Consider the following 71,299-nt stretch of genomic DNA (forward strand, 5'->3'; position numbering starts at 1 on the left):
GTACACATGTGGGAGACTCAGAGGAGGCACCTGTTGGCAAATGCTGAGACTAAGTGCAGGCCACCTTAGACTGGGCTGCAGCATTTGCTTGTATATATAAGGTCTAGGGCTGGGAGCCAGCATGTTAGGGAAACTTTGGGGACTCTTCTTGCTGGGCTGCTGCTTCTACTGGTGAGCATGAGAGCTGGGACTGGGGTGTGCTGGTCTGGAGTTGGGCAAGGCTGAGCTATTGGTGTGCATGAGAGCCAGAATGGATGTGGGCCAGTTAAGGTAGGCCATAGCATCTGGTGGAAAGTACTGGGAATGGGTGTGACTCATGTCAGGCTGGACCATAGAACTTCCTGGCAGATGCAAGATACAGGGCTGGGAACATGCCTGGCAAGGGAACTGTGGGCACTCTGTTATTAGGCTCTACTTACCACTGATGAGCACAAGAACCAGGGTTGGCAGTTGGCCAGGTTGGACAAGGCAGCAGTACCTGTACCCATATGGGAGACTGGTTCTGGGAGCAGGTTGTCTGAGCTAAGCCGCAATGCCTGTGGGTGTGCATGAGAGCTGGGCTGGGCTAGGCTGAAACAGAGATTGACACATGCAAAAAGTGGGGCTGGGGTGAGCCTGGTGAGGTTTACTGGGGGGGTCACTTTATATGCATGTATATGTGAGCACCAGATCTGTAGTAGGCTAGCTGCCCTGAGCTGCAGCACCCGTTGGCTCATGTAAGATATGGGGCTGAGGCAGAACTGACCAAGCTACATCCACCAGTATGTGAATTGGCTAGTGCAGGTGACAGACCACACGTGACCCTGTACTGGCTGGCATACATAAGAGTCAAGTGTGAGGTCACCCCAGGTGAGGTTTCTTGGGGGACTCCACAGCTGGCTTGCTGAACTCGGACCCTGGCCAAAGGGAAAACAACAGGTTATGTAGTCTGATATTGGAGTGTGTGTATTAGGACTGGGCCTCCTCAGTTGCTGATAACTATGCAGTGGACAGTATGTACAGATGTGCATGGGGCACATGACAGCCAGTTCATCTAGGCCAGCAAGGGGCCTTGACTGCTTCTGCAGAGAACGAAAACCAGAATAGGTTGAACAATTCTCTTCGTCAAGCTTTGCAGCATGCCCCTGAGCCTGTGGATGCACTAAGGTGGACTTTGTCAATCAGAAGACCTTGGAAAGATTTTTCTCAACCCTGGAGCACCGAAACTGACAATGTCTCGGGGCTATCAAAACCACTCAAGCAACACCCCCAGAACACTCTTTCCCACATCAGGGTCTGGGGGCATGAGCAAAGGACCATCTCCCATCCTCTGATGCTGATATAGGTTGACAGGAAGGAGCCGCCTTTCCTCAACTGCTGTCATAGGAGCAAAGAAAAAAAGACTGAAATGTGTCCCATCCACCTTCCCGCATACCTGACCCTCCCCACCCCAATCACAGGGCCACATAGCATGCATCCCTCTCAACTGTGTAAACAACATTAAAAATAAAATGTAGGGCCCGGGCGGAGTGGCCTAGACCTGACCTTTGCCTTCTCTCTCTGTCATTGAAGAATCTGTTTCCATCAAGAATCTCGCTGTTAATTTAGGGACAATTCTCCAACCCTAGGGCTCTGACCTTCCTGATGCTAGATAAGGGGACTAGAAATTCCAGATCACTGTAGATTAAGATAAGAACCTGGACCTCATTCTCAGGAGGGTTTATCTGTTCCTAGTCATATCACTCCCAAGGTATTGCTAGTCAGGGTTGCAAAAAATCCAAAAACTTTTGAGGTTTATCAGATACCCTTATCCTTGGTGGGCCCCAATGTCCAATTTATTCTCCTCCAGTCTCTTGAATCTACTGAAGTTTGCTCATCTTGTCAGCCTTTACAGCTGCCTGTGTTGGAGTTCACAGACACGGTTGTGGGAAAAAATAATTCCAAACATGACCTTATGTATTTCAGTTTCTTTCTCGAAAATTGGCTTCATAATGCTTCACTGCCTTTGGAAGTTTTGTTTTAAAAAAGCTTTATTTATCTGAACTGCAGAGTCACACACACAGCCTTTTCTGTCTGTTGGTTCACTTCCCTAATGGCTGAAATGGTCAGGGATGGGCAAGGCAGAATCCAGGAACCAGGAACTTCATCCATGTCTCCTGTGTGAGTGCAGGGGCCCAAGCACTTGGGCCATCTTCTGCTGCTTTCCTAGGCCATTAGCATGGAGTTGGATTGGAAGAAGAGCAGCCAGGACAGGAACTGGTGCCCATATGAGATACTGCCACCAACGATGTTGCAGTTTGGCCTGGCACGCCTCCAGTCCTCGCTCTCACAGGCTGGTTCTGCAGCCTTGCCTGGCCTGTTCTTTCCCTAGCTTTGGTTCTTGTGTGTGTTGGAGGGCATGGTGGCCTGGCTAGGGGGAGGCTCTCCAGTTTCCCTCATGCAATCCACCCTCAGTCCCAGCTCTCTTGATCACTTGCTGGTGCAGTGTCCTTGTCCATGGAAGCCTTATAAAGCATTTTATATATGTCAAACAAGCCGTCAGTGACCCTCATCCTGATCTATCTCCAGTCTCCTGGCTCCAGGCAATGCATGACTCTCAAAGGTGTGTATGGCATTGATGGTGGTGGGGTGGCCCTGGCTGGTGAGCATCCGTAGTTGCACAGTGGGTGCTTTGCCTCCTGTCCCCACAAATCTTTTTTTTAAAGAATAGATATTTATACTGGCACATTGGCCTAGTTAACACAGACTTGTTATTAACCAGACTCCGAATGCCCACCAGTCATTGGCTGCTTTTCTCCCTGCAGTCTAACTCTTGCCCAGGTACAAGACAACCTAGGCAGTTGCCTAAAGCTGGGGAAAACAGATGATATATTTTTTTAAAGATTTTATTGTTATTGGAAAGCCAGATATACAGAGAGGAGGAGAGACAGAGAGGAAGATCTTCCATCCGATGTTTCACTCACCAAGTGAGCCGCAACGGGCCGGTGCTGCGCCGATCCGATGCCGGGACCAGGAACCTCCTCCAGGTCTCCCACGCGGGTGCAGGGTCCCAAAGCTTTGGGCCGTCCTGGACTGCTTTCCCAGGCCACAAGCAGGGAGCTGGATGGGAAGCAGAGCTGCTGGGACTAGAACCGGCGCCCACATGGTATCCCGGGGCTTTCAAAGCGAGGACTTTAGCCACTAGGCCACATCGCCAGGCCCAAACAGATGATATTTTAAAGTTCTGTACATTTAAAACATACATAAGAGGTCAACACTGTGGCACAGCACATTGAGACACTGCCTGCGAAGCTGGCATCTCAGACAAGTGCAGGTTTGAGTTCCGGCTACTCCATTTTCCATCCAGTCCTTACTAATGTGCCTGGGAAAGCAACAGCAGAAGACCCAAGCACCTGGGCCCCTGCCATTCACATGAGAGACCTGAAGAAGGTTCTAGGCTCCTGTCTTCAGCCTGGCTCTGCCCTGGTCATTGCAGGTATCTGGGGAGTGAACGAGTAGGTGGAAAATCTGCCTCTCCCTGACCCTTTTTCTGCAGCCGTACCTTTCAAATAAATAAATCTTTAAATAAAAAGTTGAGATTTTAATTATTTCTCAGTGGGAACAACAGTCTTAATAGTCTCTTTAGCAGAGGTAGAATCCTCCCTCCAAAATTTTTTAAAATAACAAATTTGATCACACATACTACTCTTACTTCAATAGTATAGAAAGATATTTTCAGGGCCTGGTGCGATAACCTAGTGATTAAAGTCCTTGCCTTGCATGTTCCGGGATCCCACACAGACGCTGGTTTGTGTTCCGGCTGCTCCACTTCCTATCCAGCTCCCTGCTTGTGACCTGGGAAAGCAGCAGAGGACGGCCCAAAGCCTTGGGATCCTGCACCCGGGTGGGAGACCAGGAAGAAGGTCCTGGCTCCTGGCTTCGGATGGGCTCAGCTCCAGCCATTGTGGCCGCTTGGGGAGTGAATCATTGGAAGGAAGATCTTCCCCTTTGTCTCTCCTCTTCTCTGCGTATCTGGCTTTCCAATGAAAATAAATAAATCTCAAAAAAAAAGCCATTCCTGGAACTTCATATTACTTACCCACTGCTTCGCAGCAAAATAGAAGGGTATTGTAAGAAAGTAATCACAAAAGGAATTAAAACGTAAACTTCATTTTAGTGCAGAAAAGTTTTGAAATGCATGCCTGGTTTCACTATAACATAAATTTTCCATTGCTCTTGGGCCCGGCGGCGTGGCCTAGCGGCTAAAGTCCTCGCCTTGAAAGCCCCGGGATCCCATATGGGCGCTGGTTCTAATCCCGGCTGCTCCACTTCCCATCCAGCTCCCTGCTTGTGGCCTGGGAAAGCAGTTGAGGACCGCCCAATGCATTGGGACCCTGCACCCGCGTGGGAGACCCGGAGGGGGTTCCTGGTTCCCGGCTTCGGATCGGCGCGCATCGGCCCGTTGCGGTTCACTTGGGGAGTGAATCATCGGACGGAAGATCTTCCTCTCTGTCTCTCCTCCTCTGTATATATCTGGCTGTAATAAAATGAATAAATCTTTAAAAAAAAAAAAATTTCCATTGCTCTTTTGAACACCCACAGTGTGAAGACCCATAGCTTTTGTACCGAAAGAAATTCCTTACTTTCCAAGAATTTCCAAAATTTTATATGAATTTTTTATTTATGTGTTTGTGAAGCAAAGGAAAAGAAGGAATCAAAGGGAGACGAGATAGCTCCTGTCTGCTAATTCACTTCTCAAATGCCTGCAATGGCCTGGGATGGGCCAGGGTGAAGCTATGAGCCAGGAACTCAACCTGGGCCTCCCCTGTGGGTGGTAGGGACCTAGCTACTTGAATCCTCATGTGCTGCCTCTAAGGGTGCACATGGCAGTGAGCTGGAATCAGAAGCAGAGCCAGGAGTGGAACTCCAGTGCTCTGATATGGGGACGTGTGTATTTCAATCAGCATCTTCACTGCTAGGCCAAATGCCCCTCCCCCCATCCATGAACTTTCGGAGGTACTTTCATACCTTAAATTTTAGCACCTTAAAACATCAAGCATGTATTGGAATTTGGGAAGAGCCAGCCTGGGTGGTTCTGACCGAGAGTCTCTCATGAGACTGCAGTCAACATGCAGGCTGGGATGATCTTCCTCTCTGTCTCTCCTCCTCTCTCTATATCTGACTTTCCAATAAAAAAGTAAATAAATCTTTAAAAAATATATCTGTGTGTGAAAAGGATCTGGATTGCAAATTAGCAAGCTGGTGCTCACAACACAGTGATCAGAAGCAAGTCGCAAAGGAACAGTCCACACTGAAGAGGGGAATTCTGCTCCACCTTTCAAAAAGAAGAGTTTAAAAATAATTGGTAGACATTTTTCCAAACCACTGGACATCTCTAAACCGAATGCTCCTGCAGGACAATAACCCTGGCAGGAAGGTCAGGGGTGGGTGGAGAACAAAAGGCCTTGCTCCACTGGCTGCTCTGTTTTATCAGAGGGCAAAGTCTCCCACAAGGTGTAAGCAGGCTTCCCAGCCTAGCTCGCTGGCCCCAATTGAGTCAGTGCGCTTTCACAGAGCAGTCCGCAACAAAGGCGAACAGGATTACTATGCTTGGTTTAAGTCTATCATGATTCACCTTTCGGGGTTGTGAGATAAGCCTACCTTCCCTGGGCACCTGTCCTCAGTCCAACACTCAATCAAATCCGGTGTCTGCTAGGAAGGCAATGGGGAGGAAACAGTTGTTGGACAGGCAACACTAACTGAACAAATGGCTACCCATACCTCTCAGGATAAAAATCACACCTTTAACACTGTTATAAGGTTCAGTGGATCTGGCCTCAGCTTCCCTTGCCTCACCAATTTTATTTTAGACCTGTTCCACCCTCCCTTTATTTTCCAGCAACAATGGAAAATGTCACCCCAGACTCCAACACTGTTAGGATTTTTGCTCCTTTGCTGCAGTTTCAGATCAATAGTAGGACAAAGACCCCTGATCTTTCAGTGTTTTGACACGTTAATCTATGAAACAGACATCACATGGCTGCTGCTTCCCCATGCTACTGCGCAGAGTGAATGGATTCTGCCAGCTCAGCACTCAGCAGTATTTAACAAATGGTAAGTGTTTAGTAATTGGGGAGCACTATTACATCCCGGCTGTCAGCCTGTGAGCTTTTTGTTTCCTTTTTCTTTTAAAGGTTTATTTGTTATTGGAAAGTCAGATATACAGAGAGGAGGAGAGACAGAGAGGATCTTCCGTCTGCTGATTCACTCCTCAAGTGCCTACAAAGGCCAGAGCTGAACTGATCCAAAGCCAGGTGTTCCTGGAGCCTCTTCCAGGTCTCCCACACAGGTGTAGGGTCCCAAAGCTTTGGGCCGTCCTCGACTGCTTTCCCAGGCCACAAGCAGGGAGCTGGATGGGAAGTGGGGCTGCCGGGATTAGAACTGGAGCCCATATGGGATCCCGGGGCGTTCAAGGTGAGGACTTTATCACTAGGCTACTGCACCTGGCCCTTGTTGTTTCTTGATTTTTGTTGCAATTCCCTCTAATCAAGAAAAGAATGGCTTTATACTTCCACAGTAACTAGGTGGAATGAAACCGGTGCTACATTTCTCCAGAACGTTCCCGAGAGGGCCTGGAGGCTCAGCTGGGTCTTTCCTGTAGTTATTTCCCAATTCGGTTTACAGGGACAGGGTTGAAAGAAGTGTATGTGTACCTTGTAACTTTACATTAGACATGCTGTGTCTTTCCTAAATCTTCCCTTACAGGGTGACTCTAAAATTGTTGGCTACTGAGGTCCTAGTTCCTAACAGTGACACTTAAGATCTGGTGTACTTAAGGGCTCTGGGTTTGCATGGCCTGGCTCTGGACTCCCACTTTCACCCTCTGAAGACCTGAGCTAAACCTCTGTGCATCACTTACTTTGCCTGCAAAATCAGGATGTGGCCCGAGACTTGAGAGTATTAGATTCTTTAATACAGGATAATGCTACATGGAAGTGCCACAGCGTTCACCACGCAGCAATCAGAGCAATTGCTTTGCATTTTTCATTTAAACCAACAGTGGAGGGCGGGGGGGCCTGGGCCTTTCTTGATTTCTGAGAGATTTTAGGTACCACAAAATCCATTTGTGGGAGCTGGGAAAACGAGATTTGCAACAAGGAAGTGTCATTTGCATTGATGCTTCTTACGGAGGGGAATTCCAGGGCGTCGCGGGCTTGCGCAGTACCCCAGCTCCAGGGCCGGCGGTCCAGGCAGCCTCCATGTCTGCCCCTCGGCGCCACTAGGGACCCGCTTCCGCACCACCTGCTGGGGGCTCCTCAACTTTGCCTCCAGCTCCACCCTCAGTCGGGAAGGTTCTTCGCTGTCGCTGCGTGCCGGACGTGACAAATGGAAACCGCACGTCGCACCAGTGCCCTCGCGGACGGACAGGGCGTTGGAGCAATGGCATAGCATCCGCCCCTTCGGGCCGTAGCCAATCACCGCTGCTCTGGCCGGCGTGCCGGGAGCCGCGGCCGGGAAGGGGCGGGCGGGAGGCGGGGCTTGGGGAGCCGTGTGGACCCGGTCCTCGGCCGCGCGCCCCTCAGTCCGCTCTAAGCGTCCCGCTTGAGTGCACGTTGCTCTCCGTGCTGTGCACGCCTCGCCGCTGCCCGAGACTCCGGCCTGTCGCCTCCGCTCAACCGCCGAGATGTCACTTTCGAACAAGCTGACTTTGGACAAGCTGGACGTGAAGGGGAAGCGGGTCGTGATGAGGTAATTCACGTTTGTGCCTGTGCTCCCTCGCCCTTGCCTTTGGTCGCTGCAGCAGCCTTTCAGGCCGGGGCTAAACTTGCTTCCTCGGCGGCCCTAAGTCGCTTGTAGCCTTCAGACTGGCCCCTAAGGGGGGCGAGACTGCAGTTCGTTGAGGCTGGGACCTATAGAAGGTTTCTGCTTTTTGTTTTTGTTTTTGTTTTTTTAATACCTGCTGAGAAAGCGGCCGCAGTCACCGTTTGGGCGTGGATCCCACTGAATGAGTTAGGGCTCCGATAGCCGAGACACGCTTTGCCCTACCCGCCTCCTCACTTTTTTTTTTCATTGTGGCCTCCAGCTCCCAGGCGGCAAGATGGGACTTAATTGCTTGTCTCGCAAATCTGTAGGCCCCAAGCGAGGGACCTTGAAAGGTCATTGGGCAAAATTTCCCTTCCCCCATCGCCCCAGATCATCCCAGATAAAGGCGAAATGGCTACCATTTCAGAGGGCTCTGCACAAAGGGAAACCTTTCCCGGAGGATGCCCGATTTAAATATTCTGGAGTAGAACTCCCCCCACCCCCAAGAACTAGGGTTGGGAGGGGCGCGCCAGAGGAGGACCCCTGCAGAGCTTATGTAACAGGCCCCTGCTTCGGAGCTCACTAGCCTGCAGGCTGTGAGGTGTGCATCAACATTGTGACACAGGCTGTGTGAGGGTAAGCAGGGTGTGGCTCCCAGGCTGTCCTCCAGCCTCCCGTGGCTTGGAGACTGGAAGTGGGAAAGGCTCCTCTGGCTCTTCTGCCCACGTGGATCCCTGGTTACTCACCAACATGGCTTCTCACTTCACTTGCCAGAATTCCTAGCGTGTTGTATAGAATGTGTACTGCAAAGTGCAGGAGGGTGATTAGGTAGGTGACTGCTGGACCAGCCTGGCTGGATGTACCTAGGCAGCATCCAGGGGTGAGCTTTGGAAGGACTGTAAGGGCTTGGATTGGTGTTGCTGTACAGCCATGACCTTTTGGGGGGAAGTGGTTGATTAATGGGGAGGCAGGTGTGATCCAGCTGCTTTCCCATTTTGGGCAAGATAAAGTGAGGGCGCCTATGGAGGCAAGAAATTTCTTTTCCCTTGTGTTAAACGTAGGCGGCCACTTAGGACTTAAGAGGACTGTATAGGTATCCTAAAAGTTCACACCTCTTTCTTTCCCTCTTAATTTCATTATCACTAGTGTGAATTTGCAGATGAGTCTTTTCTGCCTCGCTTTGAATTTAAATAAAGACCCCAAATAGTTTAGATCTGTGGGAAACACGTGCTGTTCACATGTGCCCAAGTAACAGGCCTCTAATCTCAGCAAGGAAGAAATCACAACCTTCTAAGTAGCAGATAAGGATCCTTTCCAGCCTCATGTTCCTAAAGAAGGGAAACGTACCTTACAAAAAAGAAGAAAAGAATAGGTGGGTATTGGTGTGGGTTCAGCCCTTCAGTTTTCATTATTCTGTCCACTGTGGCAAAGACTGACCTTAGATCTGCCATAGCTGAAAGTCGAGGATGGGGAGGGAAACAGCGCTGTGTGGAGGCCCAGTGGCTAATCCTCACCTTGCACGCATTGGGATCCCATGTGGGCACCGGTTCATGTCCTGGGTGCTCCACTTCCCATCCAGCTCCCTGCTTGTCGCCTGGGAAGGCAGAGGAGGGCGGCCCAAAGCCTTGGGACCCTGCACCCACGTGGGAGACCCAGAAAAAGTTCCTGGCTCCTGGCTTCAGATCAGCTCAGTTTCTCCTTTCTGTAAATCTACCTTTCTGAAAAAAATTATGTATGTATGTATTTTTATGTGTGTATGTGTATATATATATATGTATGTATGTATATATATATTTTGAAGTCCAGAATGAGGCATCACGCTGGTTACCTTCCTGTAGCTTGAGCATGTCTACTCCCCAGGGAAAGTGAGTGTTTTGCGGAATTAATTCCACTGTCTGGGGGTATAACTGGAGGAAGTGTTAGCTTTTCTCCCTGTGTAGCTAATAAATGACCTTTAGCAGGCTAACCCTGATCCTTGAAATCATTGGCTAGTTGTGTTGAGTTGATGCCGTGACCTGTTTGAGCTTAGTAAAGTAGCAAGCGGGTGGCAGAGTCCGGGCTAGAAGTTCAGTCTCCTTGGCTACCAGCTACTGACTAGATCCTCCATACAAGGGGACTTTTAAAAGGTTCTTGAAAAAAAATGAATTGAAAAGATTATTGAGATGCACGCACAGTTTTGAGGAGCATTGTAAAAAGTCTGCCTCCAGGGATGTGCTTACAAGGTCAGTTTGAACACAGACCCTTGTCTGCTGAAGGCTACAGTCAGTAGTCCCCCCCCCCCCCTTTAATACTCTCGATACACTACTTGTTCAGGCTGCAGTTATTTTGTGCTCTGGTTATTGATGTAGCCGCTTGGATGAATCCTCATGTTATTGGGCTATATTTTTTTTCCTGAGGAGACCGGGGCAGCCATGTGCTGGCAGCTCTATTCAGCTTTTGTCTCCAAGCCTTTATGTGATGCTTTCTGGCAGCGTTTCAGAACACCCAGCTCTTTGTCCTTCCCAAGGGAACTCTGGTATTTGCTGAGTCTTCTGGCCCCTAGGCTTGGATAGCCAAGGGCAATTAACAGGAGCTAGAAGCTTCAGACTAGTTTGTCACCAGATTCCACTCCGATTTTTTAGGGCTCCAGTCACTTCTGCAGCTTCTTCGGGGCAAACTTCCTGCTTAATTATGCGGTGTCATTTCCTTTCTTTCTCTCATAGGTTACTAGTCGTCCTTTGCCTGCTTGTAAGAAACTTCCCCCTATTTTTTTTTTTTGTTGTTGGTTCCTTCAAATAAAAGCCCGATTTTGTTTTTTCAAACTTGTTGTAACTTGTTAAGCAACAGGTTTGCTGCAGTGGAGTGAAAAACAGGAAAAAGGGAGAGCAAAGCAAAGACAGCCAGAATACCCAAATTTTCCAGAGTTTTAACAACCTGGCTTGGATTGCAAAATTTCAAGTAGTAGAGACTATTCTTATTCCAGCTAAGTCTGTTTCTTAGTTGCGTTTTGGAATTATATTTCCAGGAAAGCAAAGGCTGTGCGTTGAGATCTCTGCTTACCTCGTTTTCCCCAATGGATACATTTTAGATCATTAGCAAAGGGAGGAGGTTGACATTGGTATACAGTGTACCTGTCCCTGCTGTTTTATCACGTTTAGATTTGTGTGACTGCCATAATTGGGACGGAAGATTACTTGATCACAGCCAAGGTCTCCCTCACACTAACCCGTTTATGTTCCTGCTCCATTCCCCATTCCTAACTCTTGGCAATCGCTGATCTGCCCTGTGTTTGCAGTTGCCATTCTAAGACGTTCTCCAAGTGAAGTCAACAGTGCATCATTTTGGGGGTTGACTTTCCCACTCAGAATTACCCAAGTCCTTACGTGTATCAGCAGTTTTATGCTTTTCAGTAGTTTTCCATGGCATGCATGTGTCACACGTTGTTTAACTATGCTTCCACTGAAAGCTGGATGGTTTCCAGTTTTGAGCTCTTTCAAATAAAGCTGCTACGAACACTCTTGTAAGCCTTGGTATGGAATATGCTTTGTCATTTTTGGGGGGGTGAAAACAGAGGGAGTAGGTAGGATTTGGGGGTGGCATTTAACCTTTCAAGGGAGTCCTCAGACTTCCAAAGGCCCTGAATCATCAGTCAGCCTTCCTCCCACCGGTGTGTGTGATTGGTCAGTTTGATTGTGTCACTATTTATTACTTTAGCCATTCCCGATGGGTGTGTTGGGGACATCAAACTGCCTGCCTGAGGCAAAGCGCCCAAGCATCTGGGGGAAGTAGAACAGGAAGGGGTGCAGATGTTGTGAAAATGAGCCCTGTTTGCTGGCAGGATCAGTTCCGGTGGTGGGGCAGGGGAACCTAAGCAAAGCTGTTCAGAGTGAGGGAAATGAAAGGGGCAGGGGAGCTAATCCGGAGGGCAGAGGGGAGAGTGTGAATCTCATGCCCATCACAAGCTGATGCCATGGCATTTGGCAGGACTTTCTCAGTGTTTCTGCCTTAAAAATCATCCTTGTATGTGGGGGTGGGGAACAAACAGCCTGGCAGGTGGTGACACCCTCTTAGCAAGAGCCTTTCTTTGGACCACAGGCCTTCTGGGAGACTGCGTAGGGGAACATGATCCAAGGTAATGGAATACTCTATCCTCTTTGGAATGTACTTTAAGGCTGGCCAGGCCTTGGCCAAGATATTTAAAGAAGGTGCTTATAATCAGAATCCAGTGGCCTGAAATGAAATGGATTTCTTCCTTCAGAGATGTAGTGCTTTTAATTTGGAAAGCTTTGAAAAATGCGTTTACAATTCATGCAACGGAAAGTTATTTTCCTCCCCTCATCTTTGTAAAGGTTGCTCTGCAGTGAGGTTGATTATGTAGGTCTGTGGGGTATAGGAAATTCTGTGATCCAGTCAGGAGGTCTATAGGATTTTTTAAATTATTTTTTTAAGATTTGTTTATTTTTGTACGTGGCATGATGGCAGACTGTTGCAGCCATTTGAGGTGTGAGCCAGAGGATGGAAGATCTGTCTCTTCTCTGTAGATCTGCCTTTCAAATGAAAACAGAAAACTCAAGTCTTTGAAAAAAACCTGATTTATTAATTTTTGTTACAAAGCCAGATTTGGAGAGGATAGGCAAAGATCATTGATCCACTGTTTCACTCCCCAAATGGCTGCAGTGGCTGGTGCTGAGTTGATCCAAAGCGGGGGGGGGGGGGGTCCTTCCACATGGGTGTACAGGATCCCAAGGGTTTGAGCCATCCTCTGCTGCTTTCCCAGGCCAGAAGCAGAGAGCTAGATCAGAAGTGGAGCAGCTGGGATATGAACCGGCACCCTTATGGGATGCTGGTGCTTGAAGATGAAAGATTAGTCTGTTGAAGCATGACGCTGGCCCCAGGCTGTAGAATGTGGAGTGCTTCTGACATGTCTCCGCCTTAGCCTAGAAAGAGGAGTAAAAAGGGGAGAGCAGAAGGAGTTTGGTGATCAAGAACAGCAGTCATGTCCTTGACCAGGTCATACTTTACCATATTCTTTTATTTAAGATTCATTTTTTTTATTATTAATTACATTGTATTACGTGAGTTTCATAGGTACTGGGATTCCCCCAAACCCTCCCCCCATGGTGGACTCCTCCACCTTATTGCATAACCACAGTTCAAGTTCAGTTGAGATTTCCCCATTGCAAGCGTATACCAAACATAGAGTCCAGCATCCTATTGTCCAGTCAAGTTCAACGGCTTCTTAGGTATACCCTCTCTGGTCTGAAGACAGAGCCAGCAGAGTATTTTAAGATTCATTTTTATTTGAAAGACAGATTTGGAGAGGAGAAACAGATCTTCCATCTGCTGGTTCACTCCCCAAATAGTTAGAATGGCCAGAGGTAATGGAGCTGAGCTGATCTGGAGCCAGCATCCTGCTCTGGGTCTCTGATGTAGATGCAGGGCCCAAGGCTTTTCTGCTGCTTTCTGAGGCCATGAACAAGGGGCTGGATGAAAAGTGGAGCAACCAGGACACAAATCTGTACCCAAATGGGGTGCTGGCACTGGTAGGTGGATGATTAACACATGTGCCAGGAATTCTTTTTTTTTTTAAGATTTATTCATTTTATTACAGCCAGATATACATAGAGGAGGAAAGACAGAGAGGAAGATCCTCCGTCCGATGTTTCAGAGTAAGCCGCAACGGGCCGGTGCTGTGCCGATCCGAAGCCGGGAACCAGGAACCTCTTCCAGGTCTCCCACACGGGTGCAGTGTCCCAATGCATTGGGCCGTCCTCAATTGCTTTCCCAGGCCACAAGCAGGGAGCTGGATGGGAAGTGGAGCTGCCGGGATTAGAACTGGCGCCCAAGGTGAGGACTTTAGCCGCTAGGCCACGCCGCCAGGCCCAGGAATTCTTTTTTTTTTTAAAGATTTATTTATTATTATTGAAGGGCCAGATATACAGAGAGGAGGAGAGACAGAGAGGAAGATCCTCCATCCGATGATTCACTCCCCAAGTGAGCCGCAACGGCCGGTGCGCGCCGATCCGAAGCCAGGAACCAGGAACCTCTTCTGGGTCTCCCACGCGGGTGCAGGGTCCCAATGCATTGGGCCGTCCTCTACTGCCCTCCCAGGTCACAAGCAGGGAGCTGGATGGGAAGTGGAGCTGCCGGGATTAGAACCGGCGTCCATATGGGATCCCGGGGCTTTCAAGGTGAGGACTTTAGCCGCTAGGCCACGCCGCCGGGCCCCAGGAATTCTTTAAGCACGTAAAAAGTTGCTAACATTTAATTCCTTCAGTCATTATGAGGTAGGTACCATTTTCCTCATTGTACAGATGAGGAAAAAAAAAATAATGAGTGAATGATTTCAGTAGGCAAAGGAATAAGCTGAGTTTCAGAAATGCAGAATAACTTTTTTAAAGAATTGATTTTTAAAAACAGTGAAAAATGGAGCTGGCACTGTGACACAGTAGGCTAGTCCTCCACCTATGTTTCTGGTATCCTATATGTGCCCTGCTTGTCGCCTGGGAAAGCAGTTGGGGACGGCCCAAAGCCCTGGAACCATGCACACATGTGGGAGACTCAGAGGAAATTCCTGGCTTTGGATTGGCCTAACTCTGGCTTTTATGACCATTTGAGAAGGGAACTAGTAGGTGCAAGAGTTGTCTCTCTAAGACTGCCTTGCAAATAAGAATAAAATAAACTTAAAAAAAAAAACCGGTAAAGCAGTAATATGTTAGGTAAGGAAGGAAAGACTGCAGTGAATTATTGCCTCTGGTCGTCTTGGTCTTGTCCCTTCTGATTGGTTGGGTTAGGGTGTATGTCCCACCTTTTCCTTTTAGACTGATAGGCCATCTTGTTACTTGCGTGAACTTAGTACTGGATACTTAATTTCCAATGAATCTAAAGGTCAAAGTTTTCTCCAGGAAGAATTCGTGGCTATTCTCTTGTTGTGTTTTATTAATCCATTTAATTTCTTTTGAGTGATATTGGCTTCACAAGGGAGGGAGGCAAGGCAAACGAGGGAGACCCAGGAACATTCCTTGGCCTTTGTCACCCTTCCTGCTGCTGCTCATTTGGAAATCATGCCTGGCCCAAGGAGTAGTCGCTTTAGATGGAGCTGGTTTTCACTTCTGCAATACTTCCTGTGGCTTCAGTTGGGTTTTGTTTGTGGGCATTTCTTTCTAAAATATGAGATCCTTGTCTAAAAGGGCATGCATCAGAAGCACAAGGAATTTCCACAAATCTGCATCCCCATGCAGTCATCCAGGTCAAGAAATGGGAGGTAACCAGACCCCCCCCCCCCAATGCCTGTCACTCCTCTCTCCTCCCCAAGGCTCAGTACTGTTTTGCCTTTTAACACTACTGATTAGGTTTAAAGTGAGAGTTGAATTTGTATACCTGGGTCATTCACAGTCTTCTGTTCTTGGAGACAATAAGAAGTTGATCTTGGTTTTGAACCTAAAACTTTTTTTTTTTTTTTTTTTGTAGAGTGGACTTCAATGTGCCTATGAAGAACAACCAGATAACAAACAACCAGAGGTAAGGGCTGTGCTAAACCTTGGACTGGCTGTAAGAAAGCTGTGCTGCTGCTGGGAGGAAATGGCATTTCTCTTCATGTTGTGCAAGTGGAGCAACTGTACGATTTTGGCTTTTCACTAACCCACCGGTTGGCCTGTTGGGTTAATTGAAAATAATCATATTAAGAAAGTGATTTTTCTCCCCCCTCTTTTTTTTAAATCTGAAGTTTTGAGAGTTTTGTTTCAATTCCAAAGTTTAAGGTTAGGTGGCTTCTCTAGCAAACCAAGGAACTATGCAAGAGAGGGATTTGTAAATGTAGTTAGTTATTAAGTTTACATATTGTCTTACAAACCCTCATCCCAGATGGTTGAAATTTATTCTTTGAGAATTTTGATATCCTTTTGCTTTTGAAAAACAGAAGGGAAAAGGATTCAGAAGTAATATTTTCAGTTGGGATAACTGCTCCAATGTCTTAGGTCCTTGATTTGGGAGCAGAACATTTTAGTGTTGATAATGCTCTTGCTTTTTGAGTAGATTGTATGAAGATTTTTCTTTTACCTTCTAAAAGAAGGGCTTGAGCTGGGAAGGTGTTTTTCAGTACTCTGAAACTGGTGCAAGGCAACCACATTTTATATAATGTGCTATTTAAAATAATCATTTCAGTGTGTAATAACGCTAGAAATTAAAGGAGCATTTAGCTTTTAGCTCTGTTTCTTCGAGGTGTAACATGTATTTTATAGTTAGAGCATGTCTCAGTTTTAGGCTGTTCACGCTTCTGGTGCTCAGTAGGCACACATGGCTAGTGGCTGCCACCTTGGAGCGTGTACAGCTAGACCCAGAGCACCTTCAGTACTGGTGCCAGTGTAGAGCCTGGCATTTTGTCATGTACATCCTTTGCACGAGGAAGTCAAGACCCCTCACAGCACGGCAGAAACATTGGAAATGTGTCTTCTGAGGCATTTTATGAAGAAAGGGTGTGAACTAATAATGTCTGCATAAATATTCTCAAATCCATGGAGTTGTTCCACAAAAGTGAAGCATTATAAATATAATTTGGGGCTGATGTTGTGGCATTGTGGGCAAAGCCATGGATTACAGTGCTGGCATCCCATGTGGGCAATGTGGAGTCCTGGCTGCTTCACTTCTGATGCAGCTCTGTGCTAAATGTGCCTGGGAAAAGCAGTGCAAGGTAACCCAAGTGCTTAGGCTCCTCCTGCATGTGGGATACTCAGAAGAAGCTTCTGGACTCCTGGCTTCAGCCTGACTCTACGTTGGCTGTAGTGACCATTTGGGGAGTGAAGAAGGTGGAAGAACTATCTCTTCCTTCCAAATACATAAATTAATTAAATATAGAAAAAAAGAAAATAATAGAATTTACTGATAATGGCTTACAATTAGTTTCATTGGGCAAATTTCATATATGATACACATTCCTTTTATACAATGAATTTTTGTATCTGCTAGATACATAGGATACTTTGAAAGAACTTGAGTTTTTATCATCCACAATATGCTTCAATGACACCTTCTGGGTCTTTCCTTTTCCAGCCTGTCCAGTCATCATCTGCTATATTATGTGTGTACACACACATACACACACACATGTCTATTGTCTCTCCCTCCTTTAGATTTTTACTTACGTGGGAGCAGAGGCTGTATTGTGATTTATTTCTGCAGCCTCAAAACCTGGAATGTCTTGTACATATGAAACATTCAGTAGATGTTGAATAAATTAATGCTTTACTTTGTTATCAATATTTCTTGTAAGCTGGTAAAGATAGAAAATAGCAATATGTGCAAAATTTTTCAATGTTACAAGAAACTATAATGTGCCATATGGAAAACAGTAGAAGAGGGCCCAAGTCCTTGGGACCCTGAACTTGCATGAGAGATACGAAAGCTCTGGCAATTGTGGCCATTCGGGCGGTGAAATCAGTGGGTGAAGACCTCTGTCTCCTTTCTTTGTAAAACCTGCCTCTTGAATTAAAAAATTTAAAAAGTTGAAAGAAAAAAAAAGATAAGACAGGTTTATATTATGATGTTGTGAATAAACTATTTCCCACTAATGCCTGGAATTCACATTTTTCTGTCTGCTCTTTTTGATACAGAATCAAGGCTGCTGTTCCAAGCATTAAGTTCTGCTTGGACAATGGAGCCAAGTCGGTTGTCCTGATGAGCCACCTTGGCCGACCTGATGGTGTTCCTATGCCTGACAAGTATTCCTTAGAGCCAGTTGCTGCAGAACTCAAATTTCTGCTGGGCAAGTACGTGCATGCTCTGGGATTGGGAGCTGCCATGGCAGGAGGTATGGCCAGGCGTGCTGGTAATACTTCTTAATGTTCTGACTGCCAGCATCTTCATCTGCCCCCCTCTGCAGGGATGTTCTGTTCCTGAAGGACTGTGTGGGCCCAGAAGTGGAGAAAGCCTGTGCCAACCCGGCTGCCGGATCTGTCATCCTGCTGGAGAACCTCCGCTTTCATGTGGAGGAAGAAGGGAAGGGAAAAGATGCTTCTGGGAACAAGGTGGGCTGTGTGATATTCACCTGGTTGGGGTTGGCGCTGCTATTTGTCAGGTGCATGAATAAAGGAAGTTTAGATTTATTTTTCTTTAGAGACCGTGTTATTGAATTATAATAGATGCAAAAATGCATGCAGCTTGATGAATTTTTAGGTAAACCTATCTTTGTGCCTACCACCCAGGTCATCAGTAAAATGTTGCTAGCATCTCCGAAGCTTCACATGGGTTTGAAGTGCCTTTGACAAAGTCGCCACCACTGGGATGTGAGTCAGTGAATATTTCTGCAAAATTGGGAAACATTTTCTCTTCCCTTATCATTAGGAGGTAAAGGTAGCTGCCTGATTTCATAAAGAAGCTAGGCCTCAAGATGCACACAGGGCGTCCTTTGAGATTAGAGGTGGTGCTGTTGTGGCATTCCAGAAGATCAGCAGTTTGTCTATAACCGGACAGATCCTCAATATCAGGATTTGTGGGTCACACAGTCACTTATGACCATTTATGGTCTGTGGGAACCACTCAACTCTGCTTTTGTGTAAAAGCAGTCATTGCTAATGCACAAAGCAGACTGCTGTGACTTGAAAACCAGAATCCAAAAACTGGCTTTTAGAGGATGATTCTTGAGTTTTCCTGTTGGCTCACTGTTGGCATGTTTAGTGCTGCCCACTCTGGTGGTCCTTTTAGAGAATATATGCATCGAGGCTACCAAGTCTTTTTTTTCTCAGGCTAGTAACTTTTCGCATTTTTTATTTTATTTTTGACAATCTTTACATAATAGTTAATTAGGGCACAAAGATTCAAGGGCTACAGGAAAGTGGGTAAGACTATTTTGGGTAAAGGGAGAAGCCCCACCCAGTCTCCCACCCACCCCAGGTCCCTGATGTGGGACATGCTCCGAGGGTCTTGCTCAAGTGCTTTTGATAGTTCAACAGTTATGAATTGCTGCCAATCTTGCCATCCCAAGCACAATGAGGTCGCTGAAGAATCCACTGATTGATGTAGTCCATCTTAGAGTCTCCGTTTGCTCAGTATTTTCACTGCCAACATATTATTGAGGTAGTTGACTGACTTGTTCTGTCCTGTCTTTTCATGGTTAGGGATCTGAGTCCGGCAGTTTGATTGAGGGGATCCCTAAAGAAACTGTCTGAGGTGAACCCAGACCTGATTCTTGTGTGTACTTGCAAGTACAGGGCCCGGTACAGTCCATCGCCCCAATCGACTGGTGGTTGCAATTGCTGGGTTGTTTCTGTTTCCAGCCCTGTCTTCCACTGGAACCCATGGGTGTTGCAGCCCAGTCAGGCTAGTAACTTCTGACATTTCTTAAGGTCACTGAAAGTGCCTGCTTTCAAGCAGTTTCTTTTCTTAGCATCACAGGCTCTTGGCCTTGCCGTAGCTTCTCTTTGGCATGGTCTTGCTACTGTAGTAAGACTCAAATGCTGACCAAAAATCTGGTGCCCTTTGAAACTGAAACTCAAGATACACAAGCTCTAGGGCTTAGAAATGGCAGAAGGCAACTGGCAAATTGAGACCTGTGAAGGCTTTGCCGTTGCAGAAAGGCCTTGGTACCAGCAACTTGAGTCTAGTGTAATACTTGCTTTCACAAGGAGAACATTAAAATGCAGAAGTGAGGTTGAGACAATGGTAGGGAAGGATAATCAGAATTTTGATCTAGAGGTTGGGGCGATGTGATTAGAAGTTGTGCCATAGATTGAGAATGCTTCCTGCTTTGCAGTTTGAGGAAGGTGGATAGTAAAAGGACCTGGAATAGTTGGGAGAAAGGGCAGGTGCTCTTGTTAACTTATTACTTCATTAGCTCACAGTGGCATAAAATACTTCCACATTTCTTTTTTGAGCCATCACTATTTCCTGTTTTTTTTTCCCTTGCAGATTAAAGCAGATCCAGCCAAAGTAGAAAATTTCCGAGCTTCACTTTCCAAACTGGGAGATGTGTATGTGAATGATGCCTTTGGCACTGCTCACCGGGCCCACAGGTAGGTACCAAGAGCTTTAGCAGACCACTGGGCTGAGGGCAGCATTCTTATTTATTTGAGCAGCATTAGTTTTGGTTTGAATTATACTGCCATCATTTGAGTTTCTCCTTGGGGCTGCTTCTGTGGCTATTGGTGAATATCCCTGACCTACAGAGGAATAAAGGTTAAAACTGTTGGGAATTGTAGAGCTTTCTGTACAGCTGCAGATCGCCCACTTTGTACTTTATTGCATTCTCCCTTTATGGATTTTATAAACTCTGAACCTTGTGTTGACATCAGCTGGCCAGTTACTTATGGAAATTATGCTCTGCGCCTGTCAAAGGATGTCTTTAGATATAACTTCATTGCTTTTGATTCTTTCACTTTGACCCTGTGCTGTTAATCAAAAACCTGTTACCTAAGTGAGTTTTTGTTATTGTTGGCAGTTTGGGGATGAGAACTATGGTTTCCTGCTGTCACAGACATAAAAGTATTTTGGTAATGATGAGATGACTGGCAGAAATGGTGGAATTTGAACAAGATCTGAATGTCTGCTCTTTCCTAGCTCCATGGTGGGCGTCAATCTGCCACAGAAGGCTGGAGGGTTTTTGATGAAGAAGGAGCTGAACTACTTCGCCAAGGCCTTGGAGAGCCCAGAGCGACCTTTCCTGGCCATCCTTGGCGGGTATGAAGAACTCTTTAAGATCATGCTTTAGATTTTGTCTGGTGGTAGGCTATGGTTTGAATGGTTTGTTGTCATGGAGTGCAATCACGCTGGGTGACTGAAAACTTAGTAAAGTTTGACTACAAAGGTAGGTTTAGGGAACCAGAAAGAGGCAATGCAGTAATCGGGGCTTGGCAACATGAAGTAGCATCCCGAAGGCCTGAGGGGTTACCAGAACCAAGGGAGGAGGCTTGGTGGAGAAGGTCCTCTGGCAGGACTCAGAGCTTTTGGCAGAAGGCTGCAGGGCTGGTGATCTGGCAGGACAGAGCCAGGGGAAGTAGGTACTGTGATACTGACTCTGAAGGAGTCTTCTGCTCTCTGGCATCCCCAGTCTGCTGAGACTCACCTGGAAACCAGGGAGTAAGGGTAGAGAAGGCAAGGAAGGAGAAATGGGCAAATCAATGCAAATTGCTCATCTGACAACTTTGAAGCCCTCAGTCCCTTCACATGCTCCTCAGGCATGTGTAAGCTGTCATTTAGACCTCAGCACTCCACATCACACACTGACTTCGTGGGCACATGGGTAAGGATATTCTGATGGCTTAGTTAAAAATAGAAGCTTCAGAATTGAAGGTCAAGAGGACCAGAGACTTAGGTGATTAACAAGGAATGGGGATCTGGGGTTGCTTAAGTTAATTTCCTGTCGCTTGGCATGACTGTCTAGGGTAGTAGCCTTTTTATGGCTTATAGGACCATGACCCTTGTATGAGCAGGGTTTTATTCCCACATCGGGCTGCACACACTCAGCATTTCTTGAGAAAATTGACTCTAGAGTTGGGTGTCAATTTCAGATAGCATAGTTGCTCTCCAGCCACCATGAATGCAGTTTCAATGTCCTAAATATAATTCAGGTTTTCTGTGTCTTCTCACAGAAAGCATGTTCCCAGAAGCATGGCTCTTGTGTGTTGTGGGTGTTAAAGGGCAGACTGTGCTGGAGATCTGAGCTGTCTGGCTTTGTTCTCCCTTTTTCTGTACACATGGAATATGGGATTTAGTGCCATCTAATGGTATGGTTAGGTTTAAACTTTTTTTTAATATAAATTTAATTTGTACAAGATGAAGAAATTTCATTACAGATTTAGGAATATAGTAATATTTCATACCCTACCCCTTCTCTTTATTTTTTAAACATTTTTATAACAGTGGCATACTTTCGTTTCACTTTACAATCACAGGCTTAAAGCTCCATTGGGTAAACTATAAACAAATAACAAGTAAAAAAAATCCTACTGTTCCTCAATAGTTATAAACAAATCCTCAGTACTCTAATCTCAAAATGCAAATCATACAGATTACACTTTTTCTACTGTATGTATTAGTTCCCTGGATAAGGGAAAGTATGGTATTTTTCTTTTCGGACTCATTTATTTTAATATACATAATGGTTTCTAGTTGCATCCATTTTGTTGCAAAAGACATTTCATTCTTTCTGATTAAGTAGTATGCCATAGTGTATATACACATTTTCTTTTTTTTTCTCTCTTTTTATTTTTTAACATATTTTTATTGCATTTCTTTTTTTAAAACTAATTACATTGCATTATGTGATACATTTTTTATGCACTGGGATTCCCCCCGCCCCTCCCAAAACCCTCCCCCCACAGTGGATTGCTCCACCTTGTTGCATTTCCATAGTTCAAATTCAGTTGAGATTCTTTCATTGGAGGTATTTACCAAGCATAAAGTCCAGCATCTTATTGTCCTGGTAAGTTCAATGGTTTCTTGGTGAGACCATCTCAGGTCTGAAGGTAGAGCTGGCAGAGTATCATTCCAATTAATTAAAAGTCCCAACATAATATTTACAACCATTTACAACATTATGGCACTAATTGACATGGTATTGATTAACCAATATATTAATAGGAAAATGCAGGTTCTCAACCACAACCTGTGAGTTCATAGACATTTCAATTTTTGTTTACATTAAACCGTATTCTATACACCTTAAAATGGCTTAGATTGCTATTCAGCTGTCTCATGCCTATTTTAATTTTAGTCTTTAGCAGTTTATAGCATTGAAGCATGATTTCGCTGAACCTGGCTGTTTTTCAGGTGGTCTAATTCTATAATTCTAACAGGATATATGTCAACAGTTTAGGTGAGCATGTTTAGGAGGGGTGTGCAGAGAAATCTTCCATACCCCAATTAGGAGTAACTAATCTTTGTATACACATTTTCTTTATCCAGTTGATGGACATCTGGGTTGATTTCCCCCAAGGTTCTCCATCTGGTAGTTATTTCTTCAATTGATTATGTTTAGTTTATAAATTAGCACACCAGGAGATTACCAATAATAAAGTGGAACAATTAAGATTTGTTTTTTCTTGAAAGAGTTACAGAGAAAAGGAGAGACAGATTTCCCCTCTGCTGGATTACTCCCCAAATGGCGATGATTACCACCAGAGCTGGGCCGGTCCAAAGCTGGGAGTCAGGAGCTTCATCTGGGTCTCCCTCCCTACCACATGGGTGCAGGGACCCAAAGATGAGCCATCTTTTGCTGCTTTTTGTGGCCGTAATAATTGGAGCAGAAGTGGAGCAGCAGGGATAGTGCCCGTATGGCATGCTGGTGCTGCAGGTCGAGGGTGACCTTGCTACAGCTTTTTGCTGGCCCCAAGAATTGTTTAATTCTAAAATTTTCTATTTAATATTTCAGATCATAGTTGACTGAGCATAACAACCTCAGAAGGTGAAGGTTCAGATAAGTTGAGACTATCTTATCTTTTGAGAAGTTGATGTGAAGATTTATTTTACTACCCATTTTGAAGCATAGTTCCCCTGCTTAGTAGTAGTAGTAGTAGTGTTGGAGATAATGTTATAATTTTTGTAAAACAAAAGTGGAGAGATATAGTATATCTCAGACACCTATTATTAATTCTGCTTTGATAATTAATTAGTGACATTCTGACCACTTTTTCATCTGTGTTTTAATATTTTCATCTATGCTGAAGCCTTAGACGCCCTGTGCTTATAGTACTTATGTATACCTCTAGGAGTTGGTAAGGAGATTTTATTTGAGAGATTTATTTGAAAGGCAGAGTGACAGAGCTCTTGCATGCTTTAGCACTTCCCAAATGGCCACAATAGTGAGGGCTGGTTCAGGCTGAAATCGGCCAGGAACTGCCTCTTGGAACGACCGTTGCTGCTTTCCCAGGCACGTTAGCAGATCAGAAGCACAGTAGTACTCTGATATGCGATGCAAGCGTCCCAGGTGAGGGCTTAACCGAAGCAAATTTCTTTTTCTTTTTTTTTTTTTTTTTAAAGATTTATTTTATTTTTTTATTACAAAGTCAGATATACTGAGAGGAGGAGAGACAGGAAGTGGAGCTGCCGGGATTAGAACCAGCGGCCATATGGGATCAAGGCGAGGACCTTAGCCACTAGGCCATGCTGCCGAACCCGAAGCAAATTTCTTTTAAATAGCCACACTGTATTTAAGAAAATCCGATACTTTTGTTTCCTGTCCGTACCCAAATGCTATTATTTAAAAAGTATTTCTCCACTATTGATGGGTTTGCATAAGTGTCCAAATGACTCATATACTACACTTGGTTGAGTATTAAATACCTTCAGAGTAATCCCCTTTTCCCTAGTGTTTTTGTTCAGTTGATTTGTTGAAACGGGGTCAGCATTTGAGTTACAGACTGTCCCACAGTTTTAGTAGAAGTTGAGCCTTTTGGATGTGTATGGATTTTGAAATCTCTGTACATGAGGAATCTTCAAAAAATTTATGGAAAATGTGTATTATGAAAAGATTCTGCATGGATTTCAAGATTTTTTTGCATTAAAATAAACTTATCTTGAATGTTATTTTCCAAAAACTTTCTGAAGCAGTGTGTTTGTGTGTTAATAATCCAGGTTGGGCATTTGGCATAGCTGTTCTGAAGCTGCTTGAGATATTTGTATCTCATATTGAGGTGTGTGGATTTAAGTCCTGGCTCTGCAGGCAGTGGCTGATGGCTTCCATCCTTGCCAACCAAATGGGAGGCCTGGATTAAGTTTCTGACTCCTGGCTTTGCCTGGCCCAGTCCTAGATATCTCTGGGCATTTGCAGACTGAACCAGCAGATGGGAGGTTGTTTCTCTTCTTTTCCACTAAATGAAATAATCTATCCTCATACTCCATAGTGGCCAATCTTTCTTTACACCTGAAATAAGAAATAACTTGCCACCATTTTCCCATGTTAACTGTTTGGGTCTTTTACAGGGAGGGGAAAATGTTCATGTGTATTTGTTTCCTTCTACTGGCAAACAAGCTCCAAAAGGATAGGGATTTTTGTCTTGCCCGCTGATTTGAGTGCTTAACAGTGGATCCCACAGTTAGCAATCTTTCCCTTCTGACTTTTTGCAGAGAGGGGAAAAAACAGGCATATATGGAACCTGTACTTCCATAAGATAATCTTAGTTCTTCCAAGTCCTTGATCTAGAGCCAAGTTCTTAGACAGTTTGACCTCTTTGGTTGGAGAAACACAACCCAAAACTATGCATTATGCGACAGTTCTCTATAATTGCTTGATACAGAATCTTTCTGTATGTCACTTCCCTTGTCAGTTGCTTCTTTTGGTGATGGTTCTTGTTTTCCTTTTAGAGCTAAAGTTGCAGACAAGATTCAGCTGATTAATAATATGCTGGACAAAGTCAATGAGATGATTATTGGTGGAGGAATGGCTTTTACCTTCCTTAAGGTGCTCAACAACATGGAGGTAGGAAACTGGATGTGACAGACTGGGCTGTGTAAGGATGTGGGCCCTAAGAAGTCCCATTTTAAAAAGTCCCATTTTTCTTTATTCTAGCAAGTTGTTTTTCATTTGTCTTTGTGTTGTTCCTTTCTTTGTTGATTCTGGTTCCTGTCTCCTTTGTGAGGCAAGCATGATTTTAGTATAGAACCTGATCGTCAACCTTTTGGTTCTTCTGTGTAGATTGGCACTTCTCTGTTTGATGAAGAGGGAGCCAAGATTGTCAAAGATCTCATGTCCAAGGCTGAGAAGAATGGTGTGAAGATTACCTTGCCTGTTGACTTTGTCACTGCTGACAAATTTGATGAGAATGCCAAGACTGGCCAAGCCACCGTGGCTTCTGGTATACCTGCTGGCTGGATGGTAAGTCACTTGGGCAGATGAGTGAACAGAAACTTTTTGGTATCAATGATTCATTCCAACCACCAATCGACTTCCAACCACCAATCGACTTCCAACCACCAATCGACTATGTGTGGTCCCAAGACTCCCAGTATTGGGATCATTTCTGAAACCTCATAAAATTTGCACGTTCTTGGGCCGCATAGCAGACCCACCGAGTCAATCTCTGGGGATGGGTCTGGCAGTTTTGAGTTTAAATAAGCTTTCCTGTTGATTCTCATGTATGCCAGAGTTTAAGAATACTGATCTGTCTAGTTCAGTGTCTCTGTCTTGGCATTGTGAAGGTACTCTCCAGACTGTTTTCTTGACTTAGAAATGGTCATGAGTCAGGTTTTTAATTTTTGTTCCAGAAGAAATTCTGGTGTCCAGCTTTAAGTTCTTGTCTTGGTAGAGGTAGTATCTGTTCCTCTAAGTAGTTTCTCTTAAATTCATCCTCTCTTTTAATTGCTTTAACCATCAGGGCCTGGATTGTGGTCCTGAGAGCAGCAAGAAGTATGCGGAGGCTGTTGCTCGCGCGAAGCAGATTGTGTGGAACGGACCCGTGGGGGTGTTTGAATGGGAATCTTTTGCTCGAGGAACCAAGGCCCTCATGGATGAGGTGGTGAAAGCTACTTCCAGGGGATGCATCACCATCATAGGTAAGGTTCCTCTACAAAACTGACTGGAATTCTGATCAGTGAACAGTAGAGAGGAAATGGCTGAGTCTGTTTGCTCTGGGTAAATCTTGAGAGAAAAGGAGGATGTTCTCTTGACGAGGTGGAATTCATCAGCTGCCTTTGGGTCAAGGAGCACATTGCCTCAATATCTTAGTATCAATCATTTTCCTTTGTCCTTTACTATCTGACTTTGTTTCGACAGGTGGTGGAGACACTGCCACTTGCTGTGCCAAATGGAACACAGAGGATAAAGTCAGCCACGTGAGCACTGGCGGTGGTGCCAGTTTAGAGCTTCTGGAAGGTGAGGTTCCTTTCTATATTTGGTTGTGCGGGCAAAGGTGGGAACAATACAGTGCATAGGTTAGTGCAGTAGTGGTCATTATTAGCTGGATAGTACAAACGGAAGGACTTGTTCTGGGTATCCATTTTAAGTGGGGAGGAAAGACAGGAACTTGTTGTCAAAGAGGTCACATTCTAGTACACCTGGGGCCTGAAATACAAAAGGTGCCCATGTCCCATCTGTAAAGAAGAGCCGACATGTTACTGGGGAGTTAGAAGGGGGCAAGTCAGGCGTAATGGACCCTATAGTAATCCTATCTCTGTATGTGTGCTCTCTCAAAAACAGGTAAAGTCCTTCCTGGGGTGGATGCTCTCAGCAATGTTTAGTGTTTTCCTGCCTTTTGGTTCCTGTTCATAGCCTCTAAATCAACTTGTTCTCTGCATCTCCACTTGGTGTTAACCAAAAGCTTTCCCAACATCAAGATTCAGCTAGTGGCCAAGGAATGCAGCGTCAGGAACCCTTAAACGGTTGCACAGCATCTCAGCTCATCTTTACTGTCCCCTGGATTTGCCTCCATTCATGAAGATCTCATTTAATTCCTTAGTGCTGAAACCAGTGTACATTCTAGAGTGCATATATTTATATTTCACCTGTTAAAAAGAAAGTGAGCTGTGTTAGCTTAGCTATCTTCTTGATCAGCCTTGTCACTGTTTCACTGTTCAGCATGGGAACAAGATGAAGTTCTAGTTGCAGGTAGGCAGACAAAAGTTGACTATCTCTTAAACAATAAAAATGTTCATTGAAACTGGGATTTTTCTCTTGTCATTTTGTTAGGAACTGTGAAAACAGAATGTTAAGGAAGGAATTGGCTGTGTGTATTTCTGAATGTAGAAATGAGGCAGTAGCGTGGCAAAGCAGGGGATTAAATGTCTACATTTTGGCAAGGGCCTATTCTAGCAGACAGTGTGGTAGTGCTTTCTACAGTTCTGTGATCATATTTGATTTTATTGGAGAGGCAGATTCACAGAGAGAAGCAGAGAGATCTTTCATCTGCTGGTTCACTCTCCTAATGGCTTCAATGGCCACAGCTGAGCTGATCCAAAGCCAAGAGCCAGTAGTCTCCCGGGTTGCCCACGCTGGGGCAGGGTCCCAAGGACTTGAGCCATCCACTGCTGGAGGCCACAGGCACAGAGATGCATGGTCATAATTTTAAAATATTTGAAAGGCAGAGACTGAGCTGTGACATTGTGTCACTTCCCAAATGCCCACAAGGGCCTCTGGCCAGAGACCGAAGCTAGGACCTAGGAACTCCATTTAGTACTCGCAAGGGGGTGGAAAAAGCCCCATTACTTCAGCCTGCCTGAGTCCCAGAGTCTGTTAGCCAGAGGCTGGAATAAGGAGCCAGAGCTGGGCATTAACTTGCAGATGGAATAGTTTTAAATGCTAGGTGATGTGCTAGACCCATGCATGCTCATAACTTAAAAGTTGCGGCTGGTGCTTGCAGTACCAGCATCCCATGTGGGTTTCTGTCCTGGTTGCCCTGCTTCCGATCCAGTTCTCCATTTATGGCCTGGGAAAACAGTGGGAAATGGCCCAGGTCCTTAGGAGCCTGTACCCACGTGGGAGACCTGGAAGAAGCTCCTGACTTTGGCCTGGTTCAACCTTTGCCTTTATGTCCACTTGGGAATGATCCAGCAGATGAGAGCCCCCCCTGCACCCATGGCTCTCCCCCCTCTCTATGCCTTTCAAATAAAAATAAATGAATCTTTTAAAAAAAGTGAGGGTTATAATAAAACAAGAAGAGCCTATCCTGTCCATCCCATTCAATTCCTGTTCCCCAAAAATGACTGCTTTCAACTCTTTCTAAGCTTCACATTTCTAAGTCACATGCTTATACAAATTTCTGTGCTTACTTAGCTACTACCACAAAAGATTGAATTCTTACAGCTTCTGTTCCATATAGGCTTACCTTGGCATAGTTATGTCATTGTAGTTCAGATCAGAAGTCTACACCATAAATATTGCTTGCAGTTGAGCAAGGTAGAATGTTATGATTGTATTTAAAATTATTTAAAAGACCTTTTCTCTTTGCTACATACTTGCCTGTCAGTTTCATTCCCAAAACTGCCAGAACTGTAAATGTCTCAATAGCCTCAAGAATAAAAATCTGCTAATGTTTAAAAACCTATTTACTTATCTGAGGCAAAGAAAGATGGCAAACTGCCATTCACTGGTTAGTCCCCACATGTTCCCAGTGGCGGGGGGCCTGAGGTCAGGAACCAGGTGGCAAGAACCCAGCCTCACATTCCTGCCTTCCAAGGTCTATACTGACAGGAAATGAATCGGGAGCTGGAACTGAGGATTGAACCCAGTCACTTTGACATGCAGGCATGGTATGTGCATACAGACTACATCATTTGTAATAATAATGTAATTTAATGGTAATTAAAACAATGTATTAAAGGTAATGATGAGGGAAAAGATCCATTCATAATTAATATAACTTTTAAAAAATTTATTGATTTGAAAGACATGGGGAGAGAGAAATCTTCAATCCACTGGTTCATCCCTGAATGGCTGCAGGGGCTTGAGTACTAAGGCCATCTGCTGTTGCTTGCCCGGGCACATTAACAAGGAGTTGGACTGGAAATGGAACAGCAGGGACTTGAACCGGGCCTCACGTGAGATGCTGGTATCAAGGCAGCAGCTTCACCAGCTGAATCCTGACACTCATGTTTAATGCAATTCAAAATTTTTTTCAAACTTTTTTTTTTTCTTTAGAGTGCTTCTTTTGATTACTTTCTATTAGACTCCAAGTCTGTGATCTTCCTCCACTTTATTGGATTGTTAATCTAGAAAAACCAGTGGGGAAACTCCAGTCTTGGAAATTAGCCAAATATTTGAGTGCTCGGTATGTACAATGTATATAAGGCACAATTGAGGGAATATAAAGTATTTTTATCCTGAGAGGACTTAAAACTTAGAAAAGAGTGGAAGGGGCAGGCACTGTGGCATTGCGAGCTAAGCCTCTCGCACTGGCATGCTAAGTGGGTTCCCACATGGGTCCCCAGCTGCTCTACTTCAGAAACCAGCTTGTGGGCTGGGAGAGCAGTGGAAGATAGCGCAAGTCCTTTGGCCCTTGCATGCACTTTGGAGACCTGGAACAAGCTCCTGGCTCCTGGCTTTGGATCAGCTCAGCTTGCCCTTGTCATCTGGGGAGTAAACCAGCAAATGGAAGCTCTCTTTGTCCTCACTATAATTCTGTCTTTCAAATAAATTTTTAAAAATCTTTCTTTGAAAAATAGAAAATAACAGTTTACGTATAAACTTGAATAGTGTAAGGTATGGCTTCCCAACTTAATATGGAATTACAAATTTACTGGTAAAATGTTGCTCACCCTTACAAACTGATTTTTTTACTCTCAGAAAATGAGGGACTTAAAATCCTTTTTTATTCATTTGAGAGGTAGATAGAAAGAGATCTACTGGTTCTCCAAATCACCACAAGACGAGCTGAGCTGATCCAAAGCCAGAAGCTTGTGGTTTCTTCGGGGCTTTTCATGTGGATTCAGGGACCCAAGGATTTGGACCACCTACTGCTGCTTTCCCAGGCAGGGAGCTGCAATAGTGGAGCAGCTGGGACATGGATCAGTATCTATGGGATGCCAGTGCTACAGGTGGAGAATTAGCTTGCTGAGCCAGCATGCTGGATCCCAACATATGAGGAACTTAAAGCATGTCATGGGAAATACATATTTTGAAAAAAGTAGACGTGGATTTCAAATTTTTTGTATCAAAATAAACTTTTTTTTTTTTTTAATTTTGAGAACAAGGCCAGCACTGTGGTGTAGGTAGTCACTGTGTGCAGTACCTGCATCCCATATGAGCACCAGTTAATATCTGCTGCACTACTTCTGAAATAGCTCCTTACTAATGTCCTGGGAAGTCAGTGGTGTTTGGGCCTCTGCAAGCATGTGGGAGACTCGAAGAAGTTCCTGCTTCTGGACTGGCCCTGCTCTGGCTGTTGGAGTCATTTGGGCAGTGAACCAGTGTATGGAAGATAATTTTTTTTTTTTTTTCTGAGAGCCGCACAGAGCTAGAAACTCAAATCAGGTCTTCCATGTGTGAGGCAGAAACCCAATTACTTGAGGCATCACTGCTGTCTCCCAGGGTCTGGGTTAGCAAGAAGCTGCAGTCAGGAGCTAGGTATTATGACGTGGATGTTGCCATCATTAAATAATTTGAAAGGCACACTGAAAGGAGAGACAGGCAGAGAGGTCTAATATCCACTCATTCACTGTCTAAACGGCTACAGCGTTGGTACTAGGGCAGGCCTAAACCAGGACTCGGAGACTTCCTTTGGATCTGCCATAAGCGTGGCAGGGGCTCACTCAGGCTGTCGTCCACTGCCTGCCCACATGCATGAGCAGGGAGCAGTACTGGAAGTGGAATAGCCAGGATGTGGGACCCCTAAGATGAAACCACTGCAGGGGACAGTTTAACGTGCTGTGCCTCCGTGCCAGGCCCTAGATGTGCCTTCTCCACTCGGTCTTTTCATTCTATTTTCTCATGAGCTTTTTGGAGTACCCTCATATATATGCCTATTTATTAAAAAAAATTGTAATCTCCATTTTAAAAAATGAGGAATTTATTCTTCAGTGTTATCTGCTTTTGTTTTTTCTTTTCTTTTTCATGGAAAGTTAGGAGAGACAGATCTTGCGTCCGCTAGTTCACTCCCCAAGAGGCCACAAGCAGGAGCCAGGAGCTTCTTCCAGGTCTCCTGCAAGGGTGCAGGGTCCCAAGGCTTTGGGCCATCCTCATCTGCCTTACCAGGCCACAAGCAGGGAGCTGGATGGGAAGTGGAGCAGCAGTGGATGGGAACAAGTGCCCATATGGGATCCCATCGCTTGCAAGGTGAGGATACAGCCATTGAACCACTGTGCCGGGCCCTATTTTTTCCTTTTATGTTCAGAATTTCCCTATGTATAGCACAGGTACACAGTGAGAAAACACCCTTGTATCTCATCTCTCTAACTACCAGTTTCCTTTCCCAGAAACAAGACCAATTTCCTTCAATTTAGAGTTACTTGATGCAAATAAAAAACCCATCCACGAGCATATCTACCTACACATAACTATGACATACAAGTGGTGGTGCTTTACACACATTGCTCTGTACCTGCTGTTCTGATTGGTGCTTTCTTTCCCATGACTGAAGCTGTTCCCTTCAGCATCTATCCTTGAGAGCTTAGTGGGCATCACTTCTTCCAGTCTGCTGCCTGTATTCCTATGCACACACTCAGATTGTAGACACTTGTTTCCTGCTCTTTACAAAGAGAAGTGTGTTAAGAAAACAGTAGCCTCACTCCAGTCACTGACAGCACAGCTCTTTAAAAATTCCACCTGGAGGCTGGAGGCCAAGAAAGCGGTCTCAAATTAACTCTTGCAGCTAGATCTGGGGAGATATGCCAGAGTAAGCAGTCTTCATATGAAAGAGCAAACCCACCGTGGTCTGATCTGCTAAGAGAACGGCCAGATGACAAGCTGAATTAAGATGTATATTTTGGGGGGCATGGGGAGGGGTTGGGGGATTCCCAGAGCCTATGAAACTGTCACATAATGCAATGTAATAAAAATTAAATTAGATATTAACAAAAAGCTTAAAAAAAAAGATGTATATTTTAAAAGGGTATAGATATCCTTTAAAAACAGCATGTGATTTCTTTCAACCTATTTACACCCTGATTCACTCACTTACATTTTGCTTCACTATGAGTCAGACATGGGCTGATTACACATAAAGCAAACAAACATGAGTTCATCCACTGAGCAAAACTCGATTATTTCATTGCTCTCAGAATTATTTGGTCTTGTTCATCTCCCTTGAATCCCTTCAGTCATAAATGAAAGATCACCAATTGCTCAAAGTTTTATTAATAATCTTAGAACAAATATAATAGTAATAATCCCATATAGGTATCTGGCATTTTACAACTTTGCAAGAATGTGTACAAATGACACCTCACAACATCCCTGTGAGGTAGGCAGGACAGGTGTTATTTTCCTATTACTAGTGAAGAGAACAAGGCTCAGAGGTGAAGTAAGGTCACACGGTAAGTGATGGAGCCAGGACTGGAACCTAGGCCTTCTGACATGCTGCCTCCCTGAGAACATTCAAGAAATGATACCCTGTGCAATGTAATGAGCATTTCTCTCCTATTGTTGATCAGATTGATTCTTGTCAATTTAATATCTTCTTTCCTGAACACTCAAAAATATTCAGATTGTGCTGATACATTTCTCTCCAGTGAGATTCTCTCGCACGTATCAAGCACTACCCACAATGAAACTTCCATTTATGTTTTCAGGACCCTTGGCCATAACTTCTAAATTACGTTGTGAAATTTTACTTCAATATAGAAATACTTTTGCAAAATCCTCTGAACTTAAACAGAAACAAGGGCTGCTTATCATGTCAAAAGCTTTGAAGCCATTCCCAATTGAGAATTTTAGGTGTGGACAAATGGGAAACGTGATTTTACACCTAAATGGAAGCTGCAGAGACAGGAGAAACATTGGAGTCTCCTCCCAGGTTTGATCCCTTCTTACATGTGACAAGCTGCAAGTATGCTCTGAATTATGCTCATAGGAGTGTTCAGGCCGTAGTGATGAAAGCATGGTAGAAAAGAAGAAAATGCTCTTCACTGGTTTCGTCTTGTTTAAATACTCACCATGGCAGATTTTAGGCTATACCCTCTTTTTGTTAAATTTGGAAATGTGAAATATGGTGGACTTATCAACTTGGAATAGAACCCTGGAACAAACGTAACTGACCTAGAACTACCTGTCAAAGCAGAATAAAGCTTAACAAGCATAAAATGCAAGGGTCGAAGTTCAACTGCTCTGCTTTGGATTCAGAAACAGAAAGCAAATGCAAAGCTTCAGGTTAAAGTTGAACCACAGACCAGGAGGCATGTAGAACATATTTTCAAAATATGAAAATGACAGTTGCATTACCAAGAATGGTATTTTAAAAATTCCACTTATGGCCTTTTGAATTTAAGAGCAACAGGAAGAAACTTAAAACCTATAGGGTAAGGGTACAAAAAATGGATGGGATCTCGTAAGGGAATTGAGGTGGAAAGCTAGAACCAAGAAGCAAGTTAAAATATAATCAAAATGGATTTATAATCCTAAATCTGTCCCACCCAAAAATGTTTCTTGAGAAATTTGGTCAGAAAAGTTAGTAACAATAAAAGTGACTTTTATCTTACAAAAGAAGGCAATATTTAAATGCAGGTTAGAAATTAAGCTGTTAAAGATTAGGCAGATTGTCAGTGACACGTGGTAAAAATCTGATTTCTCAAAATGCCATGGTAGGCCTCAATGTTAATAAAATTATTAAGAAACAAGTACTTGAAAGCCTAGTAAGAATCATATTCTTATTAAAGAAATCCAACAGTTTTAACTAATATGAAAAATATTGCAGCTACATTTCTTCTAAGACAAAATTTAAGATACAGAATGTTCTAGTTCAGTATTCTAGGCTCAAAAACAATTTCACTTTGGGAATGCATCTAGACTATTCACATGGTATCATTGTCGTCCTCATCATCTTCATGTTTTCTCTTCAATGGGTTTGACTCGTTGGTAGTATTCTGTGATGAAACCATGTTGGTAGTAATAAGAATATTTTTCGGCCCAATCATTGAAGGATTAATCAGAACATTTGGAACAGAAGTTGTTGGAGTAACTGTAAACAGAGGAAAAAGCACCCCCAAAATATGAATTACCCAGAATCAAAAGCAGAAACTATGTAACAAAACAGAACTATGTAACAACGCCAAATACAATTTTGATAACATAGGTAATAACTGCATTACTATTATTGACACATAACAGTTATATAATATTTACGGAGCACAATGCAATCTTCTGATCTATGTATGCAGAAAATAAATCTGTTTAACCACATTTAGTGCAAGGTTAAAGAGATTCTGTTACTTTAACAAAACAACTGTCTGAAATTTTAATTAGTACTTAAAGTCATGGAAAGCAGTGCACTGGATTCCTCATGGAATATGCTAGAGGTATCTATTCAAGGTCAGGGATCAAGCTTCTCACAGGCCAATATTTTATATAAATTGTTTATTATAAGCAATTTTCAGAGGTGTAAAATAAAAATACAGGCATTAATAAACTGATTTAACAGAATTCTTGTATTATTCCAACCATGTGTATATGTCTGCAAAGGCACAGTTTCTTTACACTCATCACTAACTTGAATTCTTTTCTTAAGCTTTTGCTTTCAGTGCTTTTCCCTGAGCATGCCTTAGCTTTATAGACCCTACCTTTTCAGTTCACAATGTTGAGAATGTGATAAGCATCCTAAACACTCTCACCTCTCCACCTCCAAATGTCACACATACGTAAAACTGTATATGCTTTTTAGAGGGTCCACAGACCCCTCTGAAGAAACCAGATACACAGCAGGGTTGCCACCCTTCAGTGGTATGAAAACAATGTACCCCTTGCTATAGGGACGCAGACTATTACACAATTGTAAAATATTCACAAACTGCTCCTCCACTGGAATCACGTTACCTGGTTTGACAGGTGTAGACTGAGAAGGTGGAATTTGCACCGTGAATCTTTGGCTTGTCACTGATCCTGGAGTTGCAACTTTATTTGGAACAGGCGCTGTTTGTGGGGTTGCTGTAGCTATAATTAACAGACCATGTTATCTAGATGACGTCCCATACATATTTATACTCTTTTCCCATTAGCTTACCACATACTACCTTCAAAGCACAGGAAACCAATGAAAAATGAGAAAACCAACCAGTAGAAATAGGAGCAAAAGAATTCTTGAAAAGTACATGATGCTACATAATGTAGGTCTAGGCCCACATGCTTGCATTTGAATCCGAACTCTTAATACCCCATTAGCTCAGTGTTCCTGGGGAAATGATTAATCTTTTTGTGCCTCAGTTTTCTCATCTGTAAAATGGGGATAATCATACCCATTTAATTAAAAAAAAGTCTTTTGAAAATTAAGTGAATAACCATGTGAAATGCTTCATGAAGCATCTGGAATACAGTAAGTACTAAGTTTTAGCTACATGTAGCCATAGAGAGTTTGAATAAGACACTAGAAGGAAGACAAGGGCCTGGCACCGTGGCCTAGTGGCTAAAGTCGTCACCTTGAACGCGCCAGGATCCCATATGGACGCCGGTCCTAATTCTGGCAGCTCCACTTCCCATCCAGCTCCCTGCTTGTGGCCTGGGAAAGCAGTCAAGGATGGCCCAAAGCCTTGGGACCCTGCACCCATGTGGGAGACCTGGAAGAGGTTCCAGGTTCCTGGCTTCGGATTGGCGCAGCACCGGCCGTTGCGGCTCACTTGGGGAGTGAATCATTGGACAGAAGATCTTCCTCTCTGTCTCTCCTCCTCTCTATATATCTGACTTTGTAGTAAAAATAAATAAATCTTAAAAAAAAAAAAAAAGAAAGATGACAAGCTTTCTATCAATTACTTAAGTGGTACTTCCAATCTTTGTGACTTGCTGAGAATTAGAAGATTCCTCCTGTGCCCATGATGCTAAGCCAACATGCATCTAACAAAAGCAGCTGATCTTTGAGATCCCCAAGTAATCAAAATATTTACTGCTTTCCTATGTTCAGAGACTTTTTAAGCAGACAAAGATCTTGGGGATAATAGTACCAATCTAGTCCAAGCCCTTCATCGTCTAAATTCTACCTAAGATCCATTTAGAAAATGTCTTGATTTGCTTTGTCACAAGTCCCATCTCCTGCCTCTGGCATTTCCTTGGTATGTCATAGGAGTCCTATTAGTAGGATCTTATCCCATTTACTAGATCACAAGCCTTGGTTAACATCCTTTAGCCTTGGGAGCATACTGCTCCTGTGCTTTGCTCCTAACAGGTCCTCAACATGTTTGCTTCATGAATAAATTTTTCAAGACTTCATATGAATACCGATGTCACTGCTCTCAAAACACAGCCTTATACAAATGTATCTGTTTCCAATTCTTCCTTGGGGATGTAGAGGCGAATACTTCTCTTTCTCCAGGAAACAGTCCATTCAGGGATAAAGTTACTGAAGACAAAGATATTCAGAAATGGATCCTAGTGTTTCCCAGACTCAGAGGTGAGCCCTTCCTCTACGGGATCAGATATTCTTCATGGCTTTCTCATGCTCAAGTCTGACTGTTTATAGTTTTACTGGAGGACAAGTAAAATTATCAATGGCAACACAAATACAGGAATTTGTGACTCACCTTTTGACATGGATTACAGTTCAAAACCAAAGACCCAGGTACTTCTTTGCCAGTTAGAAAAATCATTTCCCCCTCTCACTTACCTAGAGTAGGAGTGGTAGGTCTGTTATTGACAGCACCAACATTTAAGCGAGGAATTAGTCTTCCTTGGTTAGGTCCCTGGGGGATTGAAGAAACAAATTAGTTTCAATGTTGCTAAGATTAGACATATATTTACCAAGAGTGAAAATCTGATTGTTGAGATTATGAATTATTAATGGATAAACCATGGCGGGACTGTCCTGCTTTTATTCTAGCAATGTTCCAAATCCAATATTCAAACTAAAGTTTTCATAAACAAATGTGTTTAAATAAATCTAGTGATGAAAGAGAAGTAGACAGCATCATACAGAATTTAAGGCAGAGTCCTATTTGAATTAGCCTAACAGACTTCCTTGTGATTTTAAAAATCTTTTTTTTTTTTTAAATTATTTAGGTGAAATGCAGAATTAGAGAGAGAGATCTTCAATCCTTGGTTCACTACCCAGATGGTAACAAGGAGCAAGGCTGGGCCAACCTGAAGCCAGAAGTCAAGAGCTTCAGCCAGGCATCTTATGTACGTGCAGGAGCCCAAGCACCTGGGCCACTTTCTGCTGCTTTCCCAGGAGCATTAGTAGGGAGCCATTCTCAGAGGAGGCAGGACTCAAATTGGTGCCCATGTGGGATGCCCATAGCTGATGGCTTTACCTGCTGCATCACAGCTCTGGTCTCTTGATGACCTTGAGTGATAGGAGAGCCTGTGGTTGTATTTCAGAAAGCAAGTTGTATTCCTATTGGTCTATCATTCACTCTATTATAACGCCTCACTAAAATGTTTGGTACAGTAGAAAGTTTGGAAGTTAGAGGCCCTCGTAATCAGTCTTAGCTTTGCTACTAACTCCATAAATGAGTTCAGACTCCATTTCCTGACATTAAAACAAAACAAAACAAAAAAAAAAAAAAGAAAGAAAGAAAGAAAGGGAGGAAGGAAGGAAGGAAGGAAGGTTGGGCTAGAGGAGCAGCACCTGGCACTTTGTTTTAGTTCTAAAAATTAAAAAAACACATTCTAGTAAATTATCTGAAGCTTTCATCAGAGAGTGGCTGTTCAGTGTAGCTGCTATCACTGGAATGTCTACATCCCACATCTGAGTTCTTGGGTTCAAGTCCCGGCTCCGCTCCCCAGTCCCAGCTTCCTGTCTCAGCTCCCCTGCGAGACAGTAGGGGACTGCTCAAGTGCTTGCATCCCTGCCACCATGTGGGAGACCCAGATGGAGTCCCCAGCTCCCGGGTTCAGCCTGGCCTAGTTTAGGTTGATGTGGGTATCTGGGGAGTGAACCACTGGGTGGGAGACCGCTATGTGCTTTTTAAAAACACATAAAGAAGTATCTTAACCTTTAATCTACTGAACTGGTGCCATATCTTTTTTTTTTTTTTTTTTTTAAAGAAAGGAATGCTAACCAAATAGTCTCACCTTTTTGATGAAGGATTTCAGCCTGTAGTTTGGAGCTGTTAAGCAGTATCTGTCAGGTGGCAGTCTGGGTCCTGCATATGGCTTAATGAGTGGCAAGGGGGTTTGATTTTTCTGTCTTGCAATATCTAGTAAAAACTGAAGAAAAAAAGCTTTATGAGAAGTGTAATTCAAAAATGATTAAGTAGACATCCCTTTCAATAAATGCTTGCTCACATCTCTTGGTGGAGGAGAGGTAAAAGACTGGTCGGCACGGCACTGGATGGCCAGTCGCACGTCATCTGCATCAACATTAGGCTTCTTAGCATGGCTTGAATAAATTTTTGCATCATCCAGAATTGTAGTCACGTAGCCTTGAAGAACAAAACAATTTTTTCTTAAACATGAACACAGCTTAATATTTATGGCTACTTGCCTTAAGAAGTTCTGCTAATTTGTAAAACGTTTACTAAATGTTGGTTTTGGGCCCGGCGGCATGGTCTAGCGGCTAAAGTCCTCGCCTTGAAATCCCCGGGATCCCATATGGGCGCCGGTTCTAATCCCGGCAGCTCCACTTCCCATCCAGCTCCCTGCTTGTGGCCTGGGAAAGCAGTCGAGGATGGCCCAATGCATTGGGACCCTGCACCCACGTGGGAGACCCGGAAGAGGTTCCAGGTTCCCGGCTTCGGATCGGCGCGCACTGGCCCGTTGCGGCTCACTTGGGGAGTCAATCATCGGACGGAAGATCTTCCTCTCTGTCTCTCCTCCTCTGTGTATATCTGGCTGTAATAAAATGAATAAATCTTTAAAAAAAAAATGTTGGTTTTGAGAGCCAACTGTCCTGTCCGTAGGCTAGGTTTTATACAGGTACCGCAGTATCTCACTGCCCTCCACACTGAGCTCTTCCTTATCTTATTTTTTTAGTGCTTTAGGCTGAGTTCTGTTCACACGTTTTGGTTGAAAAAAATATAGTAAACTCTTCAAATTCACAAGTTAGGCAAGCCTTGGGTGCTTTGTGAACTTACGGAAGGCAAACTCCAACATTTGATTTATGACCCGCGGTTCATACTCTGTGATTCCCATATCCTTCAGGATCTGCGCCATCACCTGTGGATATCAACAGAAACGCCAGATAAGTAATGTAGGCAGCAGAAATGCCAGACGTGTAATGCAGGCAGCAGAAACCAAGGCTCGCCAGCAGGTAGTATTCATTTTTGATACAAGGGCCCCTTCTGCATGATTCAAACTTCAGTTCATGGTTGTGCTAACAAGTGTTAGTGATTGCCCAACTCATATCATATGCTCTCACTAAAAAACTTTTATTCACTTTTTTTTTTAATGTGGGTGGGGGGAATGAGAAAGAAAAAAGGCCAGGGTTGGCCATTCCCAGAGGAGGTGGGGTGGCACAGCTGGCTGTCATTTCCCGATGCGGCAGTTAGGGAAACCAACATCAGGGCTCGAGGACTGGGCCAGACGGTCCGAGGCCCAGGAGATAAACTGGGCGGCCGGCCAGTTGCGAGGGTTGAACAGCTACCCTCCGGCGGGGCTCGGCCGGGACGGCAGGAGATCGCCTCGGGGTGGGGGCCAGGAAGAGCCCGCATCGTACTGCCACCGGCCGCTCCTCTGCTGGGCTGAAAGCCAGCCGGCGAAAATCCCCTCAGGCTGTCAGGCTGGCTCAGCCCTGCAGGTGCCCGGCCGCGTCAGTCTCCGCGCCCCGCCTCTCAGCCTTCGCACTTACCAAAGCATCTCTCGGAGCGTTCTTGGGAGGAGGCGCCATCTTGCCCGACTCCATGTTATCCTGAGCCTCGTCATCCGGGGAGAGCGAGCTGAGGCCGTCGACCGACTCCTCGCTCAGGCTCCACCCCTGCGGGGACGGGAGGCGGGCTCAGTGCGGCCGCCCGCGGGCTGCCGGGCGCTCGGGGCGCCGGCGCCCGGGAAGCCGGGCCGCGAGAGGCGGGGCAGGGCGTCCGGGGGGCGGGGGCGCAGGGGGCGCAGGGAGCGTGGCGGGGGGGAACCCTCCCGGAACCTCCGCGACCCTGGAGAGAGGAGAAACCGGCCCTCGGACGGCTGGCTGGTCCCAGCTGTGAGGGTGCCCCGGCAGGAGGTACTCAACACCTGCCGCGCCCACGGGGGGCCCTTCCTGCTCCTTCCTACCCGGCCTAGGGTTAGGCGCACACGTGTTGTCAAGCAACACGCCAATAGCAACCTCGTTTTCATGATTAAGTATGTCCCAGACCTTGTTCGCTTTATAAGCTACAGATGTATTTGTTGTTCGTTTGATGTTTAGCAAGGGTGTTCGGTTTCTTATTTGTTAAATCTCGCAATCCTGTCCTGCTGCTCACATATCAGGACTTCTTTCAGCTGTTAACTACAGGCGAGGCTAACGCATTTGATGACCATCAGGGGTCCTATCTTGGGGTGTTTAATGGCTTCCTTTCAGAACCCGAGGAGACCCTCATGGGATCCTTCATAGCCTTGCAGAGGTCATCAACCCCGACCCCACTGGAATGACTTTAACAACTGCCCATTTAGCTTGAGTAGTTTTTGGAAAAAGTCATACCAGGAAACTCTCCGGCTTAAAATGTCCTAGAGAGTGCTTTCTGAGTTCTGCTCATCTGCCTCTGCGTGTCCCAACGCCCGCCACCTGGGCCTGGGAATTCGCAGGCCGCCTTTCAGGGGCGCCCCTCGGGAGCCACACAGAATCCAGGGAGGAGGCAGGCAGGGCCGCCGCCGGTGCCTCGCCAAACGCCTGGGCCTTCCACATCCCTGCCCAGTGCTACGACCTTCACAAGCCTAAGCCTTACTGAAATTATAGAAACTAGTCCTCCCCTACCCATACATACTCCCACAGGGCGCCTCCGTTTTTCATATAACCATAAGCTATGGATTTCCTTAAAGACCTCCAACGGCTTATCTCTGTCTCTTCTGTCTTTCCCTCTTTCACACACACACACACACACACACACACACACATTCATATTCCCCCCCCCCCTCTCTCTCACTGGTTTCCCAGATTTACTAAATACTTCAATTTTGGGTACTTTTACCTCGCAAGCATCTTCAGAATCTGACGTACTCCATGAAGCCATCCTGAGCTTTGCTGCGTAGCGCTCCGAGCTTTACTGAGCAGCGTCGTTCGCTGGTGCGTCACCGCTTCAGGCCCCCCACAACCACGTGTTCGCAATACATTGTTTCCAGCGGGAACATTCATCCCTTGTCTTCAAGAACGCCCTTCTGCACCGTCTGCATGGCCAACGCTGGGAAACTAGTTAACAATGTTCTCCCTCCAAATGAGTGGGAGATCTACAGAGAATAACATTTTAACCAGTATCTTAAAAATAAATTTAAGGCCAAGAAAACCTGTCCTACCTGTTTCAGCCATTCATTTGGCTTTTGCAGAAGGCCCTGCTGTGCAACAGTTTCTCATCTATGCCATTTACATCCCCTTCACCCAAATGAGTGCAATCATAGGGCAACCAAGCTTTAGAGAGAGCCAACTTGGCCCAACCGTACCTGATACACAAAAACAAAACACCCCACAAAGCCACATAATGTATAAGCATGTGTATATGTGTGTAATTACTTGAAAATAACTGTTTTCTGGAAACTTTGTCCTTTATTACATAAACATTGTTATCTAAATAAAACAGTGGACTAGTTAGTAGTGGCAATTGGTAGGAAGTAATGGTAGGAGTAATTAATGGGTGTGGAAAAATCCATTTTTCATAATATTTGTGTCCTTTGTCAGAATCATTTATTTGAACTCTTGGGAATTTAAATTTTGAGTCATGTGATTGCACATGCTTAATATTCATAACTGTAAACCTTTAGAAGGGAAAATATAAATATGCATCCAACTGAATAGCTATTACCTATATTTCACAAAAATGAACATTGACATGTTTCTTTTGGTCCCATGGTATAACAACATGTTTTCACTACTTCTGTTTCTTTTCCAATAATACTTCTTTGAACTTTGGCGATACCCATCTTCTCTTTTAGACAGTGGTCAAGCAATACAGTCAAATGTGATATTCACTTGGGGTATACATCTCTGCTCTTATCAAGAACACATTTGATTGATTCCTGATGGCAGTCCATCCAGTGTGATGACATTCAGTTAAACATCCCTTCTAAAAACAGTATGGGGGGGCCCGGCGGCGTGGCCTAGCGGCTAAAGTCCTCGCCTTGAACGCCCCAGGATCCCATATGGGCATCGGTTCTAATCCCAGCAGCTCCACTTCCCATCCAGCTCCCTGCTTGTGGCCTGGGAAAGCAGTCGAGGACGGCCCAATGCTTTGGGACCCTGCACCCATGTGGGAGACGCGGAAGAGGTTCCTGGTTCCTGGCTTTGGATCGGCGCAGCACTGGCTGTTGGGCTCACTTGGGGAGTGAATCATCGGATGGAAGATCTTCCTCTCTGTCTCTCCTCCTCTCTATATACCTGACTGTAATAAAAATAAATCTTTAATAAAAAAACAGTATGGAAATTTTAAAATCTACTTATGAGGAAAAGCGGACTTTAGACTTGTAGGAGTTCTTGGTTCTCTGAAATTGTCCTTTAGAATCAGAAGCTTGTATTGGTAGACTACCTAGTTGTGAGCCATTTGGGCTCTTTCTATCTATACATCATGTATGCTGTGGGCTTAGGGCCCAGGGCAAAGTGGATACAGATTCAGGGAATGAGTCAGAGCACCTTGTGCATTTGTGTGCCCTTTGCTGACAGTGAGGGTGAGAAATGCACAAGGAACAGACATGTGCTCCCAACAGAGAGGGGACCACAGCAGCTACCCACACTCATGTCCATGGCAGCAGCTGAGCATACACACACACAAACAGCTCTGTGCGGCCACATCTGGCCACATAGAGTCACACATACACATATCCACAAGCAGCCACATCTAGCCATCTAACCATGCCCCCAGTTGTTCATATGGGCTTAAAACAATAGTGTCCTGGATGGGCCTGGTGCAGTAGACTAGTGGCTAAAGCCCTGGCCTTGCGTGTGCTGGGATCCCATATGGGCCCTGGTTCATATCCCGGCTGCTCTACTTCCCTTTCAGCTTGTGGTCTGGAAAAGCAGTGGAGGATGCCAAAAGCCTTGGGATCCTGCACCTGTGTGGGAGACCCGGAAGAAGCTCTTGGGTTCAGATTGGTTCAGTTCCGGCCGTCGTGGCTGCTTGGAGAGTGAGCCTGCAGATGGGAGGATTCATCTGTCCTCAACTGAAAAGTCTATCATTTTTGGGTATTCAGAAACACACTGGATGTCATCATAAGTTATAGGTATCTTATGGAAAAAAGGGCTCACTTATTTATTTGTAGTATTTTTTGATGACTACTGATATATTTAACACATGAAAAATGAATGCATCATTATGAAAATGAAAACATGTTTACCCACATAATACCCAGATTCTCTTGTGCTCTCTATAATCTGTATATAGCCTGGTTAATTCCTCTGAGGCTTCTGGACTCAGCTGGAAACCTATTCTGAGCAGTGAGCTTGGCTAGAGGAGAAGGAAGCTGCCAAACTAGCCATTCATAACTTGGCACCAAGGTCACATCATGGGACTGAGAGGAGGCACAGGACCCCTGAGCTGGCATTGATTTGAAGTGTGATTGTCGTGACTGTCAATTGGCTGGAGAGACACTTCTTTTTTTTTTTTTTTTTTTTTTTTTTTAAAGATTTATTCATTTTATTATAGCCAGATATACAGAGAGGAGGAGAGACAGAGAGGAAGATCTTCCGTCCGATGATTCACTCCCCAAGTGAGCCACAACGGGCCGGTGCGCGCCGATCCGAAGCCAGGAACCAGGAACCTCTTCCGGGTCTCCCACGTGGGTGCAGTGTTCCCAGGCCACAAGCAGGGAGCTGGATGGGAAGTGGAGCTGCCGGGATTAGAACCGGCGCCCATATGGGATCCTGGGGCTTTCAAGGCGAGGACTTTAGCCGCTAGGCCATGCTGCAGGGCCCTGGAGAGACACTTCTTGAAGGATGGTCCCCAAATGTGTAGCATCGGGCAAAAAGGCAGGCAGCAGCTGAGGCTTGTTATCTCGGAGTCAGAAGTTTGTCTATTTCCATGACCCCTGCCGGGGATTATGTCCCTCACTGAAACCCTGTGAGCAGACCTGATGAAAAACCCTCTTTTCCACATGGGGCTTTGATTTCTGAGTATCCCCCCCTTTAAAAAAAAGATTTATTTTATTTTTATTACAAAGTCAGATATATGGAGAGGTAAGCGCAACAGCTGGTGCTGCACCAATCCGAAGCCAGGAACCAGGAGCTTCTTCGGGATCTCCCACACAGGTGCAGGGTCCCAATGCATTGGGCCGTCCTCGACTGCTTTCCCAGGCCACAAGCAGGGAGCTGGATGGGAAGCGGAGCTGCCGGGATTAGAACCGATGCCCATATGGGATCCCGGGGCGTTCAAAGCGAGGACTTTAGCTGCTAGGCCACGGTGCCTAGCCTGGTATCCCTTTTTGTTGGGGGAGTTACTGATACTGAAACACTGATTGAGACAGCCGGGGACATCACCAGGGGGACTCTGGAGGGTCACCCCAGACGTGGCAGACCAGGGATCCTGAGATCCATTTGTCTGCAGGGCACTGGGGATCAGGTGGCCAGTGCTAAGTACACTGAGATGTATGGGGGGTAAGAATGTGCTCAGTTCTGAAGGCATGGACAGCCTAATCCACCCCCAAAACACCTCCTGGCAGCCTGCGGCCATCTACTGCCACCCTGGACTTTGTCGTTAGGGTACCGGCTGGGTGGGTGGCTCACAGTGGGGTGTCCCTGGGGTGGGATGAATGGCTGCCCTGGCAGTGGCCTTTGGTGTCCAGAAGAGAATGAGAAGTTTCACAGCATTTCTCTTCCCCATCCTTGGGACTTTCCTGCTGCTGCTTTTGGATTGGGATCCAAAGAACAAGTCATCGCAGTTAAGATAGAACGCAGCTCATCAATCTGCATTTGTTTCTCTTCCTCGAGTGAGCAAGCATTGAGGTGCTGCCCCTGGATGGGGTGACCTCATAGCTTTTCTTAGCCCCTGAGGCCTGGAAAGCCTGGAGGCCTGGTTTTCTGGTGGGACAGGAGCTGGGTGCCTGCAGGGCTGCCAAGGAGGATCTCATCTCATATGACGCCCCTCGATTCTCATCCTTACCATGTTTCCAAATTTAAAGGACTTTTTTTTTTCTTGCTCCATATTTTAAAAATTCATTGATAGACAAAGACAGAAAGAGAAAGAGATCGCTCTTCGACAGCGAGGCTAGGCCAAAGCTGGGAAGTGAGAACTCAACCCCCGTCTCCTGTGTAGGTGCCATTAATTCAGCTTGCTAAGGTGCTTCACAAAATGTCTACCCTTTGTCCCACATTTGAAAAAAAAAATAGGAATTTACACTAGCCCAGTATTTTAACATCTTTTCTATGGCCAGGAGCAATGGTGACCTCATCTAGGCACATGTTTTAAGTAGGTTCAAAAATATCTTATTAAGTGTGTCTGAGTAATTTAAGGACAGAGTGATCAACAACTTTCCTTATGAAAGCTTCCATATCCTGGGTAGGCAAATCACGTTCCCTTTTAGTAGAATTATGTAAATTTGGCAGGTGAAGATCTTTTCATTTCTCTGAATCAGTTGAACAGTTTGTTCTTGTGGGTCAAATTCTTCAACTGATTCTTCAGTTGAATAGATTATCTCTGAAGGTCAAATGCTTCAAACTCTTCTCCAGAGTGGGAAATAATGGGTTATTATTATTATTTTTTAAAGATTTATTTATTTTTATTGGAAAGTCAGATATACAGAGCAAAGGAGATACAGAGAGGAAGATCTTTTGGTCACAATGGCCAGAGCTGAGTCAGGAGCTTCTTCCAGGTCTCCTATGCAGGTGTAGAGTCCCAAGGCTTTGGGCCGTCCTCCACTGCTTTCCCAGGGCACAGGCAGGGAGCTGGAAGGGAAGTGTGGCACTAGGACACAAACTGGCACCCATATGGGATCCTGGCGCTTGCAAGGCAAGAACTTTAGCCACGACGCTACCACACTGGGCCAGGATTTTTAGTATTATATAAACTATCTTTAACCAATTATTGGTTATTTGGAAAATGTTAGCAATCTTTCTGCTCACACTTTCTGCCTGTTTTGCAAGGCGTAGGTTAGCTACTCTCATTCATAAGCTACTGCTTGGTTTTCAACAAGCTCAATTTAAAAGATCCTAACTTATATTTTATGAAACTTCTTGGCATGCATGCCCCAAACATATTGGAACAAATGAAAAACACAGTACAGAAGGGCGAGAAGGTTTGTCACAGTATGTTGGACTCAAATTTGGCCAAATATGGAAATAATCCTTTCAATTCCTCCTAACTGTGTGTATCAGAACAATTTCCTGTTAACTGATAGGATGTTTTGCCTTTATTTTTATTATGTTTCAGCAAAAATATCAAAAAACGGATTGAAAGATGCATTGGTCAGTGGATTTTGTTTTCTTTGATACAAAGTTTATGGACTGAATGGAATGTGCCTGCTTTTGTATTTGTACTCTACTTGAATATGAACAGAGATAAGGAAAATATTTTTTGTATTTGAACAAAATAGCATCACTCCTTTATTCTATGTTTTCTGAAGTATTACTCTATCTGTAGAATCCTAGAAGAAAAGATGAAGCTCCATTATCAAGTCCAAGTTCCCAAGAACTTGAGGGAACTTTTTTCTATTGTCATTAATTGATGCGTCAGTTAATAAACTTGTAGAATCAGGGGCCCGGCGGCGTGGCCTAGTGGCTAAAAGTCCTTGCCTTGAACGACCCGGAATCCCATATGGGCGCCGGTTCTAGTCCCGGCAGCTCCACTTCCCATCCAGCTCCCTGCTTGTGGCCTGGGAAAGCAGTTGAGGACGGCCCAATGCTTTGGGACCCTACACCTGCGTGGGAGACCTGGAAGAAGTTCCAGGTTCCTGGCTTCGGATCAGCACAGCGCGGGCCATTGCACTCACTTGGGGAGTGAATCATTGGACGGAAGATCTTCCCCTCTGTCTCTCCTCCTCTCTGCATATCTGACTTTGTAATAAAAATAAATAAATCTTAAAAAAAAAACTTGTAGAATCAGCTGGACTGCGTAGGGGACCAACAAACTTGTTGCTGAAATGTTTGTTTGCTTTCTGTTTAGTCTTAGAGCATTTTAATTGCAGTCTGAATCAGGAAATGTAGCTTAGTTTTGTAATGCAATCAAGAGAACTGGTGCTGGCTTTGTAATTGCTCTGATGTTCATTATGAGTTTTGGATCCTTAACATGGTCACAATGTTTACAAAGTTGCATAGTAATCCAGCCTTACTTTGATACAAAGCAAAAACAGGTCATCTGCAGGTCAAGTAAAAAATGAATTGCTAATGTCCACAATTACATCTCATGTGATTTGTTCACTTAAATCGTAAGATATTTTGCATATATAATTTTGAAATTCATGCAGTTTTTGCACATTATACATTTGCATGAATATTTTGAAGTCCCCTTCTATACATATATTTCAAAATTATTTTGCACCAAAATAAATTTCTTTGTTTGTTTGTTTTGTTCCTTCAGTGTTCCGTGGGCTTTTTGAAGTACCCCAGTATTCTGGTTTTTTTCTAGCCATTTCTCTACACTAATGATTGACAATTTAATGCTTATGGCTGAGAATGGCCATCCCAGTCTGAGACCATATTTTATGTGATTTCTAGTGTTTTCAATTTGCTCCTTGGAGCCTGGGAAAGGATGCTGTGGGCAATTCTTCCTGCTTGCTTCAATGCAACTTGTATCATTGTTCTATTGAAACCAGGCTCTGTGACCTCTCCCCTGGCTTCCCTGACTCTTGAAGAGCAGTGGTGTGTGAAGAGCTGTCCACACATGTGTCTCCAGAGTGCTTCATCCAGCTGCTATCTTGCTCAACTTCTTTATTCCAGTATTCTAGTTTTTCATGGATCAATCTTAGTAAGCTGTGTGTGACCAGGAATTTGTTCAGCTATTCCAGGCTTTCCGTTATTGGTGTATAGGTGTTCGTAGCAATCTCTAATGTCCCCTTGTGTTTCTGTGGTGTCATGTCTGATTTTGAGTCTTTTTAAATTTTATCTAGTTATTCTCCTTAAAAATTTGTCATTTTTTTGTATCTTTTTCAAGAACCAGTTCTTTGATCCATTTATCTTTTACCTTGTTTTCTTTAGTCTCTCATTTCTTTCTGCTGTAGTTTTTGTTATTTCTTTTCTTCTATTAACTTTCTTCTACTAATTTGGCTGTTCTTGTCTTTCTAGCTCCTTAAGTAGCAATGTCAAATGTTTATAGCAATCAAATCTTTGATTGCTATAAACCTCCCTCTTTAGTAGTGTGCTTCGCCTTGTCCTGTAGATTTGGGCAGTTTGTGTTCATGTTCACTTGTTTCAAGAACTGAGCAGTGGGACTAGGCAGCTATGGAGAAGCTGAGTGGCAGATTCAGTTGAGTGTGGGCTGAGGTCAAGGAAGTGGCTACAGAGTCAGCAGGAACTCAGCCCTCTGCACCCCCCCTTCGCCTCCCACACATCTCAGTGAAGTCAGACATCAAAGGGATCGCTGTGCTCTCAGGGAACCTGATTGGGAACATCAGCCCCCTTGAAGTGCCCTCGAACTGGATTGGGGCAGACAGAGTGAACAGTACCCTGCTCCGGTTAGCAGGCAGAAGCAAGCGAGCCAAGTTGGGACGGACCCTTCTTGTCTGGATCCCATGGGAGTAGAGGTGGAGGGAGGTGGCTGAGCTGGCCTCTTGCTCGTGTTTGTCCTCGCGGCCACCCCCAGGTACACAACGCCAGGACCCTTCTTTCCCGTCAGACTCAGGCTCCCTGCAGGAGCTTTGGTGCAGGCAAACTAGCAGGGACTATGCAGCTAGGATGGGTCCCTAGTCATGCTGGTCTCTCGTTGTGCTCAGAATTTGAGATCCCCAGAAATCACCAGGAGTCTGAAGTCGATCCAAATGCACAAGGATGGTTTATTGAAGCTCAGCACATCGAGCCTGGGTTCTTGGTTGAGAGCAGGCAGCTGGCTGACTGGCCGGGACCAACACCCCTCGTCATGAGTGTGGCCCTGAATAGAACATTCATAAGGTTTTTATAGGGGCAGTCCACAATAGCTTGAAAAGGGGCAATTCACAACAGTTGCAAGGTGAGGGGAAATACCACACATTCCCTACTTACTTCAGCTGGACAGCCATGCCTCCAGCAACTAAGGGAAGCACGCACTTTTTTTTTTTAAAGATTTATTTATTTTATTACAAAGTCAGATGGACAGAGAGGAAGATCTTCTCTCCGATGATTCACTCTCCCCAAGTGAGCCCAACGCCCAGTGCTGTGCCCATCCGAAGCCGGGAACCTGGAACCTCTTCCGGGTCTCCCACGCGGGTGCAGGGTCCCAAGGCTTTGGGCCGTCCTTGACTGCTTTCCCAGGCCACAAGCAGAGAGCTGGATGGGAAGTGGAGCTGCCGGGATTAGAACCGACACCCATATGGGATCCTGGGACATTCAAGGCGAGGACTTTAGCCGCTAGGCCATGCTGCCGGGCTGTAAGCACGCACTTAATTACTTAGATCCACCTGTGAGATAAACAGACTTCGGTGGGCCTTGGTTCATAAGAATTGGGACCCATCAGTGCTAAAGGTCACATAGGTCACATAGGTCGCTAAAGGTCACATAGGCGTTTGGCCTGCAAGCTCACACAGTTTCTTAGTAGCAATGAGCCATGAGCAAATGGTTGGGATTTGGATACTGAGGTTCTTCACTCTGTTGCCCTGGGCCCACCGCTGAAGTTGACTAGTGGGAGACCACAGGGCCCCGCGGCTGGGCAGGTCCCGCTATCCTCTTTACACCTGCGCTTCAGGGCAGGGTGAAGAAGGTGGCTGAGGATGCGCGGGTGGGATCTCTGGGCCATGAGTGGTGGTGCTGGTGACTGGGCTACTGGTGACTGCGCAGGTTGTGGGTGCTGGGAGCTGAGTCAGGAGATTTGCTTCAGCAGGCGACCTAATCTGATTTGGCTTCTGCAGCCCACACGACCAGGCTAAGTGGCAGCAGAAAGGCTCCCGGCGAGGAGACTGGGCTCTTTGTCACCACTCATTTGGCAGAGGAGCATCCCCTGGGCAGCGGGAGAAGCCAGGTGGGAGTGCATCCTGTGGGGTCAGAGGTGGCTCCCCAGGGGGTTACCTGCCAGTGGGGCACCAGCATGACCCAACTCCCAATCCTCTGCCCTCTCCCCACCAAACCCTCCTCTTTGGGACCCCTAGGGTCAGGAGACCTCTGAATCCGGTTCCACCCTGAGGCAGGCAGTGTTGACTGGAGGAGCGACAGAGCCTGTAGTCACAATGAGAGAGGTGGAGGAGAGAAGGCGGGGGAGCAGGCCTTGAGCCCTTAGCTCAGTGGGGTTGACCTCTACATACTTGTGAGGGGAGGAAAGAAAAGAATCCAGGCTGAAAAAAGATGACCCAAGGTAGTACTCTCCTTCAATGGCCAGGATAGGTCTGCAACTCAGAGGGGAAGGGGTAGAAAGATCACAGGGTCTAGGGTCAGCCCTTGAACTAGAGCCTCCTGGCTGCAAGTCACACTCCCTGGCTGCCCCCACACCTCAGGCTCTAGGGAGAAGCTTGGAATCATACAGTAGCTCAGGCCTTGGGGTAAAAATGTTCATCTGCTGAATGGGTATTTCCTGAATTTGGGGCTGCTTCTGGGTGGCTAAGCCAGAGCCAGTGAATGACTGCAGACCACCAAAGCCATCATTTTGGGTCTCTTTGTGGTACACGTTGTGGCCCTGCAGGCAGCTGATTCTGTAGCCGTTTTAAAAAGGTTCTGGGTTGGGGGGCCCGGCGGCGTGGCCTAGCGGCTAAAGTCCTCGTCTTGAAAACCCCGGGATCCCATATGGGCGCCGGCTCCAGTCCCGGCGGCACCACTTCCCATCCAGCTGCCTTCCTGTGGCCTGGGAAAGCAGTTGAGGACGGCCCAAAGCCTTGGGACCCTGCATCTGCATGGGAGACCTGGAAGAGGTTCCTGGTTCCTGGCATTGGATTGGCGCGTACCGGCCCGTTGGGCTCACTTGGGGAGTGAAACATCGGATGGAAGATCTTCCTCTCTGTCTCTCCTCCTCTCTGTATATCTGGCTTTCCAATAACAATAAAATCTTTAAAAAAAAAAAAAAGGTTCTGGGTTGGAGAGGTGGCATAGCAAGCTAATCCTCTGCCTGCAGCACCGGTATCCCATATAGCTGAGGAGTTGACTGCTCCAATTCTGATTCAGCTCCCTGTTTATGGCATGGAAAAGCAGCAGAGGATGGCCCAAGTCCTTGGGACCCTGCACTCTGTGGGAGACCTACAAGCTCTTGGCTCTTGGCTTCCGATTGGCTCAGCTCTGGCCTTTGTGGTCATTTAGGGAGTTAAATCAGTGGATGGAAGATTTCTCTCTCTCTCTTTCTCTCTGCAATCTGTAGATCTGCCTTTTAAATAATAAGAATGATGATGGTGATAATAATAATAATAACACAATGAAAAAATTGCCCCTTTAGTTCAAGCCCTACTATTGAACACAAGCCCTGTTGCTCATAGGTTGTGGTTGGGGACCAAAAATGGGATGGGGGTGGGGGTTCTGTGATTTCGTTTTCCCATCAATACCCAAAGAGCTGCTGATAGAATGAGGTAATGAATGTCAAGTGTCTGGCATAGTGTTCAGTACCTTTTCACAGTACAGTGCTGCGCACCTGTAAGTAACCCCCAAATAATCAAAGCACCACAACCTCCGCATTAGAGCTTCGTAGGCCTTTAGGAAACATCTGCCTTCACTTGCTGTGTGGTTGTAGGCAAATAGCTTTACCTCTTTGAACCTTGGCTGCTTCTGCCAAATGCAAAAAACACTCTAAAGGAATGTTATGGAGAGCTAAAGTTTTTATAAATACCTTATAGTATCTTTTAGAAATAAACATTTATTTACTGGAAAAGCCAAGTGACAGAGATGGAGTGGGGGAGGGGAGAGATACATCTCTCTGTTGGTTCATTCTCCAACTGCTCACAGCAGGAGCTAGTCCAGGCTGAAGCCAGGATCCAAAAACTCCACTATGTCATCTACTGAGTTGGCAGAAAATCAATTACTTTGGTCTTCATCCGCAGCCTCTCAGATACAACAGCAAGAAGCTGGATTCTAAGCACAGGGTAGCCAGGACTGGAGCCGGGCACTTCAAATATGAGACGCTATCATCTCAAGTTGTGGCATAATCACAGCAGTCACTCCAAGGACTTTTCTAAAAATTATTCTATCACTCTATTTTTTTTTTCAAAAAAAAATTTATTTTATTTATTTGAAAGGCAGAGTTACACAGAAGGAGAGACAGAGATCTTCCTTCTGCGGATTCACTCCTCAAATGGCTACAATGGCTGGAATGGGGCAGTCCAAAGCCAGGAGCCAGGAGCTTCTAATGGGTCTTCCATGTGGGTGCAAGGACCAAGGTCTTGGGCCATATTCTGCTGCTCTCCCAGGTACATTAGCAGGGAGCTGCATCAGAAGTAGAGCAGCTGAAACTTGAACCAGTATTCACATGGGATGCTGGCACTGCAGGAAGCAGATTTTATGTGCTAGGCCACAACACCACCCCCTCCCTCTTTTTTTTAATGGAGAAATTAAGCCATTTGTAATGAAGGTAATTATTCATAGATAAGGTTTTACTACTGCTATTTTGATACTTATTTTCTATTTTGACTGTCATGCTTTTCTCTTTCCTTCTTACAGTTTTCTTTAAAGATTTATTTATTTTTATTACAGTCAGATATACACAGAGGAGGAGAGACAGAGAGGAAGATCTTCCGTCTGATGATTCACTCCCCAAGTGAGCCGCAACGGCCGGTGCTGTGCCGATCTGAAGCCGGGAACCAGGAACTTCCTCCAGGATCTCCCACACAGGTGCAGGGTCCCAAAACTTTGGGCTGTCCTGAACTGCTTTTTTAGGCCACAAGCAGGGAGCTGGATGGGAAGTGGAGCTGCTGGGATTAGAACCGGCGCCCATATGGGATTCCGGGGCTTTCAAGGCAAGGACTTTAGCTGCTAGGCCACGCCGCCGGGCCCTCATTCTTACAGTTTTAATGTATGGTTAAGTAGTGATTCCTTAAACTTTCGGTAAGTTCATTATAAATTCTTATTTTACAGTTATTATGAGACTTACAAATGTTATTAGTTATGATATTTTAAATGACAGAACACAACGATTGATAAAATATTAAGAAAAGTAGGGCAGGTGATGTGTCACAACAGGCTAATCCTCCGGCTGCAGTTCTAGCATCCTGTATGTCCCAGCAGCTCCACTCCCTACCCAACTCCCTGCTTATGTCCTAAGAAAGTAGCAGAGGATGGCCCAAAGCCTTGGGACCCTGCAACCACGTGGGAGACCTAAGGAAGCTCCTGTCTTCAAACCAGCCCAAGCCTGGCCATTGCGGCCATTTGGGGTTGGACCAGCAGAATGAAGGTCTGTCTCGCCCCCCCCACCCCTTATTACTGTGTCATTCTGACTTTCAAGTAAAATTTTCTTTAAAATACTTTTCAAATCTCTCTTTTTAATTGTAAGAAGAAGACTAGAGGGGTGGAATTCGGTGTTTTCTTTCTTTTTAGGTTCAGTTTGGGTAAACCCCAAGTAAAAATAGTTTCTATACAAAGTAGTTTTTACTAAGATTAACATGATGTGCATATTTTGAGATGACTAGTTTCCCCTTCTCCCTTCTGGCAGCACAGGGGGATTTTTAGAAGCTGCTGTTGATATAGGGTAGCTTTTTTTTTTTTTTTTTTAAAGATTTATTCATTTTATTACAGCCAGATATACACAGATGAGGAGAGACAGAGAGGAAGATCTTCCGTCCGATGATTCACTCCCCAAGTGAGCCCCAAGTGAGCCGCAACGGGCCGATGCGCGCCGATCCGATGCCGGGAACCAGGAACCTCTTCCGGGTCTCCCACGCGGGTGCAGTGTCCCAATGCATTGGGCCGTCCTCAACTGCTTTCCCAGGCCACAAGCAGGGAGCTGGATGGGAAGTGGAGCTGCCGGGATTAGAACCGGCGCCCATATGGGATCCCGGGGCTTTCAAGGCGAGGACCTTAGCCGCTAGGCCACGCCGCCGGGCCCTAGGGTAGCTTTTTAATTAAACTTTAAGGTGAGCTGGAACCTTGTATCCTTGCTAAGTGGGAATATGTTGCATCTTTCACTGTTGATTTGTTACTTTTGACCCTCCCAGGCTACACCTGGTGTATTGAGGACCAGAGCCTATGCTCAGCCCCCACACTGTGGTATCACACCCTACCTTGTAAAGCGGTGGCAGGTGGGAGGTTTTTTTTTTTTTTTTTTTTTTTTTTTTTTTTTTTGGCACAGACTAAACTTGGACAGCCTTCTGCCACTCTGGATGGACCTCTCCGGCTCAGAGGTGCTGTTTTTGTTATGATTTCTTCTTTCTCTCATTTATAGGCATCTCTGGTCCACTCATACTGGGTATTTCTGTATGTGACATGGCCACCACATGTGCAACATTGTGTGTTTTTTCCCTGTTACTTAAATTCTGTTTTTTTTTTAAAGATGTATTAATTTATTTTTATTTGGAAAGTCAGATTTACAGAGAGAAGGAGAGATAGAAAGATTTCCCATCTCCTGGTTCTCTCCCCATGTGGATGCAACAGCCAGATCTGAGCCGTTACGAAGCCAGGAGTCAGGAACTTTTTCTGGGTTTCCCACATGGGTGCAGGGTCTCAAGACTTTGGGCCGTCCTTGCCTGCCTTCCCAGGTTACAAGCAGGGAGCTGGAAGGGAAGTGGAGCTGCCAGGACACAAACTGGTGCCCATATGGGATTCTGACACATGCAAGGTAAGGATTTAGCAAATGGGCTATTGTGCTGGGCCCATAAATTCTGTTCTTATTTGCACATAATACTAGGTGCTGCAATGGCCAGGTCTGATCTCAGGTGAAGTCAGGAGCCATGAACTCCATCTGGGTGTTGAGGAAGCCCAAGTATTTGGGCCATCTTCTGTTGCTTTCCCAGGTGCACTAACGGGGAGCTGGACCAGAAGCAGAGCAGCTGGGTCTTGAACTGGCCCTCTGATAGGGGATGTCACTATAGAAACCGGCAAAGTACCTTGCTGACCACATGCCAACCCCATCCACTGATATTTTTATCAAAGTTTTATCTATGTTAAGCTTCCATGCCAGAAGCCAGCTCCAGCCGAGTTTGGAGCTCGAGAAGCGTGTGTGGAGTCCGCGAAAAGAAGAGACACGGACACTGTCATTGGTGCCCTCAATTAGTAGCTCAGGAAGCTCTTTTAAAATTTTTATTATTATTATTTCCCCAGTTACATCACAAGCTTCTGTACAAACATTTAGTTGTTCTGTTTTTACCTCATGACTAAGGGGCCATGCACAGACATTTGGTCATTCTGTTTGTACTTCATGGTTAAGCAGATGTCCTTAAAGATAATTCTGCTAAATACTATATTTATATGTTTCAAAGCAAGCCATTGTTCATTCTAGCTGTGGAGCGACTGTCAGGACTCCAAGGCCAAGGCATATGTGGCTACCTGTTAATCCATAATAATGTTCCTACTGCTGCTGGGAGCACTGCATGAGTGCCCTGCCCTAAGATGGCGCCGAGACTGTTCCTCCTCTCGGAGCTTGGCGGTAAACAGGTATCAGGAAGTGCCTTCTGATTGGCCCCTAGCCGCATGCCTGGAGCGTGTGCTGCACGTGATCAGGGTTAGGATTGGTGCGCCTGCCGCATGCATCGGTGACCTTTAAGCTGATTGGATTAGGATGGTATATAAGCAGTGGGGGTTCGGGCTAGGAAGGAGGAAGAAGAAGAGAGATGGACGGATGGACGGACGAAGACAGAGGACAGGGCACGACTGGGACGGACGGACACAAGAAGACTGGGGGGCAACGAGGAGACAGGGGAATGAAGCAGAGAGAAGGAAGAGAGAAAGAAGAAGCAAGAAGTTGAGTTGACCGGCTGGGAAACGGACTGGTTAGAAGAATAAAGTGCCTCTTGAAACAGAGCCTGGAGTGTCGGGTGATTTCTTCCTTGGGACGGGAGATCCCGATATACTACATTTCTATTTTTGCAATTTACCCATCACTTAATTGAAAAATATGTCACAAGGGAAAAAAAAACACTAAGATCTAAGACAAAAGTTTTAAATATTAAATCCCCCTACAATTACAGACTCTACAATACCATAAACAATTAAACAATAATTAAAGCATATCTCTACTAATAAAAGCATCCTTAAATTCCTCTAGCTAAAAATCATAAAAGTGGCTGAAACAAATACATTTCCTATGCTTAAAAAAATTTGCACGAAAAGGCTAGCCTTTAAGAGCACAGTAATTGTATTGGTTGCCATAGCAGTTTCATCTCATACTCCCATCATTTTTATTAGTGTTTAGGATACTTATCAAGCCCTTTCCCAGAAGGTGTGCTACATGTCTGGACCAGATTCTGGGACAATGGTTATTCACACAATAAGGTGTCCAGAAATGGTATGGGCTTAATTGTACTCTTGTGTGTAAATCGTACAGGCCTATTCACCAAGACATGGTCAGCAACGTCAAAACCCATCTCACACTCGCGGATCCTCACCAAGGACTATCAGTACGGGCACCAAGGACTACACCCGAACTGCTAAGGAGACCACGGGGAATTGGAGTGCCTTCAGAGGCCGAGAACTCTGAGGTCATCCACCCCCATTTGAATCTCCCACATGGGATAGAAGAAGTCCAAATCCTTTCTCGCAGGATCCAATGTCATCGGAACAACAGCCAGGAGCCTTGAGCGCTCCGCAGAAACAGAAGAACAATTAACTCCCTTCAGGACTCTGGAGAGGAGCTTTCTCTGGTCCTTGCTTAGTTCCAACTTTGGATCCCCACCCTCTCTTGCAATGACTATCAGGGTCGCCCCGGAGCCCCCCGCCCAATACAAAACAAAACAAAACAAACAACAAAAAATTAGAATAGACAGAGAACAACAAGGAAAGCTTAGAACCAGACAGGAAACGGTCAGTGGGGACTCACATATACCTTACTAGGTAGGACACGAAAATAAGTTACTCCTCACTAGGTTATTGAGGATTTCTCTGCACACCCCTCCTAATAGTGTTCTGTGCCTCAACTGGTGACTTGTTAAAACTATAAGACAGTTTAGACTATCCTAAAATCTGCCAAGTTCAGTAAAAGCTATGCTGCAATACAATAAACTGCTAAATACAAAAATGAAAATAGATACGAGACAGCTGAATAGTATCTTATAGCCATTTTAAGGTGGATAGAAGTCAGTTGTATATAAACTACAATTGAAATGTCAATGAAGTAGTCACGGGATGTGGTTAAGAACCTGCATTTTCTAACATATCAGTTACTCAATACCATGTCAGTTAACCCCATAATGTTGGAAACTGTTGTTGATGTTATGTTGTGGCTTTTAATTGGTCAGAACGATATTCTGCCAGCTCTGCCTTTAGACCAGAGATGGTCTCCCCAAGAAACCATTGACTGTATCTGGACAATAAGATGCTGGACTCTGTGCATTGGCACATGCTTGCAATGAAAGAAACAAGACTGAATTTGAACTGTAATACTGCAATTAGGTGGAGCAATCCACCATGGGGGGAGGGCACGGGGAGGGGATGGGGGAACATCAGAGCCTATGAAACAATGTTGTAAAATGAAATGCAATAAAAAAAATCAGAAAAAAAAAACCCCATCTCACAAGGGCAAACAATAATGCCCAAATGGGTTACAGAATTTTTTTTTTTTTGTAATTTAAGATTTTTAAATTTTTTTTTTATTGCAAAGTCAGATATAAAGAGAGAAAGATCGGCTGTCTGCTGATTCATTCCCCAAGTGACTGCAACGGCTGGTGCTACGCCGATCTGAAGCCAGGAGCCTGGAGCTTCTTCCAGGTCTCCCACGCAGGTGCAGGGTCCCAAGGTTTTGGGCCGTCCTCAACTGCTTTCTTAGGCCACAAGCAGGGAGCTGGATGGGAAGTGGAAATGCCATGATTAGAACCGGCAGCCCATATGGGATCCTGGCATGTTTAAGTCGAGGACTTTAGCTGCTAGGCCACCGCACCTGGCCTGGATTATAGAATTCTTAGAGGGGTGGTTGAGTGTCTATGCACAGGGTGGTGAAACTGCATTGAGGTGGTTGGAGAGACATCAGTCAGGCCCTGCCATGCAGCTGGAAGCTCCTCTCGGCCTCGCCAACAAGGGGAGCTGTTGTCTTCACACCTTCGTGTCATCCATACCCACTGCACAGACCCCAGCACTTCCGTATGATTGTCAATTTCAATTTCTTTGTGGTGGTACCCATTCTCACAGAAGTTTGTTGTCTGCAAAGAGACAAATTTTACTCCCTTCTTCCTGTTGGGATGGGTTTTAGCTCTTTCTTTTTGTCCAGTTGTGTGATCGTATTGTATTGGCCACATTTTCGTCTCTGCATCTGTTAATGGGCACTTAGGTTATTTTCATATCTTAGTTGTTGTGAATAAAGTAACAAAGAACATGGGAGTTCTGGGATCTCTTTGAAGTGTTTTTGTTTCCTTTAGATGTATATCCAAGAGAAAGGGTTACTGGTTATGCATTAGTTCTGTTTTTAGTTCTTTTTCAAAAAATCTTCATTGAGTTTTTCATAATGGTTATACCAATTTGCATTCCCACCAACAGTGTCAAAGTGTTCCTTTTGTCCACATCCTCACCACTGTTTGGGAATTGCTTTTTACAATAGCCATGAGATGTATATCATTATGGTTTTGATTTGCATTTCTTAATGATCAGTCATGTTGAGTATTGCTTCCTAAACCTGTCACACATTTCTATATATATATATGTTTGAGAAATGTCTTTTCAGGTCCTTTGGCCATTTAAAAAATCAGGATATTTGTTGTTCTGCTATTGAAATATTTGACTTCCCTATATGAAAGTATTTGAAAAAAATCTCATAGAAAATGAAAGTGTAAAAAGTTTTCTGAAATCAATGCATTTTTGGTAATATTCATTTTCCAGGAACTTTTCGAAGATCCTTGTATATTTAGAATATTAGCCTATTATTATATATGCAGTTTTCAAACATTTTTCTTACAATATTTAGAACACCTTTTCATTTTGTGTGTTTCCTTTGAGTGTAGAAGTTTTTTTAGGTTTTGTTGCCTGGGTTTTTGGTGTTATATCCACAGAAACCATTGCCAAGGCCAGAGTCATGAAGTTTTCTCCCTGTTTTCTTTGAGTGGTTTTACAATTTTTGGAGTTATATTTAAGTTTTTTTTTTTAAAATATTTTGAATAATGCACATTTGCTTCCAAATCAAAGATGGGATTCAAATGTTTTACTTTCCTTTTCTTTTTTTTTTAAGATTTATTTATTTTTATTGGAAAGGTGGATATACATAGAGGAGGAGAGAGAGAGAGGAAGATCTTCTGGGTCTCCCACACGGGTGCAGGGTCCCAAGGCTCTGGGCTGTCCTCAACTTCTTTCCCAGGTCACGAGCAGGGAGATGGATGGAAGGCAGGGCCGCTGGGATTAGAACCGGTGACCATATGGGATCCCAGCATGTTCAAGCAGAGGACTTTAACCACTACACAATCGTGCCAGACCCGGCTTCCAATGTTATTCAGTGAATATTTGAAGGCAGAGTTACAGAGCGAGGAGAGACCGAGAGAGATGTTCCAACGACTGGTTCACTCTCCAAATGGCCACAATGGCCAGGGCTGGGCTAAGAGCCAGGAGTTTCTTCTGGGTCTCCCATGTGGGTGCAGGAACACAGCACTTGAGCTATCTTTCTCTGCTGTCTCAGAGAGAGTAACAGAGAGCTGGACTGGAAGTTGAGTACCCGGGACTTAAACTGGTGCCCATTGGGAAACTGACACTGCAGGTAGGGGCTTAAGCCACTATACCATGACATTGGTCCAATAGATAACTCATTTAAAAGTAAAAATAAAAATAAAAATAAAAATGAATAGAGAAGTAACTTGCTCAGAATTTTAAGAAAGCAGCAGGTTTAAAGTTTGTAGAATCTCCTATTCCCAGATAAATCCTTTCTCACTCTGTCTTTCTCACCATTTTAAAACTCTATCATGTAATGCAACCAATGAATCAATAATCAATGAGATACAGACTGCTTATGATCTACATCAAAGAACTGAAAAACCTGATATGCTTTTTTTAATTAAAATTATTCATTAATTACATTGTGTTGTAATTACATAGAATCTGGGATTCTCCCCCTCCCTCCCCCCATGGTGGGCTCCTCTACCTTGTTGCATAACCATAGTTCAAGTTCAGTTGAAATTCCCTCTTTGCAAGTATATGCCAAGCATAGAGTCCAACATCTTATAGTCCAGTCAAGTCCAACTACTTATTGGGTAGACCCTCTCTGGTCTGAGGGCAGAGATAGCAGAGTATCATCCCGGTCAAATAAAAGCACTAACATACCATCTGCAACAATTACCATCGTTATGGAATTAATTGACATGGTATTGAGCAGTCAACATGTTAAAAATAAATGCGAGTTCTTAACCACTTTCTGTGACCCCCCATTCACAGTTCAATTTTACTTTATATACGACATATGACATCACATCCATAACATAACATGTTATGCTTAACATCATATCATCTTAAATTAAGGCAAACATGTGGTATCTAACCTTTTGGGATTGGCTCATTTCCCTTAGCATTATGGTTTCCAGTTTGGCCCATTTGGCCACAAAGAACTGCATTTTTTTTTTTTAATAGCTGAGTAGTATTCCATGGAGTAGATGAACCATAGCTTTCTTATCCAATCCTCTGCTGATGGGCATTTTGGTTGTTTCCATGTTTTTGCAATTACTGATTGTGCTGTTATGAACATAGGAGTGCATGTTGGTTTCTCCTAAAACAAGTTTTTTGGATATATTCCTAGGAGTGCTATAGCTGGGTCATACGGTATGTCAATTTTGAGTTGTTTGAATATTCTCCATACTGATTTCCATAGAGGCTGTACCAATCTGCAGCCCCACCAGCAGTGGAGTAGGGTTCCCTTTTCCCCGCAACCTCGCCAGCAAGTGTTGTTGGTGTTTTTCATGTGGGCCACTCTTACTGGTGTTAGGTGGTACCTCACTGATGTTTTAATTTGGATTTCCCTTATTGCCAGGGAGCTTGAGCATTTTTTCATATGTTTATTTGCCATTTGGGATTGTTCCTTTGTGAAATGTCTGCCCATTTCCCGTGCCCATTTCTTGAGTGGCTTGTTTATTTTGGTGTTTTGGCTGTTTTGTAATTAATTCTTTGTATACTCTGGAGATTAGCCCTCTATCACCTACGTAGTGCGCGAAGATCTTCTCCCATTCTGTGGGTTGCTTTTTTACTTTGTTGATTGTTTCCTTTGCTGTGCAGAAGCTTCTTAGTTTGATGAGGTCCCATTTGTTTATTTTGGTCTTGATTTCTATTGCTTTTGGTGTACTTCTTAGGAAGTAGGGACCTACCCCTAGATCTTGCAGAGTATTTCCAACATTTTCTTCCAAAAGTTTGAAGGTTTCTGGATGCAGGTTTAGATCTTTTATCCATTTAGATTTGATCTTGGTGTATGGTGAGAGATGTGGGTCTATCTTTTTGTTTCTGCAGGCTATTAACCAGTTGTCCCAACAGCATTTATTGAAGAGACCTTCCCATTTGCCTGGATTATCGTTTGTCCTTTTATCAAAGATTATTTGACTGTATCTGGCCATCTTTCGAAGAAAACCTGATATGCTTTTAATACTCTATGTTATTCCGTAATGGGTTGTGAGAGCAGAGAAATCTTCCACCTTCTTAGAGTGAGTGAGGAAGATGTTAAGTATAATCTATCAAGGTTATAACAGGTAACTGACAGACAGCAGACTCGAATCTGCATTAGACATTAGTAAAAACTATAGACATACAGTGGGATCAAGAGTGTCTTAACAGGAGGTCATATGCACAGGGGGTGAAACCCCAGAATGGAGTAGGAGGACAGGAGGAGGCTTGTATCCCAATCCTGGAGACTCCCGGATTCTCACCAAGGACTATCAGTATGGGCACCAAGGGCTATATCCCAACTGCCAAGGAGATCACAGGGAATTGGAGTGCCCTTGTAGGGCGAGAACTCTGAAGTCATCCATTCCCTATTGGATCTCCCACATGGGATGGAAGAAACCCAGATCCTTCCTCGCAGGATGTAATGTCATTGGAACAATAGCCAGGAGCCCTGAGCGGTCCTCAGAAACAGAACAGTAAACTTCCTTTGGGACTCTGGAGAGGAGCTTGCTCTGGTCCTTACTTAGTTCCAACTTTGGATCCCCACCGTCTCTTGCAATGACTATCAGGGCCGTTCCGGAACCACCCCCCCAAAATTAGACCAGATAGACAGAGAACAACAAGGAAAGCTTAGAACAGACAGGAAGCAGTCAGCTTTGACTCACATATACCTTACTAGGTAGGACACAAAGATCAGTTACTCCTCACTAAGGTATTGAAGATTTCTCTGCACACTCCTCCTAAAAATGTTCTGCGCCTCAAAAATACATGCCTTGTTAGAGTTACAGGCCAGTTTGGATTATCCTAAAATTCACCAAGCTCAGTAAAAATTATGCTTGAATAGTATAAGTTGCTAAATATAAAAAAGAAAATATACACGAGACAACTGAATAGTACCCTATAGACATTTTAAGGTGTATAGCAGCCGGTTGTGTATAAACTAAAATTGAAACGTCAATGAAGTAGTGGCAGGTTGTGGTTAAGAACTTGCATTTTCTAACATATTGGTCACTCAATACTATATCAATTAATTCCATAACGTTGTAAATTGTTGTTGATGTTGTGTTGTGGCTTTTCATTGGACAGGATGATATTCTGCCAGCTCTACTTTCAGACCAGGGATGGCCTCCCAATGAAACTGCTGAATTTATCTGGACAATAAGATGCTGGACCCTATGCATGGTACATGCTCGCAATGAAGGAATCATGACCGGATATGAACTGTAATACTGCAACAATGCGGAGGAATACACCATGGGGGGAGGGCATGGGGAGGGGTGGGGGAATCCCAGAGCCTATGAAACTGTGTCATAAAATGAAAAAAAAAAAAAGGTGGAAAGCCAGGACTAGAACCAGCACCAGCTTGGAATACTCACATTGAAAGGAGCAGCATCGGGTCCGGCGGCGTGGCCTAGCGGCTAAAGTCCTCGCCTTGAAAGCCCCGGGATCCCATATGGGCGCCGGCTCCAGTCCCGGCTGCTCCACTTCCCATCCAGCTCTCTGCTTGTGGCCTGGGAAAGCAGTCGAGGACGGCCCAATGCATTGGGACACTGCACCCGCGTGGGAGAACTGGAAGAGGTTCCTGGTTCCCGGCTTCAGATTGGCATGCATCAGCCCGTTGCGGCTCACTTGGGGAGTGAATCATCGGACGGAAGATCTTCCTCTCTGTCTCTCCTCCTCTGTGTATATCCGACTGTAATAAAATGAATAAATCTTTAAAAAAGAAAAAAAGAAAGTAGCAGCATCTTAACCTGCTATGCCACAATGCCAGCTCCACAGGTATAGTTCTTCTTTTTTAAAATCTTTTTTTTTAATTTATTTTATTTTATTGGAAAGTGAGATATATAGAGAGGAGGAGAGTTAAAGATCTTCCGTCCGATGATTCACTCCCCAAGTGCATAGCTGGTGCTATGCCGATCCGGAGCCAGGATCCAGGAACTTCTTCCAGGTTTCCCACACAGGAGTCCCAAGGCTTTGGGCTGTCCTCGACTGCATTCTCAGGCCACAAGCAGGGAGCTGGATGGGAAGTGGAGCTGCCGGGATTAGAACCGGTGCCCATATGGGATCCCGGGGTGTTCAAGGCGAGGACTTTAGCTGCTAGGCCACGCCGCCGTGCCTCACAGGTATAGTTCTAAGCAACATTTTAGGTTCTCCAGCTGAACAACCACTTTATTAGGGTTTTAAGCATAAGCTTAACTACCAAAGATTCTTTTGCTTATTTTTGAAGATTCCTTAAAAATCTGAAATTGTATGTACCTTTTACTGTCTCTAGAAAAATGGGGACTAGGTAGATAAAAAAAAACGGAACCAAATAGAACAAAAATAATTAAGAAAAGCAGTAAATACAAGGAAAAAAGGAAATGACGACAGAAATATCATGGATGAATAAAAGCAACTCTTGTAAAATGTGAAAACTATAAGGAGCTAATTCAGTGGTCACTGTCCTAAGGAGTCAATCACACTAAAAAATTATCAAGTAGAGCTATCAGTTAGAACTATCTTCTAAGTAGATGCTAAATACAATTAATATTTTGTAGAAATATTCTGATGAGTAATGAAATTAGCACTTGTTTAATCCTGCTTATGAGCTGCAGTCTAGCTATGGGAATCCTTTGGAGTAACCAAGTTTCTTAGGAATTCTATAAAGCACAGTTAGCATACAATCCTGCTTAACTTTCTTCTTGCTTTTGAATCTCCCACAGCTCTTTATTTCTGTAATATAATCTTCAGACTTGTGTAAAATGCCTTGGAGTAGGAACTGTTTATGATATCAGAAAGTTCTCCTAACTCTGCTGACACTCATTTATAAACTGAGATGCCTTCATTCTTTCTCACTATAAATTATATGTCTGCTTTTATCAATACATGAGTAAAACATTTGGGGTAGCTTATAGACATATTTATAAGAAAATAATAATATTTCTGGGTCTGGCACGGTGGCCTAGTGGCTGAAGTTGTCGCCTTGAAAACGCCAGGATCCCATATGGGCACCAGTTCTAATCCCGGCAGCTCCACTTCCCATCCAGCTCCCTGCTTGTGGCCTGGGAAAGCAGTTGAGGATGGCCCAAAGCCTTGGGACCCTGCACCCATATGGGAGACCTGAAAGAGCTGCTGGCTTCGGATCGGAGCAGCTCTGGCCGTTGCACTCACTTGGGGAATGAATCATCAGACGGAAGATCTTCCTCTCGGTATATATCTGACTTGCAAAAAAAAAAAAAAAAAGAAAAGAAAAGAAAAACAAAAGATTTTAAAAAATATACACCTGCTTCCAAATCAAAGATGGACTCCCAATGGAACTGTTCAACATATCTAGACAAGGGGATGCTGGACTGTCTGACACTGTCCATACCAGCAATGTCGGGTCATACTTAAATATCAGAATGATGGAATTATGGCTCCTTATGAAGGACTATATTATTGTAGCGACATGGGGGAAATCTGTCGGGGGGGGGGTGGGAATTTGGGGGGGGAAATCCCACTCTATAAGAAATTGTACCACAAGATTCAAAAATTCAAAAAAAAAATTTAAGAAAAAAAGAAAAAACACACATTATTGTCTACTACTAAATCTATATTGAGGTTGCAAATAAATGTGGATGGGTTCTTCATAAAAAACACTTTGAATAGATTTTGGTATGGTGTAAGATAAGGATTCAGTTTTGTTCTTTTGCATATATATATATATATATATATATGTATATATATATATATTCAGTTTTCCATTAATATTTACTGAGAGGACTATCCTTTTTCCATCGTTTCTTATTGATGGGCTTGTCAAAAATTAGTTGACCACATATATGCTTGAGTTTATTTCTTTACTCCAGAATAACTTTAAATTTCATGTTCATTTATTGTGATGGGTCATGTTATGTAAGTTTTTAGCCAAGCTTCATTTCAGAGTGTTGGAGAGACCAAGTAGATAATTTGGTGTTCCTGTAGTTCATCTGACTAGGGGGTTATTCCACTATTTCTCCATATATATATATATATATATATATACATATATATATATATATATGTGTGTGTGTATATATATATATATATATATTTTATATATATATATTAGAATCTGTTGCTTGTAATTAAAATTTGACCAGTTTTATGGAAATGAACCTGTATATGCAGATAGTCTTTAATTGTCTGAACAAACTGAATGTGGATGACGGAAGTGTATTTAACAAATCAGCTAGTCAACTGATTCATTCATTTTTTTTTTTTAATTATTTATTATTTAACTTCATTAATTACATTGTATTATGTGACACAGTTACATAGATACTTGGGTTGATTCATTCTTTTTCATGTGTTTGTTTCCTATTTTGAGCTTTAAGATTAATTGCATCCAATTCATTGGGTGTAGTAAGACATGTAGTAAAGCTCTAACTTATTTACCATGCTTAGAAGAAATACTCAAAGCAGTTAGGAAATCCTGTTGTTTCCAAAATCATGAACCACATAAAGACTAGTACAGACTAAGCTCCACTCTGAAGTGTCTTAAATTTGGAGATGCAGGATTCATTGTAGTATGTGGAATGCAAACTACAAGGAAACAAAGACACTTTGTGTGAGTTATAGCTTTTAAATACACACATAAATGGTGATAACTCAAATGAAAACAAAAGCAGGTTAATTATGGGGCCTATGCTGTGGCACCAGCATCCCGTCGGGGCACTGGTTTGAGTCCTGGCTGCTCCACTTCCAATCCAGCTCCCTGCAAATGCATCTGGAAAAGCAAAGGAGGATGGCGCAAGTCCTCGGTCCTCTGCACTCAGGTGGGAGAGTTGGAGGAGGCTCTGTGCTCCTGGCTTAGACTGGATCAGCTCTGGCCGCTAGACCATTTGAGGAGTGAACCAGATGGATGATCTCACTGTCTTTTTCTCTTCTTCTCTCCTTGTAGCTATGACTTTTCAATAATAAATAAATGAACAAACAAGCTTATTAAGCAAAAGATATTTATCAGGACTATTAAGCAAGGGAATCAGCTATCATCAGTTGTATTTTTTTTTAAAAGATTTATTTATTTTGTTACAAAGTCGGATATACAGAGAGGAGGAGAGACAGAGAGGAAGGTCTTCTGTCTGTATATATCCCATTGTCTTCTGTCCGATGATTCACTCCCCAAGTGACCACAACGGGCTGGTGCTGTGCCGATCTGAAGCCGGGAACCAGGAACCTCCTCCGGGTCTCCCACACGGGGGCAGGGTCTCAAAGTATTGGGCCATCCTCCATTGCTTTCCCAGGCCACAGGAAGGGAGCTGGATGGGAAGTGGAGCTGCCGGGATTAGAACCGGCGCCCATATGGTATCCCGGGGCGTTCAAGCCGAGGACTTTAGCCGCTAGGCCATGCTGCCGGGCCCATCAGTTGTATTTTACAGGGACTCAAGGCAAGCATGAAGGCATGAAACGCTTACAGTGAAAAAAATGGGAAGGCTTCAGATAGCTCTGATTGGAAGTTATTGTACTGAGGAAGCTAAAGTGGTGTTAGGTAGTAGCAGGGCATTCTATGTGGTTGGCTTGGGGAAGCACATTTGGCTTTCTGCGGCTGGTCCTGAGTTGAAACCAGGGATAAAAATTAGCAAGGCTAGTCATTACTCTCCAAATCTTGACTCTTTTGAGCTGATTGCTACAGAGGTTGTGGCTTGGATTCCTAGACAGCTGCTGCTAAACTGTGGGTCAGAGTCTAGTCAATCTATTGCCCATTTGTATGTTAACCATCATAAATTTTGTATGAAGTGGTTTCCATGTCCATAAGCCTTTAGGTTTATTTATATTTTTTACTGTAAAGATAGGAATATTCTTGGAAGTGGTACAAAGAATGAATGGGCCTTTAGTTGTGGATTCTGTTACAATGAGTTGTAGTTCTCTTGTGCTTTCAATTATAAAAGCTATTGAGGGGCCTGGCGGCATGGCCTAGTGGCTAAAGTCATCGCCTTGAACGCCCCGGGATCCCATATGGGCGCCGGTTCTAATCCCGGCTGCTCCACTTCCCATCCAGCTCCCTGCTTGTGGCCTGGGAATGCAGTCGAGGACGGCCCAAAGCTTTGGGACCCTGCCCCCGTGTGGGAGACCCGGAAGAGGTTCCTGATTCCCGGCTTCGGATCGGCTTCGGATCGGCGCGCACTGGCCCGTTGCGGCTCACTTGGGGAGTGAATCATCGGATGGAAGATCTTCCTCTCTGTCTCTCCTCCTCTCTGTATATCTGACTTTGTAATAAAATAAATAAATCTTTAAAAAAAAGAGCTATTGAGGATATTTTAGGGAGAGATATTTTGGGGGGGTCAGTAATAACTCATAGCAGTTTTATATTCTTTCTCTTCAAATTTTAGATAATGTGATTAGAAGATGGTGGGTTATGAAGAAAGAGCAGAAAACTCAGATAATTCTCAGGGGGAAGTTCAGCTGTGGGTACAAAACAACAGGCTAGTGAAAGAAAGTCATGGCAAGAGTATGCTAAATCATGAACATCTGGAAGATAAAGAAAATCTCCTTTGGAAAACCTAACAGTGGCAATCCTTTGAGACAAAAGGTGTCATCTAAAAGATTTGTAGGAATGGAAGGACTGAAGAAAAAGGCCTGTAGAGAAGCTAAATGTTCCAGAGACGGGCAAAGGGTAAAGACAGTGGATGTGAAAGAGAGTGGAAGTTCATTGATTTGAAAGGTGAAGTGACACAGAGAAGGCGAGTGTGAGAGTGAGAAGGAGGAACAGGGAGGAGAGGGGCGGGGAGAGAAGCACACTGGCTAGTTCCATTCTGCTAGTAACTGTCCAAATGCTCCCAGTAACCTGCATCTGCATCAGGCTGAGGCTGGAATCAGGAACTAGTCAGTTTCTCCATGTGGGTGGCAGGAACCCAATTAGTGTAGACCTCCCAGGGTCTCCAGTAGCAGGAAGTGAGTCAGCTGCTACAGGTGGATATTGAACTCAGATACTTTGATGTGGGATGTGGGGTTCTTTTTTAAAAGGTTTATTTCATTTCATATGTTCTCTCTGATGCAAGGCAAACTTCATGAAAAATACAAGATCAATAGATACATAGATAAACATGCATGTACATATAGCCATCTAGAGAACTGTATAATAGAGACTATCATATCCAGATGTGAAGATACAATGCAGTATGCATCTCCATTTTCAAGTTAAAAATGGACTCCCAATGAAACTGTTAAATATATCTGGACAAGAGGATGCTGGACTCTGCTATTGTCCATACCTACAGCATCAGGGCACACTTAAGTAGTAGAATGATGGACTTATGACTGTTTTTGCAGGATTATATTATTGTAACACAATAAGGGAAATCGGGGGCAGGGGAGGAGGGTGTCTGGGAAGGGGATAGGAAGAATCCCAGAGGCTATTGAACTGTATCATAAAATAAATTTTTAAAAAATTATTTTATGTTTTATTTGAAGGGGTATATATACACAGAGAGAAGGAGAGACAGAGATCTTTCATCTGCTGGTTGAGTTCCCAAATGACCACAATGGCTGGAGAGCTAAGCTGGTCTGAAACCAGGAGCCAGGAGCTTCTTCCATATCTCCTATGAGGATGTAGGGACCCAAGGACTTAGACCACCCTTCGCTGCCTTCCTGGTCACAAACAGGGAACTGAATTGGAAGTAGAACAACTGGGACACGAACCAATGCCTAAATGGAATGCCACAGACAGAAGCGCAGCCTACTACTCCATTGTGCTGGCCCTGGATGTCGACTTCGGAACCATTTGGACTGCCACTACTGTCTGCCACCAATTATAGGATTATAATTATAGGAGTATTTATATGTTTATATATTAAATATACAACATTATATGTTATACAGGATTACATATAATGATGTATTTATAGAATATATATGTGTATGTATATACATATATATAAATTCTATGTAAGGTTAGTGGGAAACTGGAAGGAATTTCTGGTAGAGAATGCGGTTCTAGTATGCACCAAAAGGAAGTTGTTAACATATTTATTAATAAGGATATTATTTCTTTGTGCTAAGCCAAAGGCAGTTGAAAAGCAGGACATTTTTCTTTCTTTCTTTCTCTTTCTCTTTCTTTCTTTCTTTCTTTCTTTCTTTCTTTCTTTCTTTCTTTCTTTCTTTTCTTTTCTTTTTCAATTTTGTGTAGGCTGGGATTTCTCTCCCCCCAAACTCCAACCCCCGTCAGATTTTTCCCATTTTGTTACAATAGTGTAGTCCTTCATAAGGAATCATAATTCTATCAGTCTCTTATTTAAGTGTACCCCGACACTGTTAGTGCAGACAATGTCAGACAGTCCAGCATCCCATTGTCTACACATGTCCAACAGTTTCATTGGGAATCCATCTTTCATCTGGAAGCAGGGATGCATGTTCCATTACACCCCCACGTCTGTATGATAGACCCCAGGACTCCATCACCATACATTACCATAAGTGAGAAGCCATGAAACAAGGTCAACAGCTGGTATGAGATAGAACAACCACCACCACAACAACAACGACAACAACAATAGCAACATCAACAACAAATTACAGTACCATGAAAAAAAAAACCCGTGCCACTGAGTAACCAACACACGATCAAGAAAAAGGGAACACGGAAGTCTCTTGGGAAAAATGATGCCATCGTATAATTCATGGGCCCATGATGAATTCGACTAGAGAAAAGAGAATATTTGGAATGAACCAAACTGAAAAAAACATCAAAACACATGGGATACTGCCAAAAAAGCAAACAAACAATCAAAAACCCAGTATGGATTGGATTACTGAAGTTACGTTTTCCATGTTGAGGACACCTTTCTTAAAGGTCAGTCATTTTATTTCTGATTCAGCAGCTTCTTGGATATTTTGTTTCTGGGCCAACGAAGGGTAGCTTCCTTTCTTTTTTAGTAACTACAAGATTTTTTTTTGTTGGTCTGTGTTGAATTTATGGAGGTCCTGTTTTCCCCCTCAAGTTGTTAGGATTGCAGTGACATCAGTTTGAAGTGTGCGGAGTCAGCATCGTGCTGCAGCAGGTTAATGTGCTTCTTGCAACATGGGCATGCCGCATTGAAGTCCCAGTGACTCTGCTTCTGCTACAGCTCCTCATAATGGGCCTGAGAAGGCAGTAGCAGATGATCCAGGTCCTTGGACCCCTGTACCCACATGGGAGACCAGGATGGAGTTCCTGGTTCCTGATTTCAGTGTGGCCCAAACCTGCTGTTGTGACCATTTGGAGAGTGAGTGGAAAACCTCTTTCCGTCTCTGTCTCT

General features: G+C 44.3%; 2 protein-coding genes across 2 annotated transcripts; one reads left to right on the forward strand and one right to left on the reverse strand.

The window, feature by feature from the left end:
- The first annotated feature begins 7,530 nt into the window (after positions 1-7,530).
- Positions 7,531-27,327, forward strand: PGK1 (phosphoglycerate kinase 1). The gene is made up of 11 exons (XM_004592778.3): positions 7,531-7,707; positions 15,211-15,261; positions 17,349-17,504; positions 17,618-17,762; positions 19,642-19,745; positions 20,290-20,409; positions 25,033-25,147; positions 25,364-25,543; positions 26,043-26,220; positions 26,441-26,539; positions 26,864-27,327. Exons 1-11 carry the CDS (start codon positions 7,643-7,645, stop codon positions 26,902-26,904), a joined length of 1,254 nt encoding a protein of 417 aa, XP_004592835.2. The 5' UTR covers positions 7,531-7,642; the 3' UTR covers positions 26,905-27,327.
- Positions 27,328-33,314: 5,987 nt separating this feature from the next.
- TAF9B (TATA-box binding protein associated factor 9b) lies at positions 33,315-41,393 on the reverse strand. Its single transcript, XM_012929124.3, has 8 exons — positions 41,329-41,393; positions 40,020-40,145; positions 39,307-39,388; positions 38,519-38,655; positions 38,306-38,440; positions 36,900-36,975; positions 35,123-35,239; positions 33,315-34,271 (listed from the first exon to the last, which is right to left on the reverse strand). Exons 1-8 carry the CDS (start codon positions 41,368-41,370, stop codon positions 34,105-34,107), a joined length of 882 nt encoding a protein of 293 aa, XP_012784578.2. The 5' UTR covers positions 41,371-41,393; the 3' UTR covers positions 33,315-34,104.
- Positions 41,394-71,299: the final 29,906 nt, after the last annotated feature.

Source organism: Ochotona princeps, chromosome X (assembly GCF_030435755.1).
Source record: "Ochotona princeps isolate mOchPri1 chromosome X, mOchPri1.hap1, whole genome shotgun sequence".
Classification (NCBI taxonomy): Eukaryota; Metazoa; Chordata; class Mammalia; order Lagomorpha; family Ochotonidae; genus Ochotona; species Ochotona princeps.

Excerpts from the sequence above, each read along its gene's own strand:
- PGK1 (XM_004592778.3), top strand. The coding sequence starts at position 7,643 with ATGTCACTTTCGAACAAGCTGACTTTGGACAAGCTGGACGTGAAGGGG. Across the intron at positions 25,544-26,042 it reads GTATACCTGCTGGCTGGATG|GGCCTGGATTGTGGTCCTGA; the intron begins GTAAGTCACTTG and ends TTTAACCATCAG. Across the intron at positions 26,540-26,863 it reads CAGTTTAGAGCTTCTGGAAG|GTAAAGTCCTTCCTGGGGTG; the intron begins GTGAGGTTCCTT and ends TCTCAAAAACAG.
- TAF9B (XM_012929124.3), bottom strand. The coding sequence starts at position 41,370 with ATGGCTTCATGGAGTACGTCAGATTCTGAAGATGCTTGCGAG. Across the intron at positions 40,146-41,328 it reads ATTCTGAAGATGCTTGCGAG|GGGTGGAGCCTGAGCGAGGA; the intron begins GTAAAAGTACCC and ends CCGTCCCCGCAG. Across the intron at positions 35,240-36,899 it reads ACCTACCACTCCTACTCTAG|CTACAGCAACCCCACAAACA; the intron begins GTAAGTGAGAGG and ends TGTTAATTATAG.